This window comes from Piliocolobus tephrosceles, chromosome 8 (genome assembly GCF_002776525.5).
Source record: "Piliocolobus tephrosceles isolate RC106 chromosome 8, ASM277652v3, whole genome shotgun sequence".
NCBI lineage: Eukaryota > Metazoa > Chordata > Mammalia > Primates > Cercopithecidae > Piliocolobus > Piliocolobus tephrosceles.
Window position 1 is genome coordinate 30,173,220 of NC_045441.1, and position 72,089 is coordinate 30,245,308.

Below are 72,089 nucleotides of genomic sequence, written 5' to 3' on the forward strand. Positions count from 1 at the left end.
ATTAATTGTACATTCTTTTACTTTTCATTTGATAGCTTAGACTTTACAATATGCATCTTTGACTCATTAGAGTTTGATTTTAATGAATACTTCTACCATTTTCAGTACAATGCAAAGATGTTAAACCGTGTATCTTCTTTCCACTCTTTTTCACTACTATTGTATGTTTTAATTCCATATATACTTAAATCCCAACATGATATAATTGTTATTGTTGAGTATAATCAATAGTTATTTAGATTTGTGTACACATTTATTCTTTTGTTTGATCTTCATTTCTTCTTCATTTTGTTTTCTTCCATCTGGGACCACTTTTTTTCTGCCTGAGGAACTCTCTTTGTGTTTGTTTTCTGTTTTTTAGCATATGTCTGCTGCTGATAATTTTTTGTCTGAAATGTGTTTATTTGCCTTCATTTCAAAGAATGCTTTTGTTGCTATAGAATTCTAGGTCATTTGAAGAACATTTTACTCAGTATAGAATTCAAACCTTGGCGGTTATTTTCTGGAAGCACCTTGAGGATGCCATTCCACTGTCTTTTGGCTTCGATCATTTTATTAAGGGACCAGTTTCATTTTTACAGCCTTAAAGTTACTGAAAGTATTTTATTACTGAGGGTAATATGTCTTTTTTCCCATCTGGCTGCCTTTGAGATTTTTTTTCTTTTTCTTTGATTTCAATTAATTATAGAATGATATGCCACAGTATGCTTTGTTCCTATTTTTGTTGTTTTGTTTTTATTACATTTTGGACTGCATAATACTATTTGATTCTGCAGCTTGATGTATTTCATCAATTTTGGAAAATTCTTGATCACTATCACTTCAAAAATGGCAACATTCTCCTACTCTGCTTATGGGACTTCAAATGTATCTAAGAAAAACATTTCCACCATGCTTCACATGTCTCTTGTGATAGCTTTGGCTTTTTGTTTGTTTGTTTGACTGTTTTTATTTAGCTTGCTTTTCCTATCCACTTGTTCCTCTCTTCTTCAATCTATATATTTTCTACTGTCTCCTAGTTCCCTAGTCTTCTATTTAGCTAAAACTGTTCTGCTCTTAATTTGGCTACTGAGTTCCTGTTTGTAATCATTGTATTTTTCTCTTCTAGAATTTCTGTTTTAATTGTTCATTAGAATTAATTGTCTACTAAATTTTTCACCAATTTCTTAAACATGTAATAATCATTACATTAAAGTCTTTATTGATTTCTGCATGTCAGTTGACCTTAGATTTTATTCTCTTCCCGACTTAGTCTCATAGTTTTTGGTCAATTATTTTGTCTCATGAAATGCGTGGTCACTTTTTTTGTGTGGAAAGTCAAACACTGTGATAAAAAATTAAAGACATAAATTGAAATTCTCGGAAATATGACTTCCCTCCATAGATTTTTTTTTTTTTTTAATTGCAGGTGTCAGGATAAACACAGATCACCCCATGTAGTCTGGTATTGAGCTAACTTGAAATACACTGTATTCATTGTGATAGATAATCTTATTCCAGTTAGTCTTTGCTCCTAAAGTTAACTCCTTTAAATTTCTTAATTCAGAAACTTGGATTTTTGCTGGGGTTTCCATCGTTTTTCTTAGTCCCCTAAAATGACTGAAAGCTCTGCTCAGCTTCTCAGCCTCACAGCCACTGTTTTCTCCACTACATTTTGGGGTTTCTTAGCCTCCGTAGATGTTTGAATTCTATTTCCTATCCAGTGAGTTTATGCTTACAATTAAGAGTTTTCAGGAGACACTTTTACACTTTTTTTCCTATTCCATCTAGTCCTAAGATTGAAACGTGTACATCCCTACTATGAACTTTCTTTTTTTTTCTGTCAGTCACTGGGACCCTCAACCTTCAGATGTTTGACCTTCATGCAGAAGTCTCTAGCTATCTATCTTCTGTCCTACTCCAGTCTAATGCTTTGTTTCCTGTTCCCAATGTATACAGACCAATATTACATAGGCTTTAGACCCCTCAGCTAGGCAGACATCCCGAGGTCCCCCAGCCATCCCCAGAGTTTGTGTACCTTTCTAGCTTAATGATCACTATCCTCTGAAGGACTATCGATTATTTTTTTTACCATCTCAATAACTTATTTGAATTCTATTTAACATTTAATACAGAATTTTTGGTATATTATACCATGAGGTATATTTCTGAAGATCTAGTCTGCCATGTTGCCTCATGTAAATGTCTAACCATGATATGATGCAGGCACATTAAAAACTCTTCCCAAGTTTTCCCACTTCCAGGCAATGATCCTACTAATTCCTCTTGATTTGAGAGGCATTGCCGTATGACAGTTAAAAGGTTGGCCTTTGGAGTTAGATGTTCCAAATCCAAGTACTTGTTGTCACTCTTGAACTTGGGCCATTAACTATCTTTTAAGGCTTTGCTTTCTGCCTCTATAAAATGGGCCTATCAATGGTGCACCTCTTACAGAGTTAAATGAGATCATATTGAAAAACTATTGACATGATCTTGAACACATTGTGTAAGTACTCTGGAATAAAGCATAATCAGGAATAAAGTAATGTTATTTACAATTATAATTGCCTAGAATGTCCTTTCTTTGGACATTTATTAAATTCCTGTCCTCCATTTAAAGACCACCACATTTTCTACCTTTTTAAAAAATTCTTTTTGATATCTTTAGTCAGTATTAAATTATTTTACCTTATACTCCCTTAGCACATTCATTACTATGATTTTCTTAATGCATTTTCCCCCAGATCTGTCTGTCCCCGAGTTATATAAGTATTTATAGGTGTCCTCTACCCCTTTGTGAGCTTCTGTGGTACAAAGATTCCCACAAGAGAGCCAAACACTTTTCTCATAATAGATTCTCAGTGATATGTGTTGGATTTCCCTAAACTGATTTGTACCCTGTACTCTAGGCCAGTTCTTCAGTGAGGTAGGTGGCATATATGTAAGTTTGAGAATGAAGAAAGAAGAAAAAAAATGTCTTAGGGTTTTGTCTGAAAAGCTATTTCACATATATTATTTCAACTAGTCCTTATCACTAATCCTGGGTGAGGCTTTTATGAAGTTTATCATAGTTTTCATTTACTTGATAGGAAGATATCCGTAAGTTCAGGTTTTTTTCAAAATGTGCCCAAGTGTAGATTTTCTGATATCATTACCTAAAGTATGATTATAAAATGAGAAGAGAGGTAGAAGTGGCTTGACACAGAAAGTGTTGGGGTAGCAGATACTAGGTCTTACCCCAGAGGAAAATACATTTCATGGATAAAAATAAAAGGGGGAACATGGAGTGAGTAGGGCAAGAGACTGAAGAAATTCATGGTTGGATTAGGGTTCTCCAGAGAAATGGAACAAGTGGGATGCAGATATAAATATAGATCTAGATACATAGAGATAATAACTTATTTAAAGAAGTTAATTCATGCAGTTGTTGGACTGACAAGTCCAAAATCTACCGGGCAGGCCAGCAGGCTGGAGACCCAGCCAGCAGGGAAGAGTTGGGGGTGCAGTCTCAAGACCAAAGGTACTCTGGAAGCAGAACTATGTTTTTCTCATGGGACCTCTTAAGGCCTTCAAGTGCTTGGATGAGGTCCATTCACATTATGGAGGATAATGTGTTTCACTCAAAGTCTACTGATTTAAATGTTAATTATATCTAAAAAGTAATTAGCAGCAATACCTAGATGAGTATTTGACCAATAACTGGGTTTCATGACCTGGCTACGTTGACACGTAAAATTAATCATTACAATGGCAAATGGGAGATTTACCCATTCATGAACTCAATCTTTTACATCGTTTTTCCCTTTTTCCATCTGATTATGTCCTTTCTCGAATTGCACTTTTCCTCAATGCAGTTCTACTAACTGGACCTGAAAAGTTCTTTCCCAACTCAGAGAGAGCCTCGCTTAGGCTTTTCCAAGGAGATTTTGAATCAAAACTCAAAGCCTCCCTTTTTGCCTTTCTTCAACTTCTTCCTTTCTTTTGTTTTTCTTTTGATTTTGGAAAAATATAATTTTACAGATTATCTTGGAAAATAAGAGATTTTTTTTAGCAATTTACGTAAAGAACAGAATGAAACAGGTAGAGTAGAAAGAGATGAAAAGTGATAACTCTGAGGACACTTGAAAGGTGAAAGAAGATTTCTAGGCTTAAGAATGTCAACAAAGTCTTTGCTGAGCTGCGTTAATTTGGAAATGTTTCAGAAGCTTGCGGTGCCTCAGTGAGCACTGGCCATGGAGAAGTACATAGGTCTTTACGACTGTAACTTCACCTTTGAGAGTTTGGTAAAAGGAGCAGTTTCTTAACTGAGAATGTGGTATGTCTGAGAGAATCACTTACTGTTACCACATGAACAGATAATATTTACCATTTAATTAACCTCTTTTCCTCTATAATTGAACAGTGAGATTTTAGTCAGCTTTTCTGAGTACTTAGCTCCCTATGAATTCAGCATCTCCATTTTTGCAGTATCATTAAGAGCCACAACAAAACAATAAATCTTTCAAAGTTCCCTGAAACTTACAGTTTTCTCTTCTTTTCCAGTAAGGCTTTTTACATTGCATTAACAAGGAGCATGAGACAATGTAGTTTGTTATTGCCAAGATATGGACATACTACCCAAAATATTAAGCTCATCCTTGTAAAAAGTGAATTAAAACAAATCTTACATAGGGATTATTTCTCAAAATAATCCTTGGTCATAGCATAGGAAACTAAGGTAATCTGATCTACATTTTCTTTCACTGTTTGAATGACTTTCAACACATTTCTATCAAGTTGTGGTTTAATTTGTTTGAATGTCTCCATGGATGGTGAACTCACTCTGTAAATAGCGCATTTGAATTTTAGACAACCTTGTAACTTCTCCTTTAATTGAATTAGGCTCTATCTTCTTGTGGCTTCTACTCACTGATCCTAGTTCTAATCTTTAGATCCAATTACAATAAGTCTCACACCTTTGACTTGTAAGTTCTTAAAATATTTGAAGAGAACTAGCAGTCCCTTCCTCACTCTGAATTTAGAGTTGTGTCTTCTTCAGTGTAAACACCACCAGTATATTCAGTTATATTTTATTTCTAAGTGTCATGCATGTTTGCTTTATTGATTTGTTTCCTGTACCAAATCCAAAACTAGTCAACTGCTTCACATGATCTGACCAGCACAGTGGTAACAACAACTTTTCTGAAATGGTTAACACTTCTATTATTCCATTATCATATCATATCTCTTTAACTTTTTGGTTTATTAAAACTCAACCGTCATTTTATCGCAGGCTGCTACACTACATCACTTCCAACTGCATTTGGGCAGTTGGGTTTTTGGACCCAAGTGTAGGATCTTATGTTAATCCCTGTTAACTTCTATCTTTTTAGAGATTCATCCCATTGCTACAGACTGACAAGATTTTTTTTGTTATTTCAATTCTGGTTCTGACATACAATGTGTTCATTCTCTTGCCAGGCTTCATGCCATCTACATATTTGATAAGCATGCCTTCTGTAGCTTCATACAATTCAATCTATAGGATTATACAGTCATAATTACATCTTTTGAGAACTTTCCAACCTTCTAAAGTTATATTTCCTTTCAAAACTTCATGTTATGGAGTAATGCAAACTTTTCACTCAACTTTTACAAGTTCTACTTTCTAAACTTTGGAGTATATTCTTCCCTTCTCTGGATACCACACGTTATCAGATGATAGTCTTTCACATTCTCAAATATCATCATTTTATGAGTTCTTAAATCTTTTTGGTAATTATTATTTATGCATAGATTCATTTCTCTTGTTGGTAAGAATTTGCTCAAAGTATATTCATTAGTCATTGCTGCTATAACAAGTTACCGTAAACGTAATGGTTTAAAGTAGCATACACTTATTGTTTTACATATCTAGAGGTTCTGAGTCAAAATGGGTCTCACTGGGTTAAAATCAAGGTGTTGGTAGGGCTGCATTCCTTTTGAAGGCTCCAGAGAGAATCTATTTTCCAGCCTTTTCCAAATTCTAGAGCTGCCTCCATTACTTGGCTTGTGGTCCTTTTCTCCCTCTTTAAAGTCAGCAGCATAGCATCTTCAAATCTCTTTCTGACTCTGACCTCCTCTTCTGCCTCTGTCTTCCATTCTAATGAACTCTTGCAGTTACATTGGGCCTACCTGGATAATCTAGGGAAATCTCCCTATTTTAAAGTAAGTTTATTAACAACCTCAATTCCATCTGTTCTCTTAATTCCCCTTGTTCATGTAACAGAACATATTCACAGGTTCTAGAAATTAGGGTGGGAACATTTTGGGTATCATTATTCTGCCTACTGCAAAAATACAAGCCATAACTTTTAAAATATTTTATTTTGCACCAAATTAATTATTAAGCATACATGCAAATAGTCAAAGCCACTAGCCACGACTTTACTTCATTTTAGGATTAGATTTTCTTTACTGGGCTCAATGGCCTGAAGTGCATTCTTAGAATAATACCACTTATTTTTCTTCTTTCCTTTAAGCCACATAAATATGAACTTCTAATTGAAGGTTGCGAATGTTTCTGAAGATACACATTTTCTTGAGTAGTGTATCATTTACCCTGGAGAAACACTCTTTCACCATTTCCCAGCCCATGCTGGTCTTATCACACTTTTACCAATTCATAACAGATTGTTAGAGCTTACTATGTGGATAAAATTAGTAAGATATTTAAAATAAAGTGTCATACACATGAAAGGGACATTATAGCAAAATATAAGACATTTGTCTAATGGTATGGTCCTGGAAGCTTGTGAAGATGACAGGGTAAATTTTTTTTAAATGAGAGGATAGGAAATCTAGGTCTTGCTTGCTACTGAGATAAAACTTCTGTTTGGATTTGGTATGATTACCTGAAACATGAGAATATTAAGTAAAATTGAGTACAAGAACCTCAGTAGAATGGTGGGAAAATTATTCCATATTATGACTACGTCTAGGTACATATATATATATATTTGTTTTTTGTTTTTGTTTTTTTTTTTTCTGTAGGGATCATAATGATACTACTTCACCTTAAAAGCCACCAGGACAAATGAGCCTGCCTTTGGAGAACATAAAGTTTACCAAATGTAACACAGTACTTGAAAGGTTTGAGGGACCCATATGAAGTACGTGATAGAATTGTAATCTTGCATCATTTGTGAGCTTTAAGTTCAACTTTTATTTAAACAAATTTCCCAAAGCCATTTATTTTATTGTAAATGTAATTTTCTTTGTTTATTTTCTAATTTGGATTCTGTCCATTTTAGCTTACATTTATTGGCTTACTGTCAATCTAGACATTTAGAAACTGAAATAATCCTACCTCCTTCAGCAGTGTATGGTAAACTGAAAGAATACTTACATAGATCCCAAACACAGAGTTCTGTTCCTAACTTAGCCACTGACTAACTCTGTAGTTTGGATAACTCATTATATCCTCAGCCCCAGTTTGCTTATTTGTAAAATGAGGGGATTGGACTTCAGTGTAAGTTGTTTACAAATGGTATTTGGGGAGCCTTGGGTTCGTGGGATACCTCCAGAACTGCTAGGGTATAGCAGAGTGGCTGAGGGACACAGATGGAGAAAATGGGGTTCCTCCCAGCTCATTCTGTGGTATAGAAAGCGGAAGTCTGATTACTTAAAGAAATTAGAAGCTTAGACCATTTGTATGTATAAGGAATCTCTAAGCATCATATTAGATTTTACCAGAGTTGTCCATTTAAAAAGCCAAAAAGGGCCAGGTGCGGTGGCTCATGCCTGTAATCCAAGCACTTTGGGAGGCTGAGGTGGGCGGATGACCTGAGGTGAGGAGTTTGAGACCAGCCTGGACAACATGGTGAAACCCTGTCACTACTCAAAAATAAAAAAACTTAGCTGGGAATGGTGGCGCATGCCTGTATTCCCAGCTGCTCGGGAGGGTGAGGCAGGAGAATCGCTTGAACTCAGGTAGCAGAGATTGTAGTGAGCAGAGATCACGCCACTGCACTCCAGCTTGGGCAGGAGAGTGAGACTCTGTCTCAATAAATAAATAAATAAATAAATAAATAAATAAATAAATAAATAAATAACCAAAGATAGGCAATATAAAAATTGTCTTTCTCCCTGATTCCTAAACTATTTATCTTTGTCACGGTAGCATAATCAACATTTCTATAGTCTATAAATGGTTGCAGATGGAGAAAAAAAGTATTCAAAATCTTCAAACTATTTAACAAATGCTGAGTAATTAAGAATTAGCCACATCTTTCTTTGGAGAAATCGTAAGGAACCTTGTAATATCAGAAAGTACGCTAAATTGTAAGAAATGTGGTATCAGAGAGTAAGCAAGTGCTAAAAAGGATGGAGTTTTTTAGGCAAAGGGCAAAGGAGCCAACCTGAAAGCACTCCGATGGGCAGAGCATGAACAATTTGAATAACAAATAACAAATAATAGTATTAGATTGTAGTCTATAGACTAAAGTAAATATCTATGAGTCCTTACTGTCATAAATAAATAATTGAATAACTAAATAGGGGGGAAGGGATAACCTCCTGACTGAAGAATTCTAATCAATAAATGCAGAGAGAATAAGATAAATCACCATTAGAACATCTTAGGGTGTTCTAATGGTGACTTAATGGTTCTAATTGCTGCTGGTAAGACCCAGCAATGAACAAAAAAAAAAACATTGAGTAAAAGTTGGAGAAGAAACAGAGTAGTTTCATAGTGACAGTGTGTTACTCACCAAATATTTACTAATTACAAAAGGAAAAAAACAGTAACTTCACAGAGGAGAAACCTGACCAAATACACCTTTACTAAGCAATCATGTCCTATTAGAGCAGCCATTAGAATCACAACACCTGTTAAGAGTATTGTGGTAAGTTCACTGTTTCTCCTGTAGGTAATGATGTTCAACACAGTTTAAGTCAATGTCTCAATAATATTGTTTGAGAACTTTGCTAACATAATTCTAGTTAGCCTAAAAATTGAGAGGAAACATAAATAAAATTTGAATTTTAAAAAAGCAATTTTAAAATATAAAACGTTAAACCACATTGTAAAACAGTAATGATTAGAACAGTATCCTAAGGTACATGGAAAGAATAAATAACCTAGAATCATTTATACATAGAAAGACAGAAATAGTTAAGTATTGAATGAATTAGTCAATAAGCTATATATCATAATAATGATCATTACAATATAATAATCAATACATTGTAACATACAGAAAATTGTTTTGTAGAAAATAATTAGTTTAGATTAACTCACACAAGCAATCATTTCCAAGTATATTAAAAGATAAAAAGCAAAAAGTAAAACTATAAAATACTTGAAGAAAACATAGGTGTGTCTTTAACTGATTTTTAGGTCAGGAAGAGCTTTTCAGGCAAATGCATTTACAAAGGAAAAGACAGAAAGAATCAACTGCGTAAAAATTAAATTACTGTTCTGTGTAAAAATAACATAAAGACTTAGAGGTTAAATGTGAGACTGGAGAAAATGTTTGCAATAAATGTAATGACAAATAGTAATGACTATAAAGCCCATAAAAAGCCAATAATTCATCCATTCATCCATTCAACAAATATTTATTGAGCAACTACTCTTCGCCAAGGGAGAATACAGTAGCCAATAGAACAAATTTTATTTCTACATGAAGCTTACATTTCAGTGGGGCAGACTGAAGGTGGGGCATAACAAAAAAAAAAATAATTGAAGAGATAAAGGAGGCCACGCACAGTGGCTCACACCTGTAATCCCAGCACTTTGGGAGACTGAGATGGGTGGATCACTTGAGGCCAGGAGTTTGAGACCAGCCTGGCCAACATGGTGAAACCCGGTCTCTAATAAAAATACAAAAATTAGCTGGGCATGGTGGCATTCACCTGTAATCCCAGCTACTTGGGAAGCTAAGGCAGGAAAATCGCTTGAACCCAGGAGGCAGAGGTTCCAGTGAGTGGAGGCTGTGCCACTGGCACTCCAACCCCGGGTGACAGAGCTAGAGCTAGACCCTGTCTCAAAAAAAAAGTCATGGTAGTACTGTAAAGAAAGATAATGCTGGCCAAGGGGAGTGGGGAATACAGGGAGGGGTGAGGTTATTTTGTGCTAAGAGTTCAGGGAAGGCTCTGATGCATGTCATATGAGCAGAAACCTGAAGTATGTAAAGGAGAAAAGCTGGGCAGATATCTGCAAAAGGAGCTTTCTAATAGCAAAAGAAATCAGGAAAGACCTGTCAAAAGCATGCCCCAGACTTGTGAGGAGTCCAGTTTCAGAGGCGGGGAAGCAGAAAAGACAGAAGTGTGGGTGGCTAGGGGATTGGAGTGGGAGGTGGGTTGATATGTTTTGGCTGTATCCCTACCCAAATCTCATCTTGAACTGTAGCTCCCATAATTCCTATGTATCATGGGAGGGATCCCATGGGAGGTAATTGAATCATGGGAGCAACTCTTTCCCATGCTGTTATGATAGCAAATAAGTCTCATGAGATCTGATGGTTTTATAAAGGGGAGTTCCCCTGTCCCCTGCACATGGTCTGTCTTGCCTGCCACCCATGTAACATGTGTCTTGCTTCACCTTTGCCTTCTGCCATGATTGTGAGGCCTCCCCAGCCACATGAAACTGTAAGTCATTTAAACCTTTTTCCTTTATAAATTACCCAGTCTTGGGTATGTCTTTATTAGCAGAGTGAAAACGAACTAATACGTGGTGATGGAAGGCTTTGTAGGCCATTACCTTGGTGTTTATTTTGAATAAAGTGGGAACCCTCTGAGGGGTTTTCAATGGATAAATTATTTTCATTTATGCAAGAAATATTTATTGAAGATGGCTTTGTAGTGAGTACTGTTCTGAGTGCTGGTGATCCCGCAACAGATAAATCCCTAACTTCATGGGGTTTGCGTTCTAGTAAGAGAAGTCATGTATTCAACAAATAAAGAAGTAAAATCTATAAGCTATTGGATAATAATAAGTACTACAGAGAAAATAAAGCCAGCTGGGATAGAGACTGTCCAAGGAAGACTTCACAGAGAAGAGAAGTCATGGTTTGGCCCAAGTGTCTGGAGGTCGCAGCCTGCATGTGGAGAGTCCTCTGGGCGTGGTGGACAAGGGTGGAAGTGGGGATCTCAGAGAGCTATTGCAATATTCAGGCAAGAGCAGATGCTTTCCTGAAGTGGGGTCATAGAGGGGAAAGTGGGAGGTCTGTATGTTTCTCAGGTGTAGTCAATAGAATGTTTGAACAAGTTCCTTTAATTTTTTTTTTAATTTTATGTATTTATTGTTTCAACTTTATTTTAAGTGCAGGATGTGCAGGTTTGTTACACAGGTAAACGTGTGCCATGGTGGTTTGCTGCACAGATCACCCCATCACCCAGGTATTAAGCCCAGCATCCATTTACTGTTCTTCCTGATGCTCTCCCTCCCCCTGCTCCACCAATAGGCCCCAGTGTGTGTTGTCCCCCCAATGTGTCCATTTGTTCTAGTCATTCATCTCCTACTTGTAAGTGAGAATGAACATTTGGTATTTGGTTTTCTTTTCCTGCATTATTTGCTGAGCATAATGGCTTCCAAAATGTTACTTTTGAAGTACCTCCTTAAACATCTTCAGAGGTAAAAGCAGGAAAGCAAGCAATGGAGTATGAGTTTTGAGTGTGAATGGAAAACCAAACACGAGTGATCTGTTTTCACTGTTGAGAAACTGAGAGCTTTTCCTAAAATCATCTAAGTACAGAATCACTTAGCTTTCCTGGCCTCTTCTAATCTAGACTGTATTCTTCTTGAATAGAGGCAAATGAGAAGAATGGAAGCATTGTATGTAGAGAACTGATATGTATGTCTGAAAATGTGCAAAGAACAAGTATCTGGTAAGAGACTCCATTTTTGCCTCAGCTCAGCCATTTAGTTGCTCTGAGATCTTTGGTGAATCTTCATTCCTGTACCTCCTTACTGGTTTCTTCTCTTCTCTCTCTCCCTTTCTAATGATATGAGAGACTTATGCCAGACACCTCTGACACTCCTGGTGGTCCCTCTTCAGTGGTGGCCAGCTGAGAGAATCAGGAAGGCTAGGAATGAGAATCCAAGCATTTGTTTGTGTGTTTGTTTTCTTTCTCAGGCCCAGATCTGTTCTAGTATTGCGTCTCAATAGTAAAAAGAAAGAGCTTTTGCAGATTTTTTTTTTTTTTTTTTTCATTTGAGACTGAGTCTTGCTCTGTCGCCCAGACTGGAGTGCAGTGGCGCAATCTTGGCCCACCGCAACCTCTGCCTCTCGGGTTCATGTGATTCTCCTGCCTCAGCCTCCCAAGCTGGGACTAGAGGTATGTACCACCATGCCTAGCTAATTTTTATATTTTTAGTAGAGGTGGGGTTTCACCACGTTGGCCAAGCTGGTCTCAAACTCCTGACCTCAATTGATCTGCCAGCCTCCACCTCCCAAAGTGCTGGGATTACAGTCATGAGCTACCACGCCCAGCCCTTTTGCAGATTTTGATAGAAAGCTAGTCCTTATGGAAAGTAACAGCCAAACTCCAGGGATTGGTGGTCTTCAGTATAATTATACAAATGATTCGTTAACCTTATAGGGAATCAACCATCTCATTTGCCCTGGGTCAGCCCATTTTTAGCACTGAAAGTCCCACATCCCCCAAAACTCCTTAGTCCCAAGAAAATAAAGAGAATAGGTCACACTAGCTGTCACTAGTCAGCGCTATAAAATAATTTTTAAAAAATGAAAAAAAAGAGAGGAAAGGGGAGTTGGAATAAAGATTTTTTCACTCTAGAATGTGATATCTGGACACAAAGGCTGGTGCCTGTAATCCCAGCACTTTGGGGAGCCGAGGCAGAAGGATAACTTGAGCCCAGGAATTCAGGACCGGCTTAGGCAACATGCGAGACCATGTCTCTACTAAAAATAAAAAAAACTCAGCTGGGTGTGGTGCTGTACACCTGTAGTCCCTGCTACTCAGGAGGCAGAGGTGGAAGGATCACCTGAGCCCGGGAAGCTGAGGTTGCTGTGAGCCTTGATGGTGCCACTGTCCTCTAGTCTGGGCAATGGGAGTGAGACTGTGTCTCAAAAAAAAAAAAAAAAAAAGTGTGTCAATGAGGACACTTCTGCCTTAAATCAAATTAACTGGAATGAGGAAATGTATTATTTCATATAACAGGAAGGTCAGAGGCAAAGGTAATTTCAGGGTAGGTTGAATCAGTGCCTGGACACTGCACATTCTTTCTGATTCCCTCCTCTGCTCACTGGGGCATCTGCCTCATTTCATCATGGGCTCCCTCTTGGTGCTAAGAGCACTGCAGGTAGCAATGGAGCCAGTGAGATTTCCTGTTCACAGGACGGCAGAAGAGGAGGTAAGTGGAATTACTTTCCTACCAACGCAGAGTAAACCTCTTCCTACATCTCACTCTCCCACAGTCTTAGGCTTACTTATTCCTATAACAATACCTAGTACAGGGATACCAGCTATTTGTAGAGGAATCACCTAGAGGATGACGTGACCCCAGTGGGCTTGGATCAGTCATATACAGTGAAGGGATGGCAGCCACCATGTCCACGGAAGAAGGGCACAGGAAATGGATCAGAGGAGAACATGGATAAACAATAAACCAGTGGAAGTCACTGGATCAAGGTTTCTCCTCAAGAAGTGAGACTTCTCAGGGCAGTAGATGATAAAATGAAAAACTGAGTTTTCATCCTTTAAGAAAGGGGCCAGAATGGGAACTTCCTTGTGGCCTGTTGCTAACCATAGTAAGGAAAGCTGGAAATGGGTGGATTGATCCAAGCTATGAGTAGGAGAGAGGACTTCCAACCTCAAAGCAGCATTTCTAGTCTAAGCATAACTAGATTCTGCAGCTGTGTTGCTTTGAACAAGTGATTTCACTTTATATGAAAATTCTACAACTGGAAGAAGGTTTGGGGAGGATTTGACCTATGTCCATTTGAGTAGTTCTCAGTTTGCTTCTTTAAATGTTCATTTAATTAACCATATTGATCTTTGTTCTCATTGGGTGATGAATATATGAGTCTGTGTGGTACAATGGGAAAGGATAAAGGATGTCAGAAAGAAAGAGAGAGAGAGAGAGATGGAGGAAGAGAGGGAGAGAGGTAGGAAGGGAAGGAAAAAGAAAGAAGGAAGGAAAGGAAAGAAAAGGAAAGGAAAGGGAGAGAAGGGAGGGAGGGAGAGAGGAGAAAGAAGGAGAGTGAGAAAGGAAGGAAGGAGAAAAAGTGAGGAAAGAAAGAAAGAGAAAGAAGAAAGAAGGAAAGAGAGAAAGAAAAGAAAGAGAATAAAAGAAAGAAAGAGGAAAAGAGAAAGAAAAAGAAGAAAAGAAAGAAAGAAAAAGAAAGAAAGAAAGAAAGAAAGAGAAAGAAGAAAAAAGGAAAGAGAGAAAGAAAAGAAAGAGAATAAAAGAAAGAAAGAAAGAAAGAGGAAAAGAGAAAGAAAAAGAAGAAAAGAAAGAAAGAAAAAGAAAGAAAGAAAGAAAGAAAGAAAGAAAGAAAGAAAGAAAGAAAGAAAGAAAGAAAGAAAGAAAGAAAGAAAGAAAGAAAGAGAAAGAAAGAAAGAAGAGAAGAGAGAGGCAGGAATGGAGGGAGGAAGGAAAAGAGGAAAGAAGAAAGAAAGAAAAGGAACACAGGAGGGAAGAAAGGACAAGAAAGAGGAGTGAGGAAGTAGAACTAGAAAGACACGTTCCTGGGTTATCCTGAGTTGTGAAAAGTCGAGCTCCAGGAGAAGGAATCACTCACGTCACAGGTTCACCATGTCCTCAGCGGCATTCCAGACAAATGATCAGTTAAAAATTCAAGATGTCTACCTTTAAAATGGAAGCTAACTGTTGTCTATTATAGCCTGAACTGAGAATTTCCTCACTGTTTTTAAAGTGTAACCTCCTGAAGCACACAGATTGAATTTCAGAGACGCCTTAGGGTTTAGACAGTCCAGGGGAGTTGTAATTGTGCCCCCTGTCTCAGAAATGCCTCCGTGTAAGTGAACCACTTAAGAGAAGCTTGGGAACATCACCAGCACAGGGAGCTGTGTGAATGGAAGCTTGTTGGAAATGTTTAACATCGGAAGTGCCATGTGCCAACTCTACTGTAGACAAGAATACTTTCATGTCTGTTACAAATTGGTTTCAAATGGTTAAAATACATAATGACATTAAAGGGGGCTGTTTTTCAGCATTTTGAGGGAATTTCAGACACACAACTCCCGTTTATTTGTGTGAGTAGTCTGCCTTGCTTTCCTCGGACCCCTTTGAAAATGAAGCCCCGTGTGTTAATCTAATGTTGAGATGGAGAGAATTCATAACAGATTTCATCACACAACCGACTTGGCACCAAACTTCCTCGCCCACAACAATAGAAAGTGCTCTCATCATGCCTGCCCTTTAGGGCTTAGCTGATGGTTTCTTCTTTAATGTCCAAACAGCACTTCCCCTCACCATAATTTTAATTCCTATAGTTTAAATCACCTTCAAATAATATTTACTTTTTTCCCCCTATTTCTCGTTTGAGGTTCTTCCCATTTTGCCTGTCTTCGTCTGTGGCCCTTGTGTCCTCTTCTTGCCCTCCCTGCTGGCACCCGTCACTTCTACGTTGCTTTTCATTTCCCTTCTGTGTCAAGTAAAGCTCTCACTTTACACCCAGAGCCTTTGCACCTCTGTTTATTATTCTAGGAATATATGAAGGAAAATGGGAAAGCAGCTACATTTGCTCAGGGGAAAAACAAAAACAAAAACACACAAAACAAAACAAACAAACAAAAATGTGCATCATTCATTTCTGATTACGATGGCTCATGTCTGTAATCCCAGCACTTTGACAGGCCAAGACAGGTGGATCACCTGAGGTCAGGAGTTCAAGACCAGCCTGGCCAACATGGTGAAACCCTGTCTCTACAAAAATACAAAAATTAACAGGTATTCATGGTGCACACCTGTAATCCCAGCTACTCAGGAGGCCGAGACAGAGAATCACTTGAACCTGAGAGGCGGAGGCTACAGTGAGCCAAGATCCATGGCACTGCACTCCAGCCTGGGAGACACAGAGAGACTCCATCTCAAAAAATAAATAAATAAATAAATAAAAATAAAATAAAATAGTGCATTGTTCATTTCTGACTCTGCAAGAGGCTATGATCAAAAAGCTGTTGCCACTCTATTAAGAAGTGGCGACTGTTTTGAGATAGTAGCAGCTTTAATTGGCAGTTTCAAATGTCCATGCTTCCCCAAAATAGCTTCATCAATAAATAGAATTTACTTCTCCTTTGTCTGAGCCTGCACTATCCATGCATTTATTTCTATTAGGCTGGTGCGAATGTAATTGCTGTTTTTGAGATTACTTTTAATGCCAAAAACCGCAATTACATTTGCACCAACCTAATATTGTAGCGCCTACTCATGCTTAAATTTACCATTTTTTTTTCTATGGAATAGCAATTCCCTAGAAGGTTGCCTTTTAGTTATTTGTGTAACCTAAAAATCTGGCATAATGCCGGCATACAGTAGGCATCCAATAAATATATGTTGAATTAATGAGTAATGTAGTCAAGTAAGTAAAAAGTATTAGAACCAGTAGACAAAAATGGAGGCTCTGTCTTGAGAAACTTTATGATGGTCTACAATTGAAAAACCTTCATGCTGGTCTTAAAGTTCCTATTGCAGGACTCCGTGAAACTTAACATTGATCAATGTGCAATTTGTATGAGTCACTGTTGTTTTCTACTTTCTTTTTCATGTCTCCTCTTTGGATCATAACTATCTCTATTTGTGCATTATAAAGCTGAAGCTTAAGTGTTTCTATTATGTGTATGATACACAATATAACTGTGTACATAGGTTTATATTATGTGAATAATTAAATATAATTTTTAAAGGAAAAGGAGATAGTGTTAGGTCCTCCTAGCTAGTAGCCTTAACTCCTTGATATTTCTAAAATATGTGAGCTTCTCCAAGGAGAGTACATTACTCTCCAGGGAGACAGAAGTGTTTCAAAGCTGCAATCCTGTCATTTACCAAAAGACTTCTCTCTTGTTTTAAATATGTTAATACCTATTTAAATTATCAATTTCTCTGGTTGATTCTGTCAGAGAGCTCTTTCATTTCAGGGTGAAATTAGTGAAATTATCATTTTGACTCAACTGAATAATCAAGAGGTCAAAATGATCATGGTGTTCCATCTATCTGGAAGTGGCCTTCCTACTTCTGTTTCTGACTGTTCAATACAGAGTAATAAAGAGAGTCTCTTGATTCAATGAAAAGAAAATTGAGGAAGCACTTGCTCAGTGGTTGTTTTTGTTTGTTTGTTTGTTTTTAATCGCATGCACATGTACTCATTGGTGACAGTCTACTCCTCTGCCACCAGTAGCAAGGGATGAGAGTGAGAGGCAGAGCAGAGCCTTGGCTGAGTCATTAGGACAACAGACTAGCCTGTTTATCAAACCTTGCCAGACAAGCAAAGGCTGAGAAGATGCTTTTGTAACTTGAGAAAGGATTATTCTGATGGCACATCTTTAGTAGATGAAATAATGAATTAACACATCCTTAGGGAGTCACTTGGCTAAGGATTAAGGACCAGCCAAACAATTATTTGAAAAGTGAAAGTCTGGGTAAATTAACCAATTGCTTTTGTGTCCATGGAACTCATGTCCTGATTCTCTTTTTTCTCTCCCCTGACCCCTACCTCCACCCATCATACCTACACCACTTAGGTCCTTAAGTAACCAAGAGTAACACGATCACAGGTCTCTTCCCAAAAAACTTGCTTATACTCACGCTCCAGGCTCCCACATGCCAACATCTCCACCCAATTTCAATAAGCCACCAAACCATCGCTTCTGGAGCCCCCACCCTCACCCCTATTCATAACCAGAAACAGTGACAGGATTATCTTGAAAACCAAGTAGCTGCCAGATACTGTTAAAATTTCCAGACCTTGAAAAAATGCAACTTCTTTCCAGACTGTGCATCCATCCAGTGAACACAAGTGTCCATGTGACCAGATCCATGTGCTCACTCAAGCTCTGAGACATCTGGATGATGCCTGCAAGGTTTTGGTGCTAAGTGCCCATTTATTCATCATAAAATCAAATTTACCATGTTATAAACCAAAGGCAGGGCTCTCCCTTATGGCCAGATCTAAGACAATGAATTCAAAGAATTAACTTTTACTTTCCCAGGTATAGATTTGAAACCTGGCCTAGGAAGCTGGTGTGCCACACCAAGGTGAATTAAAATCTGCCAGCCAGCTAAAAGTTGCTCTTCCTAAAAAAAAGTAACCAAGATGAGATTCTCTGCTCAGAAATGAAGAACTGGAGGCTTTGAAACAAAGGGGTAGAACTGGTTCCAGTTGCTTCCTGTAACATGTCTTCTTTTCCTTGTGGAAAATAATGATTTCCAAACACTACCATCTTTTAAATCCAAGAACTTGAATGAATATTTGTTTAACTGTTGTGTGTATAGGGTTTGGCTTTCATACATCACTTACACCCATGGATTCAGGAGAGACTAAACAGCCTATTCAAATATATTTCAAGTTATGAAGAAATCGATTTCAACTTGATGACTTTCAACCCATCTTCCCTCTAACAGTTGATATTTGACAAATATCTTTATAAAGCTAAATGCCTTTCTGAAACTTTAGAAGAAGTTTACCTCTTTTAACTTGAAATTAATTAATATACATGGTTTTTATACACTATAAATACTCTAACAAAAATAAAACCTTGTAGCTTTATTTTTTTCTGATTGTAGAAAGTTTGTAACATCTCCTGCTGTATTCATCCATTTTTCCTGTATGGCATAAAAGTCCAGGTTAGGAGTAACTAGTTGACAAGTAAGTACAACATCAACTTCTTATTCCGAAATCTATTCTGAAAACCAGAGGTTAAAGGAAGGAATTAATCATTGATTCTGCCTTTTTTGGAAGAAATTGTAGTACAAGGAGCTTTTTAAATAGAAGAATTCTAGCTAAAAATGGATATTATAGAATTTAAAAGTTATTAATAAATGAAGAAATAGGATTTTTTGACCTCCTATGACTCTGGCAAAGAGCATCAGTGGATTCTAACACTATAAAGTGAAATTAGTTGGAGGCTAGGAGACGTGCAGGTGTCAAAAACCCATCCCAAGAAGGACTTGTTCATCACAAAGTGAGAAATTAACCTTACAATGGGGAGAGATCACTACCTGAATCAAGTGATCAAATTTAGCAACACTGTTAGAGGAGAAACCAGAAATTATGTAGCTCCTACCCTCATGCAATATAAGGTACATGGCCCCACCTTAAATATTCTTGCTATAAATGTTTAATTAGAATTTAATCAAGCCTTTATAAACATCTCACGTCTACTTCATAGGAAATACAAGAAATAGAGAAATAAGTCAAACAATGAAACAACAGGAATTAATCAAATCAAGCCCCAAATGTGGGACAACTCGATTAGTCTCTTCAAAAAAAGTAATTAAAAAAAAAATGTCTGGAGGACTGATCTAAATTTTAAGACTAAAGAAATGAAACAAATGCAATGCACAAAACTTAATTGAATTCTGGTTTAAAAATGTAACAAAAAAGTAGAGTCCAGTTGAGAAAATTTGAATATGAACTCACCATTAGAAGATATTAAGGAATAATTGTTCATCCTCTTATGTATGATATTGATGTTGTGGCTATGTGGAAGGGTCTTTGGAGATGTTAAAGTATTCAGGAGTGATAAATAAAAACATCTTGAAGCTAATTCCAAGTGATTCAATATTATTATATTATATTATATTATATTATATTATATTATATTATATTATATATTATATTCTTGTTGACATTTTGGACTGGATGATTCTTTGTCATGGGAGACTGGCCTGTGCATTATAAGTCGTTGAATAAGTTCCCTGTCCTCTACTCTTATTAGCATCACAAACTGTCCCCCTTCCCCTGGTTGTCACAAGCAAAAATGTCTTCAGATATTGCTAAATGTCCCCTAAGGGTGAAATTGCCCCCAGTTGAGAATTGCCTTAGATAAAGCAAAAATATATCCTTAAATAATTTAAATACTGCAGAATAGCAACAGCTGATGGATCTAGGTACATGGGGGTATGGATAATCATTAAGCTATTCTTTCAACTATGCAGTGGGCATATGGGTAATCAACACATTATAAATGTAAAATGGCTTTCTAATAATATGAGGAGGAGAAAAAATTATGTTTTGGCCTCACTCCCAGAGATTCTTAATCTACTTTGGTTAGGGCCTGGACTTTTGTATTTTTCAAAAAGTCCCCAGGGGATGCTTATGTGCAGTGAGGGTTGGGGACCATCAGATTTAAATGATTTTGTAATTTGCCATCAGAGTTTTGAGATGGCTCTAGGAAATATAAGAGGAATATGAAACACAGTATCACTTAATTTATACCTTCACCAATATTAAACGAGGGGAATATCTTTCATTAGTCTGTATCCACGGAAGAATGCAGGCAGTGATGTCATGCTGCACACGCTTGCTGCTCAAAGTGTTGTCCCCAGACCAGCAACATCAGCATCACTCCAGAGCTTGTTAGAAATGCAGCATCTGTGCCCCCACCCAGACCTCCCCAATCAGAATCTGTGATTTAGCAAAATCCCTACAAGCAATCCTATCCACATTCACATTTGAAAAGTGCTACATAATACACCCAGCGATAGCTGAGCTGATTATGTCTTTAAGTAGTCACATCACTGAGTTAAAGTGAAAGCCAAACAACCAGTTAAAAGGTAAGAAACATTTAGTCAAATAAACCATGCTGTATAGAGTCTCATTTAATTACCTAAGTGTTCTGATGTTGTACAGAACCCAACCTCAGAGCTGGTGCTCCTTTCTTTCCTTCCTTCCTTCCTTCCTTCCTTCCTTCCTTCCTTCCTTCCTTCCTTCCTTCCTTCCTTCCTTTCTTTCTTTCTTTCTTTCTTTCTTTCTTTCTTTCTTTCTTTCTTCTTTTTCTTTCTTCTTTTTCTTTCTTTCTCTGGAATGGTACACTTCTCTTTAGATTACACTTCTCTCCTGACGAAAGGTCTCCTTAATCACTTTCATCCTCAAAATATTAGGAGTGCTATTCCTTTATTTCCACAAACTATCCCTACTCAGTATCAATAAACTAAAAATGTGTTGCTTCTTTTTCTAGATCTGGAAATACTAAAGGATCTGCTAAAGAGAACTAAGTAGCAGAAAAGGTGAAAAACATTTGCTTTGTTTTTTCACTGCTTAAGTGTAGAAAGATTTATCTCTACCACTTTACATCCAGAGATCTTATCTCTTATGATGGTGTGGCTATGTCTGTGTTGAGAAGTATCTTCTCTGTGCTATCACTCTCTCCACCCTATTAGTTGAAGCAGAAACAAAGGCCAGAAAGATGGATGATTCCTACTCTTCACCCAACAGAAAATAGCTTTAAGATATACTTTCTATTCCTGCGTTCCTTTCTCTGTTAAATGTTTCAGGAGATGAAATATTCATTGCATCCCTTTGACTACTTCAGAGCACAACAGGCTTCTCGTTAGGAAATATTTTTGGTAACTCTAACAAATTTTTTCCGTGTACAATTCCATCTAATTATCTTGTACTACAACCATTTAGAGTACCCAAGCCAGCCCTTCTCCTTCTCTGTTGCTACACCCTCCAAATATAGCTCTTGTAGTCAGAGTCAGCTATCACAGTCTCTCTTAGTCATAGCCCAGGTGCCCAAGACGAGTAGAATGCATCTGTCAAAATGAATCAACAATAGAAATACTGAGTAGGTGAAATACTCCTCTTTTCTCTTTACCTCCTACATTTCATCTGAAAGTTGAGGGGGAGAAGAAATCTGTGTAATTTCTCAAGTAGAAAAGGAATTTACCTTTTGCATTGCTCTACAGTGACTCAATATCTAATCTGCTCTTCCTTCTTAGGGATTTAAAGACTTTTCTTTTGGTAAAAGCAGCATTATTTAAATCTAGATTTTTTTTCTCTGCCTATTGCACATTGATTGCTTTACTGTTGTTATCATTCAAAATACTGGCCATCTTATTTGGTTGGACATGAATGTGTGTAGTGAGTGTTTAAATGCTTATTTCTTGGAGTTTTATTTTGTAATTTTTTTTGTCTTATTTATTTATTTACTTTTTTTTTTTTTTGGTTTGTTTTTGCAATTTTGTCTGTTTCTTCAAGAAGATGCCCTCCTAGGTCGAAGGGGTTAATTTCCTTTTAGAATCGAAAGAAATGCAAATGACGCAAAGCAAACAGAAGTAAACATTTAAATCTCCTGGTTGGAAAAGGCTGTGTAGTTAATTAAAAAAAGAGGAAGCCACCACTGGTTTGCATGAGAATTTGTGGGAAGGCTGCCCATTGTTAAATTAGGATCATCCATTCATTGCTGAATTTGATTTCACCACACTCCTTGCTTTAGTTCTTGAGTGGGAACTAAGCCAGTTTTGAGATTTACAGTCTTCCCCATCTGCTTGTGCCAACACATGGATCTTGGGAAGGTGTTCCATGGTGTTTAAGATGTTTTCAATAAGAAAAACCTGTCTGTGGGATAAGCTCACTTTGTGTCCCCTCCTTTTAACTCATTTGGCTATGAACTTGGCTTCTTTGTTCTTTCATGACTAATATTACCATCTGTGACATTACATATCAACATAGCAATGTAACATATTAAGCACAGGAAAACTCAGAATGCTTGAGTTCATCCAAGCATTTGTTACTTAAAGTTCCAGGCCTGCTCTCTTGACATTGAAGAATATCCCAAGTTCCTACCTATATAATATAATATAATTAGTTTAAGCATTTTTTATCTCATTAGGAATAGGAACCACAAAACCTCTGGCATAGCAATCATTTGGTATGCTCTCTTTAACAACAAAGCAATGATTTTGCCATCATTGATTTCAATGAGAAGGGCTCTGGAGTTCTACTGATCCCCAAGAGAAGTGGCTACTGACAGAATCACTTTGATTCACTTTAATGAAGGGATCTGAATCTGAAGTTCCACACTACAGCTGTTAATCACAGGCCAGAATCTATGACATCTTTCTCTGTGGATCATGGGTTTATTCAAAGCAGATCTTGAAACCAGGCCAGGAGATCAATAGGGAGAACTGTACCACTTGAGGAAGAAAGACATGAGGAGTCAAAGGTACAGAGTTTGAACAATTACTACAATGAATTGATCTTCAATACAGTATATGATCAAACTAGATAACTCACCTTGTGTGTGGCTATATACCTACCTTTCAAAATAATGCCATTAATTTATACACATGTGACCTAAACCAATGAAGAAATTAATCAGTTTTTCTTTTTATGCTGTATATTTCCATAAGTGTAAAATGTGCCCTAAATTCTGTCAGATTTTTCAAAGGCAGTGTTGTTTAAGAGGGTTGCAGGGTAGCCAAGAAGCAATCAGTGCTTTGTATTGACAGCAGAATGCAAAGCACAGGATGCTGTATTGTTCCTGTGTTCTTATACTAATGAGTTTCCGAAGTTATTTTGGTTTTGGTTTAGGTTTAGGCTTTCACTTGTAAATGAGAACATGATGGGGAAAGTTGGTTGCCATCTTGGGGAATCCCCCAGATGGAGAATCACTGTTGGCTTTTACTGTAAAAGCAGGTGGATTACACATTGTCTTAGTCAGCTCGGACTGCTGTAACAAAATATCATAGACTGGGTAGCTGAAACAATAGACTTGTAGTTGTAATTCTGAACAGGTCTTGAGGCTGCTAAGTCCAAGATCAAGGCACCAGCTGATCCTCTTCCCCTGTGAGGGCTCTCTTCATGGTTTGTAGACAGCCGCCTTCTCTCTGTGTCCTAGTAAGATGGAGAGAGATCTCTGGCCTCTCTTCCTCTTCTTATAAGGACATTAATCTCATCATAGGGACCCCACCCTCAAGACCTCATCTAAACCTCATCACCTCCCCAAGGCATCACCTTCAAATACCCTTACTTTAGGAAATAGGGTCTCAGTATATAAATTTGGGAGAGATACAAACATTCAATCCATAACACATACATATACTGCTGCCACTAACAAAAATTGCCAGCTGTGCAACATCCCTGAGCAGGACAGAGACTTATTGTCAAAAATTACTGTAATATATTGGCAAAGATGAAAAATTGCATAGCTATAGGTGGCAAGCTAACGTTTTCTATGACTTCACTAAATATTGTCAGTGCTTTATTGTTTGTTTCATAAATACATGTGTTTATGCATTTAATTGCATCCGTAAGCTGCCTATTGACTATTTAGATTAATGTGGTATATCTGAAAAAAAAGACATAAATGACATTTTCTCATCAACCAGAAGAATGATTTTCAACCTGTAGGTTTTAACTCATTGGTATGTCATGAAATCAACTTAGAGAGCCTCCAACATTTTATAATGAAATAAAATAGAATTTTAAAATCCATGTACAATGTACACAATAAAAATAAGTAATATGTTATGCAAACTTTTTTATTTTTACTAATACATTTGTATATGCATATATATATATATATATATATATATATATATATATATACACACACACACATACATACACACACAGTGAGTTATGCTAAAAAATATACTTTTTATGTTGGGTCTTGATCAAAAGTTCAAAAGCCACTACTCTAAACTGTAACTCTTCATTTTTTTCTTCGTTTACTATGAGAAAATTTATTTCAATGTATGTATGAATATACTTCGTAGAAAACTAACCACAACCAAATTGAAAGATGAGCTAGGAGATCATACCATACACATGTCATTGAGTCTGTTGTACTACCTTCAGGCAAAACCAGTCCTAAGCCTGAGGAAGGACTATAGAGTATAGAAAAGATGGTTGACATCTTTTCTTTTATTGATCAGGTAATTACTGAGTCCCCACTCTGTAATTGGCCGTATGCTTTGAGCCAAAGACACCTGAGATTAATAAACTAATCCCGCCAGCCCCTGCTCATGGCTTTCTGTGCTCAATTTCCCATTGGAATGAGAAGCTTCAACATTCTAATTGGTCTCTCTTTTTCTAGGCTATCCCTGACTTCCAAATCCTACCTTTCAAAGACACCAGACAAGGGTCTTTCTAAAAGGCAAAACTTATTGTTTCACTTCTGACTTAAAATCCTTTGAATTTCCATTTAGAATGGTGAGATGATTTGCCCAGAGTCACATGACAAAACTCTGAAAAAAAACTCTGAGCTTTTTATTCTTCACCTATCTCCCCATCCCAAATGCCCACCCTTAGTCTGTTATATTCTACTTTTAAAGCCTTTTTCCCCCATCATAGGAAGAGTTCCTATCTTTGAGAAGGCTGGAGTACCCAGGCAGAACCGCCTTCATCTGTTTAATCTGTGTATGTTTGGCTTGAGAATGGAGATCTTGATGTCTCATTTACCATCAGTGAAGTCAGCATGTTTTGATTTTCCACTTTGTGTGATAATAGCATGGTAGAGGCTACCCAGGGCCTGATTTGAGTTATGTTGGTGTAGTTTTGTCACTGATGTGCCAGTAAATGTTTACCAGTCAGTGGGGAGTTGTGTGTGTATGGTGGGGAGGGGGTTGCAGGCAGGAAAGGAAGGCTTGATTAGTAGTATTTGCTCATTTCCATAGTGTAAATACTTCCACCAGGGCTTATTTTAAGCTCCCAACCTGTGAGCACTGAACATGGAGTTAGGAAGAGTTGCATAATAGCACACCATTAGATCATATATCCACCACAGAGATCAAAAAAGATAATGGTGAAATATAATAAAATAGTCAGTTATATGCTTGGAGTATTTATTAGCTTCGTCTTTAAAATAATTTATTTAATACTAAATTTACATGGTTTAATTTTTAATAATGGCTGCATTTAACAACTGACTTGCAAAATTCCTTACTGTTTAGTGAGTCCAGCCCAGTGCACCCTGGGATAATCATCACAGTTAATGTTAGAATCCCTTCGCTGAAATAGAAGTGTCTGTAACATTGGTCTCTTCCAATTTAATTTTTTACATAAAGTCATGAATGGGAAGAATTTTATATTCTCTGAAAAAAAAAAAAACTGGCTTTCTTTATGGAAAGCTTTGCCCATTTCTATTTCTTCTTCTCCTAGCCAGTACACTCAAAAGCATTCCAAAAAAAAAAAAAACTCATTTTAGTTTAAGGGCACTTAGGAAAACATTTTTTGTTAATATTAGAAAAATGTTCAGATATTTTAAAGTTAAAAATTAGAGACTCTTTATGCAAATAGGTACAAAACAAGTTAATTTGAATATTTAAAATTAAATATGAACATCATTCTTGCATTTGTAATTTCTTACCCCAAATCTTCTAGATCCTTTTCTGATGTGTGATAAAAATTTAAAGGCAATTATACTTTCCTGCAACGATATTTTTCACCTGCTGCCATGAAAAGATAGAGAGGATTAATGGAAAGCTGTGTACATACTCTAAGTGTGAGGTGCTGGATTAATGATTGAACAGGACTGTTTGTTAATTCTACTTCAGATAAACACGTGTCAAAATATGAGCAGTTGAGAAACTCGTGCTGGTTAAAATCAGAGATGAACTCTCCAAGATCCTGCTAGCAGCCTGGAAGTTTTTCTGGAGGTTCTCAGTCTCCTAGACACTCAGTTCCTGAATGCAGCAGCATCCAAACCCCAGAGAGAGTGGCATCCAGAAATCACTTGTCGTCAGTGACTACAAGTAATCACTAAGAATGAATCAAACTGAAATATTAATGTCACACTTTATTCTGAAATGTTTCACAAATGCATCCAGCAGACTTGTGTAGTTCCACTAATGCTTACTGCACTCAAATTTGTAGTAACTTTCTAAGGACAGAGAAGATGCCCAGCCCATCTCTCTCTTACCCCTGGTTTGATGTATTTTTTCTAGTGTTGGTGGGACAAGGAGCCTGCGTGGGAAGGAGGGAAACTGTCTTTCTTTGATGCGTCTCCAAAATATTTTGTTTATTCCTGAGTTCCCTAAATTCCCCTAAGACTGGGGTTCTCAACCTCAACAAGTTGACCTTTTGGGCCAGATACTTCTTCATTGTGAAGGGAGTTGTTTGTGCATCTAGGCTGTCTGGCAGTATTTCTGGCCTCTACCCATGAGATGCCAGTAGCACCCCTCCTTTCTAGTTGCGACACTCAATGCCTAACCCTACTCCACCGACTTCCACCCGGTTGAAAACCACTGCCTTAAGGGCCTGGGCTTTGGAGACAGACACCAGAACCTGAGGGACCTCTGTCCTGTCACATCTATCCCCTGAAGCAATGAGGATAGGACCAAACAGCTTCATCAAATAAAGGAGGTGAAAGGGACTGTGTAGACATAAGAGAGAATTACAAATTTATACTTCTAATGTTTTTTATTGTGCCACTAATTTCACAATTCTATTTCAGTTGAATCATAAAATCACCAACATTGAACCATTTTGCCCCACAAAAATGCCAATTTCATTAGTCTAAACTGATTTTCTAAGTGCACACAATTATAGACAAGTGTCTGTTCTGCCTTCTTCATAAGCTAGCCCTGGGTGCTGCAGTCAAGTGGGAACAGAAAATGTAACATAAGAGATAATCATGCAAAACATAGTCCTTAGAGATGATAAGTTACAAGCATGCAATAATCATTACAATTGAGCTAAGTTCAAAAAGTGTGTATTTGGAAAAGCCAATATACCTCTCCCCACTTTTGTTAAGCTGGGCCCTGTGTGACCAGTGTGGGCAGCAGGCATACTGGTGGGGACAGGAGATCGTAACTCAGTGGCCTCTTCCTGTACATAGCCTTGGAGTAGGTGGATGGTGAGACTGCAGAGAAGTCTCCTTTCGTTGTACTAGTGCTTACTGGACTCACACTCTGAACTGTGCCAAGCTGTGACATTGAGATCTCTGTAAGGTGGCCCATGTCCTCTGCCTCAGTGTAGTGCCTGCAATAGGCCATCTTGTCTCTCAGTGTGGCCAGCTCCCATGGACTCAGCTAGGGAAGCAGAGCACCAGGGCCCTTTCTCAAAGACCCATTTCACCTCTCCATGGCCTTGCCACCCACTGACTCCAGGCGTATGTCCAGGGACCAGTGTATGGGGTACTGGCCCAGTTCAGTGCCTGCTGTGTGCCTTCCTAGGGGATCTAGCTTCAGAGGCCAGTGGGGACTAGAACTGAGCCCCTGACCTGATTCCTACTCTGTGGCTGTAGACATGAATTGCACCAGTGGGGGAAAAGGGTCCTTGGAAAAAAAATTTCCATAAAGAGTACTTTGGTTATTATTTTGAGAAGGCATCTTGCTCTGTTGCTCAGGCTGGAGTGCAGCAGCATGATCTCAGCTCACTACTACCTCCTCATCCTGGGTTCAAGCAATTCTCCTGCCTCAGCCTCCTGAATAGCTGGGATTACAGGTACCCGCCACCACGCCCAGTTAATTTTTTGTATTTTCAGTAAAGATGGGGTTTCACCATGTTGGACAGGCTGGTCTCAAACTCCTGACCTCAAGTGATCCACCTACCTCAGCCTCCCAAAGTGCTGGGAGTACAGGCTTGGGCCACTGCACCTGGCTAGGAGTTGTTTTTCCAATCTGTACAAAGTTTGGGGGTATCTCTCCCACTATCCATACAATGTCTCCAAAAACCCAGGACCATAAGGACAGGCCCAGAAAAAGAGAATGAGGACACGTCCGATGAATTGTGTGTCCACCAGCAGATTGGGAGCAGAAAATAGAAATTGAGTTAAGCTATAGAAATGTAAAGATATAGTACTTAAACTTACGGATTTATGGCCTAAGATTTCTGTTCACTACAAATACTAGAACCAAAAGGAAACATTAAGTAATTGTAGTCACCTCATTTTATACACAGGGAAACTGGAAATCAGGAGAAAAAAGCTATTTCCCCAAGATAGCAGCATGGCTCCGTATATTAACTCAGGCCAAAGCCTTTTCCTCTGACCCAGTCTTCTTGACATCTTAATTTCAAATCCTAGCATATAATTATGCTATTGTAATTCTGAACACTTTTTAGTGTCTAATAATCTGATCACAATGAGAATATCCCAGAGAGGAGTTGGAGCTGAAGCATTATCACAGAACCCTTTAACTCAGTTCAGTTGAAAAGAAAGCTAACAATAAGGTGCTCATGGAGAGCTTTCTGCATGAAGGGTGCTGTCTAGAGAAGGGAGCTGGTTGCAGGAGGAAGAGTAAATGGAGACTTTGCTGAGAAATACAGGACAAGAGGGGACTGCAGACAGCCTGTTCCATCCACAGGGGCAGCAACATGTTCCCTGGTTGACCAAGTTTATTAGTCAGAGTTCTCTAGAGGAACAGAACTAATAGGATAGATGTATATATAATGGGGAGTTTATAAGGCATATTAAGTCACACGGTCACAAGGTGAGGTCCCACAATAAGCCAACTGCAAGCTGAGGAGCAAGGAAGCCAGTCCAGGTCCCAAAACCTCAAAAGTAGGGAACCCAACAGTGCAGCCTTCAGTCTGTGGTTGAAGACCCAAGAGTCTCACAGGTAAGTACTTGGAGTTTGATGTTCAAGGGCAGGAAACATCCAGCACAGCAGAAAGATGGAGGCCGGGAGGCTAAATCAGTCCAGTCTTTTCATCTTCTTCTGCCTGCTTTTATCCTAGCCTGGCTGGCAGGTGATTAGATGGTGCCCATCCAGATTGAGGGTGGGTCTGCCTTTCCCAGTCTACAGACTCAAATGTTAATGTCCTTTGGCAACACCCTCACAGACACACCCGGGAACAATACTTTGTATCCTTCAATCCAATCAAGTCGACACTCAATATTAACCGTCACACCAAGGTATCCTCAGATCCTAGGAATAGGCTAAACATGGTAAACAGGTGAGAATATTTTCCTGACAAGATCTGAATCACTGAAGGATTCATTGAGTCACTCATTCGTATGCCTAAGGAAAAAAAAAAAATCCTTCCAGCTATTATATAGGCTTGATATAATTACAATCAAGATCCCATTGGGATTTTTTTTCGTGGAAGTTTGGAAAACTATTCTACATTCTAAATTATTCTAAAATTCATCTGGAAGATTTCATAGGGGAGTCTCACTAAGAACATTAAAAAAAATAAATAGCACAGGAGTTCTCAAAGCTATGAAACATGTTTTAAAGATACAATGAAAGCACTGCTTACTGGTGTGAAAGCTGAAAAACCATTGAAATAGGACTGTTAGCCCCAAACGAGCTACATAAACACGAAAACATATTCGCACACATATGTATGTGCATATTGTGAAAAGCTCTTTTAACCAACTTGTGCAATTCAGCACTCTCCATTCTCTCTATAAAGCAAAATGACCAATGCCCAGAACCTAGAACACTCAGGGATTAAACTAAATAAATGCAAGTGTGTGTTTGTGTGTGTGTAAATTATTTTGCCACCCACCCCACAGAGTTATTTACTTCCCAAGTCAGTGATGTCTTTCTACAACCTGTTTATGTAGCTGACTTTTAATATGATAATTGCTTTATTGTATTATTATTTGAAACCACTGAAACGTGAGTGTTTAAGGGGGAATTGTTGATGAACTGAAAACTACGTTTCACGCTCTGGAAAGACTAGGCCAAACGATCCAGGTGCAGTGGTTCACACCTGTAGTGCCAGCTCCTTGGGCGGCTGAGGCGAGAGGTTTGCTTGAAGTATACAACCAGGAGTTCGAAGTTACAGTGCACTATGACCACTCTTGTGAATAGCTACTGCACTCTGCACTCTAGCCTGGGCAACACAGCAAGGCCTTGTCTCTTATAAAAAACAAACAAACAAACAAAAAACTTGTCAAAACTGAGCCACTAAAAATACAAAGATTCTTATCTTGGTTTGCTTTTGTGCATCCTCATTCTACTTTAAAGTAACTAAATCCAGAAAATATAAATGATGCAACATATGTAATTTACACAAAAAAAGGGATTGAGAATTTCAATCAATGACTTACACTCAAAAAGACCTTGGAACCACATTAAAATATTGACAAAATGCTGCATATAAAAATATGTAAGGAGAATAAGAACCATTTCTTATCACATTTTATTTTAGAATCAGCTTTCTTGCTTTACCAATTAACTAGTGGTATCAATAGAATTGGATAAGAGGGTTTTTCTCTCTCAAACACGTATTTTTTATAAAATAAACTAAACATCACAAAATAATGAGGAAAGGATAAATAATTCACTAAATTGTTGAGGAGAATATAGCTATTTGACAAAAATCAAGTAAAATCTCATTTTAGACTTTATGCAAAACTCAATTCCCAATTTAACAAAATAAATGTAAAATTTAAATTATAAAAATGAAAATTGGACTTAGATGCCAAAAAGGTATTGAAGTGGGCAAAGTCTCTTTAAATAAAAGCACAGGAGGAAAAATTATTAGAATTTCAAATGTCTAACAAGACTCAATAAACAAAATTAAATTAAAAAATGACAAGTCAGGTGGAAAATTAACAAATGGACAGGCAAATAAATAATGCCTTTAATATTAAATAGCTCTTACAGGTCATAATGTAAGTACTTACTTCTCAGTATAAAAATGAACAATGGACATGAAAAACTATTTAAATAAAAAGAAAACAAAAAACCAAAAATCTATAGAAAATATTTAATTAATTGTAATAGTACATACTCAAATAAAAGTAACATGATAATATTTTGCCAATTAAATTGAGAAGAAGAAAAATAAAAAATGCTATCAACAGTGTAGAAAGATAACTGCTCTTGTGACCAGTTAGTTAGTGGGAGTAACCTGATATAACCAGTCAGAAAATTAATTTATTAATATTTATCAAGAGCATTCAAAGATATCATATACTTTGATTCAGTAATTCTACACCAAAATTATCTTAAGAAAATAATCAAGTATATGAACAATCTGTTTATGAGGATGCTATTATCTGTTTATGAGGATGCTATTGAATAATATTTATAAAAGAAAAAACTACAAGTAGCTTAAATGTCCAATGAAAAAGGAATATTCTATAGAATCCACTATTACATAGATTAATCCATCATTAACCCATGTCTATGTGACATGTTATGCAGCCATTTAGAAACTAAATAACTCATATTTTTATGAGCCATTAAATAGTTTTTTTAAAGCCTGACGTGCTCTCTACTCATGTTACTTTTTTTTCTAAACACGAACTATACAGATGCTACAATTACAACTGCACTAAAGAAGTGTGTATGTGAAGAAAACAGATTAGAAAGAAATACATCAAAATGACATTAATCATCATTTGAGTAGAGTTATTAAGGTTCTTTTTTTTAGTTGCTCTTTCATTTTTTTTGAGATGGAGTTTGGCTCTTCACCCAGGCTGGAGTGCACTGGCGTTATCTTGGTTCACTGCAACCTCCACTTTCCGAGTTCAAGCAATTCTCCTGCCTCAGCCTCCGAAGTAGCTGGGACTACAGATGTGTGCTACCACGCCCAGCAAATTTTTGTATTTTTAGTAGAGACGCGTTTTCACCATGTTGGCCAAGCTGGCCTCAAACTCCTGACCTCAGGTGATCCACCGGCCTAGGTCTCCCAAAGTGCTGGGATTACAGGAGTGGAGTGAGCCACCGCGCTCAGGGCTTTTTTTTTTTTTTTTTTTTTTTTTTAGCTTTCTTGTTTTAAAAGCCTGACTTCTAATGTAAGAATAATATATTTAATAATATATATCAATTAACTATTTTATTAAAGAATAGCATTCATAAAAGAGCAGAAATATGAAAATTACTGTGAGATACTTTGAGAGATCATCAAATTCAACAACGATGATGGAAATGGTTTTGTGTAGCGATAATAATAATGATAACAGTTTGACCATTTATTATGTGTGGTGCACTGTGTTCCTTTGACTTTGGAGGTAGGCCCATGAGGTTCATCCTTTTTTTGTTTTTGTTTTTGTTTTTTTGAGACAGAGACTTGCTCTGTTGCCCAGGCCGGAATGCAGTGGTGCGATCCCTGTTCACTGCAAGCTCTGCCTCCCGGGTTCACGCCATTCTCCTGCCTCAGCCTCCCGAGTAGCTGGGACTACAGGCACCGGTCACCACGCCCGGCTAATTTTTTGTTTTTTTAGTAGAGACGGGGTTTCACCGTGTTAGCCAGGATGGTCTTGATCTCCTGACCTTGTGATCCACCCACCTCGGCCTCCCAAAGTGCTGGGATTACAGGCGTGAGCCACTGCGCTCGGCCAAGGTTCATCCATGTTTATATAGAAGGAGGTTAAGTGAGTAGCCCACACATGTGGTCAGTTAAGTGGCAGGACCAAGCCATGGCCAGAGCACATTCCCTTCACTACTTTGATGTTCTTCCACCTCCGCTCCCCACCACACAATGTCATAGCAACCGCACAGGACAGAGAACCAGTCCACCATTCTCATCTCAGCTCAAGAATGACCTCATTGGTGACTCCATCCAAGTTACTCAACCCAAGTGCCAGACCCAGGCCAAATGTCTGGTCTAATGCCTCCTCTACAACGAGGACGCCAATAGCCAGTGTGTACTGCCATTTCCCAAAGTCACGGCATGAGGGAGCGGCAGGAAGGGGCCCAACCCTAGATCTCTCACACTCTGTCCGTTCTCTAACCCCTTCTCAACTAGCCTCTGGACTACATTCCCAGTCAGTGTTCCAGGGTGCGGAAGTTCACTGCACATAAATGGGGTAGTATAAATGAAGCTATGAAGTTAAAACAGCACAGGGTGCTACAAGAGTTTCTTCTGTCCTACTGCCGAATTGCCTTTCTTGGATGGATCTTGAGTCTAAGAACAACTGCTTCCTTTTTCAGTATTCTCAGATAAATTTGCTCTGGGATCAAATTTCCAAGCATTCTCTGTGGTGAACGCTCCCTCAGAAGAGGCTCCAGTTCCCACCCTCGCAGTGGGGATGGCTCTGCCTCATTCCCATGTCTGTCTTCCCAGCAGGTGCTTCTGCACTATGAATGTGTCTCCTTGATGCAAATCAGGGCCAGGTTTGAAAATGCAATGAAGTCTCAAATCCGGAGTCTCTGGTCGGAGAAACAATTAGAACTCAGCATTGCCTGACGCTTTGTTATTGTGTATGTACGTGAAAGTGGAATTGGGGGGTAAAGGAAAGGATTTACTTTAATATGGTTTTAAAATAATATTAATTTGTCTGAGGATTAGACAATGGTAATAATCATGCATTATTATTTACTATTTAAAGCATTAAATATACATTAATATTTAATATTTAATAAAACAGTAAATTATATTTTAATATGTTTTAAAATAAAATGATTTATTTTATTATGTTTTAAAAATAATTTTAATTTGTCTGAGGATTAAACAAGGCTGGGGATGTATTAAAATGCCTTTGTTAAAATGTCAAATATTCCAATGTGTTGCACACTATCGGGATTTTGTACATTGATTTTTCTTGAAGTGCTTCTGGTCTGGGAGAGTAGGATATATATTAAGCTCTTGGTGCTGCAAGATAAATAGGTTCATGGCCTAGCAGTCTGACCATGCAATAAATCTTTTACAATGTGAATGGTGGTGGGGGGGGGTCATACCCTTTCCTTGAGGGTGTGTAACATAATGTTAATGTGGTATGGTATCTGTTAGCAGAAGTACGGTGAAGAAGCCATAAAAAAGTGATTTATTCCTCATTACCAAGCAGCTAATAACTACAGGGTTGAATGGGAAGACTGGGAGGGATGGTGGAAAAGCAGAGTGAAAATAAGATAAATGTGGGGGACAACGTATATATTCCTGAAATATAAGGACTGTGTGTGGAATGTTGAACCTGACAGTGGGCATCTATTCATAAAGGAGATAATTGATGATGATAGTTGTGGGCAATCGGAATCTCCTAAATGGCACTTAGTCTTAAGGGAGATATTAAGAGGCATTTAAAAAGTCCTAATGGATTTGCATGCATCTCCATTCCTTCCTACCCAACAGTCTTTGCTGTAAATGACAGAAGAAGGATGGTCTGCCAGTGGGGAAGGATTGGAGGTTTATTGCTTAATCCTTCTGCCGCTCAGATGACAATGATGAGGCTGCCTTAAACAGAGAGGTCAATTGCTCTGGGCCCTATTACTCACTGCACGTAAAATCAGCAAGAATTGTAGACAGGTTATACAGACGGTCCCTAACTCAGGATGGTTCAACTTACATTTTTTGACTTTACAATGATGTGAAAGCAATACATATTCAGTAGAAACCGTACTTCGAGTACCGACACAACCATTCTGTTTTATGCTTTCAGTACAATATTCAATAAATTACATGAGCTATTCAACACTTTATTATAAACCAGGCTTTGTGTTAGATGATTTTGCCCAACTGTAGGCTACTGTAAGTGTATCCAGCATGTTTAAAGTAGGCTGGGCTGAGCCATGATGTTCGATAGGTTTAAATGTATTTTTGACTTAATGATATTTTCACCTTAACGATGAGTTTATCAAGATGTAACCCGGCTGGGTGCAGTGGCTCACGCCTGTAATCCCAGCACTTTGGGAGGCCAAGATGGGTGGATCACCTGAAGTCAGGTGTTTGATACCAGCCTGGCCAAGATGGTGAAACCCTGTCTCTACTAAAGATACAAAAGTTAGCCGGGCATAGTAGTGAGTGCCTGTAATCCCAGCTACTTGGGAGGCTGAGGCAGGAGAATTACTTGAACCCGGGAGATGGAGGTTGCAGTGAGCTGAGTTCACACCACTGCACTCTAGCCTGGGCGACAGAGTGAGACTCCATCTCAAAAAAAATAAAATAAAATAAAATAAAAAATCCCACCATAAGTCAAGTAGCATATGTTCTGTTTTCCTTTACCAAAGCTCATAATTCATGAATTTGAAGCTTCAGTTTTTCTTATGTGGGAGGGTGATAGAGCCCTACTAAACTTATTTCCCTACACACTTGGCATCTTTCTTCTTGTTGTTCTTCTCTCACCTGTCTGCATTAAATAATTTACTTCCCTGGATTCCCTTCATATTGCACCATATGTAGAAATTGGATGTCAAAGATGGAAGACACCACCTTGGAAATGAGAAGGAAATCCTTCTTTCAACAGATAAGATGCACAGCACTCTTGATGGGGGTCCAGGAGTTCATGAGGTCACAACTATTTTAAGAATACCTGTAAAGTCTTATTTGCAGAATAAGCGTGGGTAAGAAGACTGTTGGCACTTCAGTATGAATTAAATAGTAACACCAAACTGTACTAGCAGTCATTCTACTTTTTACCGCGATACATTATACCAAAAAATGTAAAATGTCTTTGATGAAGCAACAAAAAGTATTAATTATATTACATCTTAACATTTGAAAACAATTTTTATATCCTGGATAATGAGATGGAAAGTATGCATAAAATCCTTTGCTGTATATTGAAGTATCATGGTTGTCTCCAGAAAAGGACTTGTGTGACTGGGTGTCTAGCTGAAGCAGCTGCTTTTCTTCAGGGAACACCATTTTTATTTGAAAGAACACCTGAAAAAAAGCACATGGCTCTTCAGTCTTTAATATGTGGCAGACATGTTCTCAAAGAGGAACCTGTCACTTCAAGGAAAACAACTGACAATATTTGTTAATGATAAAATTGGAGCTTTCAAGCAAAAATTAGAATTTTGGAAAATGTGTATCTGCCACAATGAGCTAGACAGCTTCCTTTTACTTGAAGGGTTTCCAGATGAGATTTGGTGATTACGTTAACATATACGATTTTTTGATATCATTTAATGAAATGTGTCAATATTAACTCAGTGAACCAATATTTTCCAAACGACCAGTGCATAGCAATACAAAATCACATGGCAATATGAAAATTCATTTAAAGTATAAGTTAGATCAATGGGTTTTAATCTAATAGAAAATAAAATTGTGTTGATATAATTTCAGATACCACCTGATTTGTAGGTTTTGCAACTAACCTTCAGAAAACTATCACTTATTTTGGTACAACATGAAAGAAGAATATCCACAGTGATCTGAAAAGGCTATTTTAAAACTCCTATCTTTGCCAACTACATATCTATGTCTGGATTTTCTTCATATACTTCAACCAAAACAACATATCACAACAGACTAAATGCCAAAGCAGAGATGAGCTTCCAACTGTTTTCTATTAAGAGTTTTGCAAAAATGTATAACAACGTCACTCTTCTCACTCTTCCTTTTGTTTTGTAGAATTCATTTTTCATAAAAATGCATTATTTTTGTTTGCATGTAATGTGTTTGTCATTGTAACATTAGCTAAACTAATACATATTTTCAAATGTCTCAATTTTAATTTGAAATGTGGTACATATTGATAGATAGTGCTTATATAAACAAATATTCTTCGGAGGTGTCAGTAATTTTTAAAAGTATAAAGGGTCCTGAGACCAAAATTTTTGGAACCATTGGATTGGATGAATAAAAGATGACAATTGGAACTTGATTCACTAAAATTTTTACATCAGCCATTACCTGAATAAAGTGTGTAAGTGAACCTAATTTTCAATTTTAAACATTTTAATAAATAACAAATTAGAATAATTCATTGAGCCTTTATTTTGCACCTGCTCTTAGCTGACAACTTTGTTTACGCTGACTGTAGGTGATCCTCATGGCATAGCTGAGAATATGTTATTCTAAGCCCATTTTACAGAAAATAGACCTGTGGCTTAAGGAGTATGAACAACTGACCAAGCTCATAGCTGGTCACGGGCAGAGCAAGTTTTGAAAGTAGCAAGCCTGCCTGGCATCAAGGATGCCGTCCTAAACCAGTAAGTCACACAGCTTCCCAGTGGCTGACATGTAACCCCATCCCGTGTTCTGGTTGTCTTCTAAGAGCTTGTTATACTTTATCTCATTTAATCCTAATTCTAAAGAATGAGGCCATTATTTTGCATCACCTTTTATGGTCCAGAAAACTAACGTTCTGAGAGGTGAGATGACTTAGCCATGAGTACCACAGCTGTAGTGCATGAAGCAATGATTTAGATATTTTTGTGAGATTTTCGTGTGTGTCCCTGTAGTACAGAGATTTGAGCTCTTCTTACCATTGAGTTTGTGGTACACTAATTATCATTGTAGCAAGATCCCTCCTGTGTTTAAATTCATTTTTTACTCAGCATTTCCCCATCCACACTGCCATTCATCACCCCCATAAAGCTACTATTCTAGTGTAATTCAAATAGCTCCTCTGCTATGTTTCTTTGAAATTTTTTAAAATTTGTTTTCTTAATTCTTCTAAATGATATTATATTATAGATACAACTCTGTTTTTTAACCTCATACTGTTTTTGTGATCCATCTACAAGGCTGTAGCTGATTCGTGGCTCCTGATAGCTGTGTAGTATTCCATCATGCAGGTCCACTCCTCTTTACTAAATATTATTATGTTTATCCAAATCACTGCTGCCTCCAGGAAGCAACAAACAACCTCAAATATAACCTTTAATGGACTAAAGGTTTTTATTTTTATATTTTTTGTTTTATGTATTTATTTATTTAGAGACAGGCTCTTGCTCTGTTGCCCAGGCTGGAGCGCTATGGCATGATCATGGCTCACTGCAGCCTCCACTTCCTGGGCTCAAGCAAATCCTCCTGCCTCAGTCTCCTAAGTAGCTGGGGCGACAGGCACACCCTACCATGCCCAGCTAATTGTTTTTATTTTTGTAGAGATGGAGTCCTGCTATGTTGCCCAGGCTGGTCTTGAACTCCTAGCCTCAAGCCATCCTACCCCCTTGGCTTCATGTGTGAGGCTGTGCCCAGCTCTTAACTTTTTATTTGTATTAAACATCTTCTCTTGGTCTGTTATCCATTGGTTATTTTTGTGTAAAATTCCTTTCTTGAAGAATAATCTTCACTTTTTTTATTTTTGTTTTTTTAGAGATGGGGGTCTTACAAAGTTGAGTTGCCCAGGTTGGACTCAAACTCCTGAGCTCAAGCAATCCTCCCATGTTAGCCTCTCAAGTAGCTGGGACTACAGGCACATGCCACCATGCCCAGCTAAGAATAATCATTACTTCAAATGTAGAGAAATGCATCAATTTTTCCTTTTTATGGTTTATGATTTTTGAATCTGAGTTAGAAATTTTCATCCAAAAGTCACAAAGATATTCTTTTGCATTTTCTTCTACTACATTTTATATTTTGCCTTTCACATTTAGGATTTAATTCACTTCTATATATGATGAGTTTTATTTTTCTCCACATAGTGAGCCAATTTTCCTAAGAATTTCTACTAAGCAAGCCATTTTTTATTCACTGATTTGTGGTATTACTTTTATACCAGTTCCCATACATGCCAGAATCTCTAGTCTATAGCATGGGTTCTGTTTATTATTATACCAATAGCACATTACTTTTAAAAATAATTTGGTAGTTTTTCTAAATAACTTGTAGAACAAGTGTGCTGCTTACCCCGTCTTCAAATCCTGGGGTCATTTTTTTTTTTTTTTTTTTTTTATTTTCCTTTCAAACTTTGCTTAACATAAGGGGCACATTTATCTTTTCATATCCACTTGGAATCACTTTTGGAATTTTCAAAAAAAAAATCTCTCCTTGAATTTTGCCTGAAATTGCATTTAATGTATAGATTAATTTGGCAGGAATTGATATAAAAACAAAGTTAAATTGCCTCATCCATGTACATGCTCTATACTTTCTATTTATTCCGGTCTTCTTTTGGGTCTTTTAATAGCGTTTCATATTTTCCTTTATTCTTAAAAAGTTCTCCTGTGCTTTTTAAATAGGTTTCTACCTACTTTATAGTTGCTGCTGTTTTAGGAAGTGGATCTTACTTTCTTTCTTTTTTTTGAGACAGAGTCTCACTCTGTCGCCCGGGCTGGAGTGCAGTGGCGCGATCTCAGATCACTGAAACCTCCGCCTCCCGGGTTCAAGCGATTGTCCTGCCGTGGTCTCCCGAGTAGCTGGGATTTCAGGCACCTGCCACCATTCCCAGCGCTCTCTCTCTCTCTCTCTCTCTCTCTCTGTGTGTGTGTGTGTGTGTGTGTGTGTGTGTGTGTGTGTGTGTGTATTTGAGACGGAGTCTCACTCTGTCGCCCAGGCTGGAGTGCAGTGGCCAGATCTCAGCTCACTGCAAGCTCTGCCTCCCGGGTTCACGCCATTCTCCTGCCTCAGCCTCCAGAGCAGCTGGGACTACAGGCGCCCGCCACCGCGCCCCGCTATTTTTTTTTTTTTTTTTTTTTTTTTTCAGTAGAGACAGGGTTTCACAGTGTTGGCCAGGATGGTCTCGATCTCCTGACTTCAGGTAATCCGCCCGCCTCAGCCTCCCAAATTGCTGGGATTACAGGCGTGAGTGTGAAAAGAGGCTATTGATTCTTATAAGTTGATCTTATTTGCAACTTAATTTATTTTTTACTAATAGCCAATAAATTTGTTAATTCTGCTGGGGTTGCCATATAGATGATTATGTTATCTGCAGATAAAATGCTTCTGTCTTTTGCTTCTCAGTTCATAAAACTCTTCTTTTTCATGGGTTATCATTTTAGCCAGGACCTTCAAGGTTTATGCTAAGAACACCAGGGCTGCCATCCTTGTCTTACTCCTTATCTAAAAAGAATGTATATAATATTCATTATTAAAACTGGTGTTCACTGTAGCTTTTTAAAATAAATATTAGGTTGGTGCAAAAGTAATTGCAGTTTTTGCCATTAAAAGTAATGATTGAATAAAGTTAGGAAAATAACCTTCTAGTCTTTCTAAAAACATTTATGTCATTTATAAACATTGAATTTTAAGTATTTTTAATAATGATTGAGATAAAAATAAGATATTTTTCCATTAACCTATTTTTCCACCTTGGAGGATAAATTGATAAATTTTACATTAAACAATATTTAAATTCTTGAATAAACCTTTCGGTCTTTTAAAATTAGTAAACTTTACTTTTTAGAGTAGTTTGAGGTTCAAACAAAATTGAGCAGAAAGTACAGAGAGTTTCCATAGCCTGCCTGTTCCCACACATACAGAGCCTTCCCTGCTATCAGGCACACAGCAGTCCATTTGCAGTTGATGGACCTACACTGACACATCATTATCACTCACCCTTCAGAGGTTATATTAGGGTTCACCATTGGTGCTGTGTGTTCTGTGGGTTTGGACAAATGCATAACGACATGCGTTCATTACTGTAATGCCATAAAGAGCAGTTTCACTGTGGGGGTGTATTTCAAGTGAGAAACCTAGAAAATTACAGCCTAGGTCCACCTCCCTCCATTTCCCTTATCCCTAAGGGAACTTGCCCTCACATTTGCTTGAGAAAGATCAGCCTTTCTCTGCAGTAAGCACCTAAGGTGGAAGGAAGGCAAGACTGACCTTAATGTTGTCTGCTCACCCCAGTTGCCACAGCTTCTGTTTTGCACCCCTAGAGGTGGAATTCCCACCAATTTTCCTTCCCTCGGGTACTTGATCCACTTCTTCTACTGCCTGCTGTTTCTTTTCCTTTCCATATTTGTCTCTCCACGAATCTTCAGTTTTAAAGATCTGAGAGCAATCAACTCCTGTCCTGCTTTTGTTTCATCTCTAGAGTTGGTTTTGGCATCAAGAAGCAGCATCTTATATTAGTTCTCTTCTGTCAGCCAAAGGAGAGATTTAAACCTTAGTTTTTAGAGTCCAAAATCCATGCTGTATGATGTAATAAATAAGGAGAAAACTGAGGGCATTAGAGTAACTAGAATTCCAGATGCTATCTTGAATTAAGAAGCAAATAAGCAATTGACTTTACTAGAGAAATTCAAGGGCACATACTTTTTTTCTCTGACCCAGATGTAATAAAACTTCATTGCAGAAAATTTCAAAACAAGTTATTGTAAACTATAAATAACCATTATTTAAATTATGGTATATTTCCTTCCAGTTTATTTGAATAAATTTTTCAAGGCATAAGGAAAAGCAATTTACTTTTCTCTTCTTAAAAAAAAAAAAAAAAAAAAAAAAAACCAGCATAAAGAGAAAAGAAAAACCCTAGGACAGTTCAAAGGGAGTCTACTTTAACCTCAAATACAGAGCCATATCCCACTGAGATCTTGGCAAGGATAACCTCCAGCTCCTTACAACAGTCCTATTTCATGCCCATGATTGAACAAGTCATTCAAGATCCATGACCTATGTCAGTGCATGTAAATTTAAAAGAATCCAAAAAGTTTGGCTACTGTGAGAAGGACCTTCTGTTTTGCTCCAAAGTTCTTGGACTGTAGCAATTTCATATCCATAGTCCATTGCTTTGTATTTTGGAGGATGTCCCCAGGATCTTTCCCAGGATCTCCCCTCCTGGGACCAAATTTCTTAGTACAGTTGTACCTCCCAGCATTGTACTTGGTTGTTAAATGGATAAACTATCCAAAAAAAAAAAAAAAAAAAATTAAAAGCTCAACAATGGCTTGAGGATCTTTTATTACTTTAGAGAAAACCTGGTTCAATATTTAGCCACTATTCCTTGCTGACCATGACTTACATGGCAGTAACTAACTTAACAAAAACTCAAAGGAAAACTCAGGCCTTTACTGTATGCTAGAAGGTTCACTGACAACTTTAGTACATTTTAAAGTCCTCTAACTCCACCTTAACCTCCACTGTGGCTATGATCTAATATAAACAGACAACGAGGGAGAGGCATATAAGAAATAGGGCCCACTGATCAATGATTACATGTTAGTCTGACCTGTGTTTTTTGGCAGCTAAAATGACACATAATAAAGTGGCTTGACTGATGTAAAATTTGATGAGTTTTATTCTCATTTTTTCCATGGGAAAATGAGTTTCCAGGGAGCCCAAGGCAGAGGAAACCAACCCCCACTCCTTTCTTCACGGGCTTCAACTAATGGACTTATATGTGATTAATGAATCTCTCAAAGTAGCTCCTTATTTTTTTCCTCTCCTTTTTTTAGTGTTACAACTTTATTGAGATATAATTCACATCTCATACAATTCATCCACTCAAAATGTAAAATTCAATGGTTTTTAGTGTATTCACAGAGTTGTGCAAGCCATCATTGCAGTCCGTGCTGAAACATTTTCATCATCCCCAAAAGAAATTCTGTGTCCATTAGCAGTCACTCCCCATTTTTCCCCAGCCTCCTTATCTCAAACTCAGGCAACTACTATTATACTTTGTCTTTATAGATTTGTCTATTATAGACAATTAATATAAAAGGGACTATATAATACATGGTCTTTGTGTCTGGCTTCTTTCATTTAGCGTAGTGTTTTTGAGGTTTATCTGCATTGTAGCATGTATCAATAGTGCATTTCTTTTTATTGCCAAATAATATTCTATTGTATAGAAATACCATATAGTATTTACACCTTCATTAACTGTATCTACTTTTTAGCTATTATGAATAATACTGCTATGAACTTTCAGGTACAAGATTTTGTGCAGGTGTGTGTTTTTATTTTTCTTGGGTACATACATAGGAGTGGAATTGCCAGGTCATATTGTAACTCAAAGTTAAACTTCAAAGGAACTGCCAGAACTCCCATCTTTGATCTGGTTAATTCCTCTTCCTTCAAAAGACACTTATCCAGAAACGTCCCCACTCTTTATCTGCTCTAATTATCCTATTTTTCCCTGTCATAACACACAGTACTTCACAGCAATTGGTAAATTTGTGCTTCCATAGTTACCTGGATGTGGATTCTATGAACAATATAGTTAGGTAGCTCATCACTGAATCTCCAAGCCTGTAGCACAGTGTTTGATACCTAGTAGGCACTCAATAAATACCTATGGAAGGAGTAAAATGAGAGTCACTATTTTCTATAAGCCTACAAAGCTGACATACCAAGGTATTTTATATATGAATCACGTATCTTTATTTTTTTAGCCTGAAATTCACCAGTCATGATATTTTTCCATTAAACTTGTTCAATAATTTTGTTTTATCCAGAAATCATCAAATACATTGGCCTAGAAAATCAGGATGCATAAGGAGGGTATCACAGAGAATGAAAAGTTTAGTCCCATCTTACACCTGCAATCGCAACCATTGACCCTATCACACTTTGTGCCTTTTTCTGGGAAGCAAGAGAATATAAACCACCCCATGCCATTAAGCTCTAAAGTGGCAAACCAAGATAACTAGACCCTATTGTCTTACAGGTTGGAGTTGTACATGGTAGATATGTTAAATATTGTTTAGTATAAATATAATTTATCCATGTTACTATTTATCTCTTTTCAAATATTGGAGTTCATTCCTACTGTTTGTATAGATTGGTACCATTTTCCTGGAGGGCCATTTGATTAAAGATATACTTTCTTAAGTGTGCATATGTCTTGATTCACAAATCCACTTCTAGGATGTGATTTTGGAGAGATAAACCAAGGTATGTGTTTGCATGTGTGTATATAAAATTTAAAAATTTTTAATTAAAAAAATCATATTATATTTTACCAAGAAATCTGCAGCCACAACATTCTTCAAGTAAGAGGACTTTAGGAAATGCATGCTTTCATTAGCAAAAGAAGTCACGTGAAAAATAAGCATGAATTTTCAATTATAACTGTATGTTGTTGCACAGACAGAGTGTTTGGTCTCAAAACTTTTCTTTCTGATTATATCAGCAAGATTTTTGAAATTTTTGGAGATGCTTCCCTGGGTGCTTAGAAAATTCATCTTTGATGTTTTGTTTCCTGAAAAAAGTATTTTTGAATATTAAAATACAAGAATCAACACAAGTGTTACTGTTAAGAGTAGAATAAGGAATTTGTGTACTCCGATGATTTTTAAGTCTCTGAATCTTGAGCGTAAAGAATCCGAATGTGTTTTATTAAGTATTCAGTTGTGATTTTCTGGCTGGGTTGGTAACTATGAGTTATGACAATGGAATAGGAATCAAATACTTCATTATGGCTCCACTTGCCCCACCACCTTCATTTTGCTCTCCAATGAGGTGTGAAGTATAAGGATGTGATTAATATTGTCTACAAGAGATTCATGGTCATCTCTGACTCTCTGACTTTCAGACCCGTGGTCAGTTTTAGGAAGCAGAGGGAATATGTACCATCAAATTCTTAATCCTGAAAGCAGAAAATTGGTATGCAATAAAGCAATCCACCTTAAGACTGTTTAGATGAATAGTTTAAAAAAATGCATAATTAGGACCAGTCTAAGCTCTCAGCTCTCAGATCTATAGTACCTGGAAACCATGGAAGCCATCTGGGTACCTCTGAAGTAGATTTGGTTGGAAAATGGAAACATACTCCCCGACAATAGCAAATAGCATTTGGGGACTCACTGATTTGAGATTAAGTTGCCATTTAAGTGGGGCCTTTACCCCTAAACTATCAGAACAGTGCAGCCAACAAATTTGTCTGTGAGGGGGAAGCAGAGGAAATGTATTGGGTCATTTGAAATAAAATCTCTCACAGCTGACCCATGAGAGGTGCTGATGGCTTCCAGATGGAGCTTTGTCCAGTTCCCATTGGCCAGATGTCTGGGCCTGTCCAGCAGGATTGTTTTGTATGTAGAGTGGGGAACCATGGAAATAGCATCAGGATTGACCAAGGGCTTACCCCTGAAATAAGAAAATTCCAGTCAGAGGTGTGGTCTATAGCTTGAAGCTCATCAGTGTACTGACTGGCTTTAAACTCCAGCTCCATTCCATCAGGGCTCTGTGCTTGGGCAAGTTATTTAAATTCTCTGAGAATTAGTTACTTCATCTGTAAGATGAGGGGAATAAGAAGGAACACAGGCTTGCAGAATTATTGTGAGGAATACAAGAGGTGATCCATGTGACATACTGACTCAATAGCCCTTAATAAATGCTAGCCATTTATAATTATTAATTTCATTGTCATCACCTTTCTATTACACAAAAAACGACTGGGCACCTGTGCTCTGCCTGGAGCTTTGCTGGGTCCTGCAATGCAAACATGAGTAGAACCAGGTCATGGTTTTCAGGAACATCAGTCAATTATAGGAGACTGAGAAATAAACCACAAGTTGCCCAGAGTGGATGAGTGCTGACAGGGATGTGCACACAGTGTTTCAGAAGAGGGGAGAGGAAAGAGACACTTACACCCACCACCCCCAACACCATTGCCGCACATTGGTGTCAGGCAATGCCATCTCAATAAGTTTAAGACAGACCCATAAAATAGCCCTATTTTCCCACTTAACAGGTGAGAAAACTGAGGCAAAAGTACTTTGCTAAATTCACAAAGCTAGTATATGGCAAAGTTTGGTTTGTCTTGCCTTATCCTCTCTCTACTCAACCAGGCTGTCTTCTAAGTGCCAAGCACACCTGGATGGCAGGTCAGAAAATGGTCCACAAATGAGGGGAAGTTTCTATTCTAGATAAATAAATAAAAGCTCTGCAAATGGCAAAGGGTAAGAAAACCCCATTCCCACCAGGCAATGGGAATAGTATGTTTAAAAGTATGAAATCATGAAGACAATGTAGACAGACAACTACAGTTGCTGCATTGGGTCTAGAAAATAGGCTCTGGGTACACTGGGTATGCAGGTGGGTTCTGTGAAGAGCCAGGGAAAATGAGGAATGAGACTAGAAAAGTCAGTGGGGACTAAAGCACAAAAGGACACTGTCGGTGATCAGAAAGTGTGAGTTTATTTGCTATGATATGTGCCTTTCATCTCGTCAGCCTCTCGGCTTAGCATGAGCCATGGGCGAACACTCATGAATTCCACTCCATAGCAGAATAGAGGGATGAGCTGGAATTAATGGGAATTAGGCACAGTTTGAAGATCTCTAACACCTCCAATTGCCTGGAGGCAAAGAAAAGTGCTCCAGTTCATGGATTTTAATGTAGTTCTCCCCTAAATGTAGTGAATTCCACAAATAGAAATTAAGTGCTTACTTTGTAGCATGTACAGCTTTAAGTATCAAAGGTCTACAGAACAGAAGAAATTCTTGTCTTCCTGGAGTTCTCATCTTAGTTGAGAGACACAGAGACTAAATGTCACAACAAGTCAATCATACAGGATGGTGGTGTCACTGAAAATAATAGGGCAGAGGAAGGGGGTGCATAGGGCTAGACAGGAGCAGTGGTCACAATTTCAAATAGGATGGTCAGGGGAGGCCTCACACACAAAGAGATATTGGAGCAAGATTTAAAGATGTGAGACAAAGAACCAGATCTTGGAAAAGATAATTCCAGCCAAGAGAACAACCTGGGTTAGGGCCGAGGCAGGCTCACACCCGATGCATTTGAGGACTAGAGTGGAGTCGTTCATGTCTGGGACAGAGCGCATGAAGGGGAGAGTGGAGAGCTTCCGGGTCAGAAGTTCCTGGGATTTCAAGGGGGAAGCCATTGGTGGGTTCTGAGCAAATTAGTAAACCTGGACCGACTTAGGTTTGAAAAGGTCCCCCTCTGTCCTTTGTGGTGAGGATAGACATAAATAAAAATTTAAACCAACAGTATCTAGATGCCTCACTAAATCAATGGCTATCAAACTTTCGGACTGTGATTCATGGGAAGGAACACATTCTACATGATGACTAGGACATATGCACACACATATATAACAACTACAGAATTCTGTAATGACACCAGTTGCTTGGTTACTCATGCTACATAGGATGAACTCTGATGTTTTCTATCCTATTCCACTTCCAAAATGTCTGTTTGTCACCCAATAAATTGACTTTATGAGTATATCAGCTATAATCTGCAGTTTTGAAAACACAGAGATCTTTGGCCATAATGTTGCATCATGTGCATATGGTGGTCCATAGCTGTCTTGGTACTGAATACCCTAGATAAGGCTGAGATCCTTCAGTTCGTAACATAATGGAAATAATATTAAGTCTGATATATTCTTGTGGTAGAAGCTGATAACAATATTTACCTTCAGATAAATCAGAGATATAGCTCCTTAAACTATGGATTAAGCTAGAGGTATAGCTCCTTAAACTATGGATTAAGCTATCAGAGTAAGTAAACTAGGGTCAAATATTAAGTGGGAAGGAGATAAAATATAGTTGTAGTGCATGTTAGAAATCAGTGTGTATAAAATGTGTTAAAAGTTGAATTGAAGAATGAAATGTTAAAGCAGGGCGCAGTGGTGTGCACCTGTAATCCCAGGTACACAGGAAGATCAGTTGAGCCCTAGGAGTTAAAGACTAGCTTAGGCAACTTAGTAGACCCCAACTTGATAAAAAAGAAAGAAAGAAATGTGAGTTTATTCTATGACCAATATATACCATGACTAGGGATATATTCATACCCAAGCTATTTACTGAATGCTGGTTTTTGTTTTCTAAAATGTTTTCTTTCACATAGATGGAACATTTTCAATTACAAATAGTATTTTTTGCAGCCATAGAGTATGCCTACTAAACTGGACACTACACCCAGCATAGTGCTACTGGAGCCATCCAGGTTATAGGAAAAGACTCTGTTAACATGGCTGGACCTGGAATCAGTCACTTTGTAATGTATTCTCGGAGTATGTTATTTATGTAAGGTTGAGTGACCCTTTTTCAGGCTCTTAGCCACCCTTTGAACCTTTGCCCATGTATATTATCAACCTTCAGTTGATATGCTGAAATATTTGGATGCCGAGTTTATAGCAGGGACTAAAGCAGGGGGTGTCAAAACACGACAAGAAAGGCTTTTTCTTGTTTGATTTCTGGCAGGGATCAGAGTGAAAGTGATGGAAGGCTTGGGAAAAAGCCCAATCCTGTCAGTTATTCTAGCCAACTTGGCAGACTCCATAGGTTTAGAGAGTTCAGATGAGCTTTGTGTCCATAAACCTTTGAATACTTATAGAGGAACTAATCTTCCTGTCTGAGATTTTCTGAGGTTCAACACATCTCATTGCTCTGGAGCCAAACTTCCAGCTACAATCAGATCCTTCTCTTTCCCAAAAACAGCAACACGAAAAGGCATTGAGCTCTGATCGCATGTGCCAAACCTAAACTCACAGAAGATGGCAAAAACGTTGATAGAATATATGCTGTACCTCACCTGGATAAAGATTCTTATTACTGTCTCAGCTTTGTAGTGTGCACTCCCCAAAACCATCTGGAGTGTTCTGTTTGTCTGTTTTTGTGTTTTTAAAGCTATAGGAGCTAACACAAACCCTTTAAATGTAAAAATTTCTACTTTGCCCAGGAAATTATAGACTAATTTTTAGTATTCTTTATAAGGGAGAAGATTATTTATTGATTTGTGTTTTATAAGTGAAGAGCGTGTGTGTATGTGTGTATAAAATAATTTATGATTTACATATACTCTAAAGCTACCTAGTAGTTAAAAATTTCATGATTTGATTTTTTTGTGTCTGTCATATAATTTGTTCTAGATAAGCCCTCAATAAAAATCAATATTTTCCAGAGAAACCACACTATCTGGCAGCCTGTAATACCGAGCAAAAAGGAAAGGCTCTAATAAGGAATCTGAGCTTTTTACTAGATTCACTGTTTTTATGTTATACAGATCTCGGATATTCTTCCTAGGGTTTTGTAGAGGTCTGTGCAAGTCTCCACGTAGATCTAAATTATCTCCAATACACACATTTCCTTGAGAACATTCTTATTGAAACCACATTTTCAACCTTAAGTCCCTGGTGTTACTGTGCCTACGATGCTGGCTCAGAACCAGAAATATGTCTCACATATTACTGCCACATTTCCTGAGTGAATTCAGGGTTCCAGTTGCAGGCTGAATTTTCTCTGAACTATAGATACATTCAAGAAAGGCCATGTCTTATATAATAACCAGAGAATGCTGGCAGACACACTTCCAAGAGGCATGTTTTTTATGCCCAGTGCTACCATAGAGTCCTCTGGGTGTGTGTATCTTCCAGCTTGGTCAGCAGGTCAGTTGGTGTTCATTCTATAACACATCCCAAATGTATATGTAGGTCACCAGAAATGGCCGCTCGTGGATAAAAGAACAGAGCATTCTCTGAGGGGAGAAAAGTTGGGAGGGAAGACAACTTATAGGTGTTTCTTCATTTCCTATATCCAGAGTCCCTCTCCCAATGTCTAACATTGATCTTCCCATTGCAAATATTGACAGTGTGAACACTCAGAAAGAATGTAATATGCTTCAAACACCTTACAGAAATCAAACCAAAGAATAATACACTCTCACGTCATAATTGTGCAAAGCTAGTTTTTACCACTGTATCATAGATTCAACAAAAAGAGAGCTCCATTATGCTTCAACCTCTCAGTATTTGTGTTTGTCTCTTTCTGTGTCAACTTTGTCTTAGATAGCTTTTTAATGTGTTTGTGGGATTTGACAATACTTGAGACTGTATCAATAGGAATTAACACATTTTAATTTCAATTTAAAATGAAACTCACCATATGAAACAAAATTGCAAAACTGGTTTTTCATATTGGAATCACTTCTATAATTTTTAATGGATGTCAGAGTATTCCACTTGTGGATAATTATTAGAAGGCATTTAAGGGCTTTGCTTTCCAACCCCAGATTTCCGAGAGCCACTTATACAGAATCTCATGAACATTCTTATGATGGCCTCTGTACAAAGAAAAGAAATGAACTAATGCCCTACCTTGTAAGATATGATATTTTAAATTTTTTACTCAAATTGATAAAGATAAACTCAGAAGTCTTACTAGAAAAAGATAATAAGCATTCTCCACATTTATAATTTAGGACACTTAAATATTTCTATGGTTCTTCGGTCTTACTGAACTGAACAATCCCAAGGGTACCTACATATCTACATTTTATTGTGGGAAGGGGGTAATATGGACTATGTTTAGACCAAAAGGCCTTCCAGACCCAAAGGAATTAATCTCTAATGGTGCCATTCCTGAAACTGGGGCAGGCAGTTGGGAGGAGATGGGGGTAGAGAAAAAGCCGCAGTCTTCTCTGCCAGAGAACAGGCACATCTGTCCACTGGAAAGGTCAGCCGTGTCTGTTCTCTGGCAGAGAGGACTGTGGCTTTTTCTCTACCCCCATCCCCATTCTGTGGAACCAAAGCCAGATCCTAGGAGCATACCAGGCACTTAATGAACAACTTCATTATTCTTTCAGGAGAGCACTAGCCACAAATCTAAGGAGTTTGGAGAAGAATTTTTCTTGGATCTATTTTAGTATTTTTTCTTCCAGGCTTAAATGTGGATAGATGAGATGGTTCCTCATTCAGTCAGAAGAATGCACGTCAGGCCACAGTAGAGCATCAGTGTTGCACATTCTTTCCTACTGGGGAACATAGGTTGGGAAGACAGAGCCGTGAATACGGAGACAGTCCTGCCCAAGGGAGGCTTGGCAAAGCACTCTGCCTTTCCCGCTAAAATCCTAGGGGTGACTAATTTCCGTACTCCTGGTACTTAGCAGATCGCCAAACCATGTTGTATGATGAGGAAAAAGAAGCGCTATGGTAGTATAAATTCCACGGGTATGTCCATGTATAATGAAGGCAAGGCTACCCAGAAGGAAAACAACACAAGGATTGTCTACAAGTGTAAAGGGTGTGTTTTCTCCATCCGCAGAGGCTGCAGCAATAATGAGAGACAGCACTTTAATAACCCAGGGCTCAGTTCCCAATAAGACTTTGATAGTGGTCTGGCTCAATGCACATCAGCATTCAATTGTGCTGAGCATAAAGAGCTTAGGTGCACACAGCAGAGTATACTAATGAAACATTCCCAGGCTCGCTGCCCTCGAGAAACATGCTTTCTGTAGAGACATAGTGGGCACACTTCTCTTCTATGATTTACTATTTTTAATTTGTCTTGCTGTTGTAAATAGTGACTGGAAGCAAAAGAGGTAGATGAAGGGGAACATTGAACATGCATATACCCATTATGACTTGCACTTATTTGGGTTTAGAATTCACACTATTACTTACTTGATTTTATTTTATAAGAATTCTGATTTTGAAAAGACTGTGTATTACTTCAAAGTAGTAATGCCCACTGGGTTTTCTGCATCAGATTCTATACCAGCTATTAGGAAGAGAGAAAGAGAATGACCAAGGGCATGAGCAGGAAAACAATGAATTTGGACTCTAGTAAGAGGGAGAGGAAAAACTACCTTACAGAAGTGGGTTAGAAAGTCTTCACAGTCAAGACCACAGAAATCTAGTTTTCCAGAGGAAAAACAAGACTAAAGAGGTGATAATGGACTATGGGCCAAGCTCTGATGACATGATTACGGTATACAACACAATATGAAACTCCTTCTCCCAAGGGTAAGACTTAGCTAACTTTAAAAGTCGAGTTATTATGTTTATGTAATTTTGGGAAAAATTACACACCAAATTTTTAAAACAAATGTGTAAGAAAGAGAGACAAAAAGAAAAAGGACGACGACCTGACAGGAGAATGAAAGAGAAAAATAGGAGATAAAATCCTTTCCTAAGCCTAAGGCAGCATTTCCCTTGATCTTCCTGATAGATGAATAATTTTTCAAATCCAATGTTTCATGGGGAGTTACAATTCTGCCTCTGGGGACCCCAGGGGAGGTGGAGCTGAGGTGAGGGAGAAGTGAAATGAGTTTCTAGGTCCAGGCTCCACTGCTTCTCAGATAACAATTTCTACTGTAGATGTAACTGGTTCCCAGAAAATTATTTGGCATCTGGGGCATAAGACAGTTTGAAAACCACCTTCTAAGTTATCATACCTTATGGTGCTATTTAGCATGATTTTTCAGATGATATTCATGATGGGGCCTCCTTGGCATTCCTTCAAGTCAAGTGAAAAAAATTAGAAGGCTTAATGCCTCAATCAACCTGTCTCTTTTATCCCCCGTAATACCCAATTGCAAGAGTATATTAACCTAGGCAACCGGCATAGTGTCAATTTCTTTGCTTCTCTTGGAGGGCCATAACTGTCAGTGGAAATTATTTTAGTTATGTCAGCTCTGCAGAGGAAAGTACAAAAACAAGGGAATCTAAGTCCTTGGAGTTCTACGTTTGTCTCAGTCTTCAACTTACTTCCTCAAGAGATGATATGTGGATTCTTTTCATATGCCAGGTTCCTAAAGAAACCCTGCCACCACCACTAATTTCCCATCTTTGCAGTTCCTTTGCCCAACCCCACAGAACAGCTACTTGTTGTCTAAATTACAAATACAAGGAAATCTCATAGGTATCTTTCTTTTATACTTTCATGGTAAATTTCAGGCATTGCCACAGGGATTCAGTTGCTAAACCTAGCTTAAATGGAAACATTTTTCATTCTAACTCAAACTTAAATCCTTAAGACTTAGAGAACTTGTAAATGATAATATTGGCCATAATCAATTCATGTGATGGAGAGGAGAATACTCCAAATTTCCTTGTTATTTTGAACTAGATAGTTTGCTATCCCTTGCAGAACATTCCTAATCCACTATATTTAAGTGTGATTGAGATGTCTCAAAATCCTATACATTCTGACATTTCTAATTCTTAATAAATCTATAACTCATTTCTGTGCTGTAATTAGAGTTTTATACTTCGAAATCAAAACCATTCATCAATTTTCATATCCTTGCACCAGAAAGTCTACATATAATAGAATTGCTTAGAAACCCCTAGATCTTTGCTAATCACATTAGTAAATTCTTCCTTGGTACCCTATCTTATTATGGCAACAACATGTGTTTCAAATTTCCGCCACTCACAAGTTATTTCTTACAGAAGAAGGAGTGCATTGCACATGTCTAAATGATGAGCATATGTTAGCACACAGACATACACATGAACATACTTTGAGTCAAAGTCTGCTATTGGGACTATAACCCGTCTGGCCAATGAAAGTTATAGATGTGCATTTGAGGACTGACTCTCCTAATTCACATAATTAATAAAGCTTGCCTAAAATGGAAGGCTCATATTGCTATATTTATTTACAGTGTTGCCATCTTAACTAACAGACTAATTTACTATTCCTGAATTCAAGCTGTGGCTCTCTATCTCTTAGAAATTTTCAGTCCAAATCAATTACAGCTTGTGGTCACTATGCCCTTGTCTGTTGTAGCAATAATGTGCCCAGCTGAAATGTTTCTTTGAAGTATTAGAGACATCATACCAGAAAATACTTACCTTCAGTGAAGTTTCATAATTCCTTTGGATACCTGCTAAATCTGACAACCTGCTGTATATTGTTGAAATTTCAAGTGTTTTCTACTCCGAAAAAAATAGGAAATGCAGAAAGACAACTATATAAATCTAATCAAGACTGGGTATGATTCTTAAGTGAGCAGTTTCTATTTAACATACTATATGCCCCTGGTTTATAATTTTACAAAAAGAAGGGACATTTATGTTCAGCCGAGGATGGTTTAAAAATAGATACTTAATGAAGAGCAGACTTATACCAATAGCTGCTCATCCTGGAATCCAGTGATGCCTGTTACCTCCTGAAATCCACATTGACAACATCACTTTTGATAACCAATAGCCGCTGTAGTAACAAAGATCTGAGAGCAGAGATCATCCACCCAGTAAGTGCTGTGAATTGAACTGTGGCTTCTAAAAAGATACGTCCATGCCCTAAACCCTATAATCTATAAATGTGACCTCATTTGGAAAAATAATCTAAAAAAATCTAAGTAAGTTAAAAATCTTGAGGTAGGTTTATCTTAGATTATGTAATTGAATCCTACTCTAATGATAAATATCAGGAAAAGACAAAGGGAGATTGAAGGCAGACAGAAGAGAGAGGATGTGGACTACAGTAGAAGTCCCTGTGAAGACTGAGGCAGACTGGAGTGATGGGCCACAAATCAGGGAATGCCTGGAGCCACCGGAGCTGCAGGGGATAAGAAAAGATTCTCCCCTAGAGACTTTGGAGTCAGCATAACCCTGTGGAGACCTTGTTTTTGGACTTCTGGCCTCCAGAACTGTGAGAGAATTTTGTTTTGTTTTGTTGTGTTTTAAGCTACCAAATTCATGATAAATTGTTATGGCAGCTGCAGGAAATTAATGTACCATGATTGCAAACCCTTCTGAAATAGCAGATAAAAATATAGAATCACTGTGTGTCAATAAATGTTACCTTTCAGTTTAGAGAGGAAAAGCAAGCCTGAGCTGTAGTGTAAGCCTATAAAATGGAAAATGTTTTATGAATGGTACAGAATTGACAGTGGGGTAGGCTGTTCCATTTCAAGCTAGGAGGAAATGACATAGACAACCAAAGAAGAAAGCAAAAGGCAGATTAACTGACCTGGAAAAAGTTTAACATCATAAGTCAGACATACCGAATCATTAGGACAAAATATTTTTACAGATTGATTGAGCTGTAACTAAAAACACTGCATAGAGAAAAATCTTATAAAACCTTCATATACAAGATTGAATAATTAGCACATTTCCAAGAACGTGTGAGAAGGAGTGAGGGAGTTCCCAGTGTGTCTTGATTTCGTCCTCTGATAGGGTTTCCTGAAATGGATACACAGGCTCCTCATGGGTTGATCCAATGCATACGTCTGCTCACAGACTGTACTCTGGGCATTCTACAGATACAGGTACAAAACTCTAAAACTCACCATGCATTTTATTGTTTGTAATGTTCCTGTTCATTTTCTTTAAATAACATTTTTTAGTTCAAACAGTTCTATTTTTGGTTCTGCACCATGATTTCTCATTAATTGTGAACTAAGGCAAGTGTCTTTTTTTTTTTTTTTTTTTTTTTTTTTTTGAGAAGGTGTTTTGCTCTTGTTGCCCAGGTTGGAGTGCAGTGGCACAATCTCGGCTCATTGCAACCTACACCTCCCAGGATCAAGCGATTCTCCTGCCTCAGCCTCCTGTGTAGCTGAGATTACAAGTGCCCGCCACCATGCCCGGTTAATTTTTTGTATTTTTAGTAGAGATGGGGTTTCACCATGCTAGCCAGGATGGTCTCAAACTCCTGGCATAGGTGATCCACCCGCCTTGGCCTCCCAAAGTGCTGGGATTACAGGCATGAGCCGCTGTGCCTGGCCGTAAGTGTCTTCTTGATGGTATAGTCTATGAGGATTCACTGCCCATGGTACAAGAGTGTCAGCGTTCATGCTTATTGACTGTGGGAAATCCAGGATGAGCTAGGGCTTCCCTCCCCCAAAATGAGCTGCAGTTTCACTCTGTTGTCATTTTCATCTGAGGAGACATCTTGCCTTGAATAGGTTCTGTGGTCTTCTCATCAGAAGGTTGTGGCAGGTCACCCCTTGCCATGTTAGGCATGGTGTCTTTCAAGATGTTATTATTTTTTTTTCTACATTGCTTTGCCTCAAGTTTGAACACAGGCCCTTGTCCCAATTCCCCAGAGTGATAGTGACGACTGAGTTCTACCTTTAAGAGATTTTACTTGAATTTGGGTAAAAAAATTGAGAGAGAGAAACAACTTTGACTATGACTAGTTGTGTTTCCGGTCTTCTAAGCCAAGAAGGGTGACACCACAGCTTCACTCCCAGATTTCTATCATTTTGATAGGCTCCTCCTCCAAATGAAAATTTCTCCTGGCTGGGCACAGTGGCTCACACCTGTAATCCCATCGCTTCGGGAAGCTGAGGCAGGCGGAACACCTGAGGTCAGGGGTTCAAGACCAGCATGGCCAACATGGTGAAACCCTGTCTCTATTAAAAATACAAAAATGAACTGGGCATGGTGGCAGGTGCCTGTAATCCCAGCTACTCTGGAGGGTGAGGCAGGAGAATCGCTTGAACCCGGGAGGCAGAGGTTGCAGTGAGCCGGGATCACATCACTGACTCCAGCCAGGGTGACAGAGTGAGATTCCATCTCAAAAACAACAAAAAAGAATTTCTCCTGAACCTCAAAAACCAGCCTTCAAAATAGAAAGCGGACTACCCTAATCAATCCTTACACTCCTCTCTATCCCAGCCTAACCTCCTTTGAACAAAAGAAAAAATATATTGAAAGCAAAACATTTAGCTAAAGTTCATCTCATCCTGGACGACTCCTCCTTCTTTCCAGATAATCAAGCCAATACTTCTACAGACATCTCTGAATTCTCCCTTTCTCTCACATTGGATGTGGGCTCTGTCAAATCTTGTTACTTCTAATTTCAATATATATCGAGAACCTGAACTCTTCTCAGACTCTCCCGTTACCATTTATTCCAAACATCCATCACCTTTTGTCTGACTTAATGAAGTAGCCTCCTAATTTGCCGCCTTGTCTAGACCTTGCTTTCCCTACCCCTAATGCTATGTTCTCCACCCAAGAGTTAAAAAGACACTTTTACTATTTAGGTCCACTTATTTTACAGCTCTGTTTGGGACCCTCCACTCCTTCCCTATTACCAGCCCTGGCTTGAGCCCCACATTTTTAAGCCTCACTCAGCCCCTCTTCTCACTAACAGTTGTCTTCAAGAACCAAGAGACTGCGATCATACAGAACCCCTTTCTCTTTTCTCTCCACCTGCTGCTGCAATATGAGGAGCTTGGACAGGAATTCTCTGACCAAATGATCCCAGATCAGTTCTGTGAGAGCCTCTTCTCTGTCTACCTCTCTAGGACAACCTGCGTAAGATCTGACCACACCTCTAAGCTTAAAAAATGGCTAAGGGGCAAGGTCAAGGGTGTGGCTGTGGATCTCTATTTTCCCTCTTGCCCTGGCCCCAGAACTGTTAGAGACTGAACTGTGCTTCCCATGTCACCCAGAGTAAAGTCATAGCTTTGAAGTCCTCCAAGGCTATATCATATTTGTCCCACCCCCCCGTATCTCTCCAACCTCATCTGCTCCAAACTTCTGAGCTTCTTTGCTATTCCCAGGATACTTAGACAGACTTGCATCTCTGGGTCTTCACACTAGCAATTCCCTCCACGTGGAATTCTTCCTCCATCTCTTTTCCCTATATTGTTTTGCTTCCTAGCACATTATCATCTTGTAATATGCCATATTATATACTAATATAATATTGTATATAAATAAATATATAAACAGCATAATGCTGATGTGTATCTTATACAAATATAAAATAAAAACAAGTCAAAGATTTTATTTTGTTTATTAACTGAGTGAACAGTAAAATGTTAAAGCTGGTTTTTTGAGATTTATATTATTTACTTGAGAAAATTAATATTCGTTGCTATGCCCAGGAAGCATTTGCTTTGCTATGGATAGGAAACTATGCATTCTTATCAGTTTCTACAACTTAAATTCTGTCCCTACAGAGTTGTAAGATGGCCTAGTCAATCAAAAACAGTTCAAGGTGAACACCTTATAGATTCCGATAAACTCTGGAGTAGATGAGGCATTCCACGGAGAAGACACTCGGTGATTCCTTATACTCAGGCTCGTCTTGGACACATTAAGTTTTGTCAATAACTATATGCTCATATCCTATATTAATATACTAACTAGTATATATTACATATTAAAATATGGCTAACTTCCTATGTTAGAATGCAAGTTCCTTAAAGGCAAACATTTTTAAACTTCCTTTAATTGCTCTATCTCTCATGTCTCGAACACTGGCTAGGATGTCGCAAGCATTTAGTAAATTCTTGTTGAATAAATGAATTAAAAACTTCACCAGTACATGCAATAGCTGGATAGAAATAAAGGCGTCTAAATCTACATAGAGGAAAACATGGTTATCCCAAAATATAGCATAGTCTTTGGACGTATGTCATATGAAATTTGCCATCACATTATGCTTTAAGTAGAGTGCTTAAGTGCGTATCTTCAGCTTTCTTCAAGCCTCTAGTCAATCACCAAAACAGTAAGTGGATTCTCTTTTTTTTTTTTTTTGAGACCGAGTGTCGCTCTGTCGCCTAGGCTGGAGTGCAGTGGCGGGATCTCAGCTCACTGCAAGCTCCGCCTCCCAGGTTTACGTCATTCTCCTGCCTCAGCCTCCCGAGTAGCTGGGAATACAGGCACCCACCACCTCGCCCAGCTAGTTTTTTGTTTTTTGTTTTTTTTTTAGTAGAGACGATATTTCACTGTGTTAGCCAGGATGGTCTCGATCTCCTGACCTCGTGATCTGCCCGTCTGGGCCTCCCAAAGTGAGTAAGTGGATTCTTACATTACATTACATAATAAACATACCCATAGTGTTTTGTTTTTTTGAAAGTCCCCAAGGTAAATTCAATAGGTAGACTATTGGTACTGGGGGAAAAAAATTGCCGGCTTGTTTTCCTCCCCACGTTTTCAAAAATCTTGGGATCTAGAGGGCCGGGGGGCCTAATTACAAATGAATATACAAATTTTATATACTTCAGTGGACATTAAGGGACACAGAAAGTTTTCCATAAAGAAACTTAACTTATTATTTTTAATTTTTAGCTGAGCCCAGCTTACAAAATCTTTGTAAGAGAACATGAAAGAAGAACAAGTCTAGTTTTGATGCATTTTATGTTTGACCAGAAGGGCTCCGCAGTTCAATTACTTGGTTTCCAGGTCAGAATTTCAGTGGATCTCTTTTTCCTGTTCTTGGGTTGTCTCAGGGGTAGACCAGCTGTCTTTACCAATCTCATTAGTATTTTTAAAAATAAAGCAATAAGCAAATAAAAAAAAAATCCCCTCTCTAAAAGTTCATCAATGCTCTTGCAACCTCAAAAACAAAATTTAAACACGTTCTTATAGGAAACGGTTACATCAAACTTTTTACTCAGCTAAATTGCTTGTGATTCATTGAAGGAAAGAATTAAAGATCTGGCTAGTTAATTAGGGAAGTTGAAACTTTCTAAGCTTCTATCCAAACTGGAATTTGGTATAATGAGCCCCCAAAAAGATACTCTGAAGACAATATGTAGGAGGAAAGAAAACAAATGCATACGTTTATTGAGTGTTTATCATGTTCCTGATCGTGTGTTAGCAATTTTCAAACACTTTTCATTTAATTTTCTAACAATTCTATGAGGTAGTTATTATCCTCCTCAACCTCATCACCATCTTTGTACAGCTGGTCCTCAAATAGCATCACTTCTTTCAACGTGGTCACCACGTTGTTATAAGGTCACCACACTTTTTTTTGTTCTAACACTGACTGCGTGGGGTTCGCACATTCTCCCCATATCTGTTGCAGGTTTTCTCCAGGCCCTCCAGTTTTCTCCCATATCCCAAAGATGTGCACGTTGGGTGAACTGGTATGTCTAAAGTGTCCTGGTGTGAATGTACCCTGAGATCGGAGGACGTCTTGTCCAGGGTTGGTTCCACTTTGTGCCCTGAGCTGCTGAGGTACACTCCGGCCACCCAAGACCCTGAACTAAAATAACTGAGTAAATATAATAATTATCTTATTTGTTTTCATTAATCTTTCCTAAATGTATATATTGCTCACATTTATTTCAATGTTTTATGTTTTGGTCTTTATCTAGAAGTTTGGTGATGTTTGTGTGACCAGAAATACGCCATAAGAACCTAAGTTTTGTTTATATTAATTTGTTTATGGGAAACATTGGTTTTCTCATAGTTGATTCTCTTAAAGCCAGTGTCCAAGAAATTATCAATGATGTTAAGTGAGGACATATTGTATATGAGGAAATTGATGCTCATGACATCAAATAACTTGGTCAATGTCACAGAGCTGGGGAGGAACCCAGGCAGGGTCCAGAACTAGGGGTCTGAAGCTCCTATCCTTTTGTTCATTACAACTGGAAAGCTGCAACCCATATCATTTTATTGCCTTCTGTTTTATTCTGTGCTCTGTAAATTGGCAGTGAGGCTTAAAGTACTGCAGGAAGGAGAAATACAAATGGAAGAGATTTTAATCATATTCATCTTTAAAATATACATTTTCAAGATGTTGCAACTATCCATTGTCAATGTATGGAAACAGTATCCAGTGAACTTTGGGGGGCTACAAATACTGATTGATGGGTGCCACAATCAGTCTGACCTGGAAATTCTGACCTGGAAACCAAGTAATTGAACTGAGGAGCCCTTCTGGTCAAACATAAAATGTATCAAAATTAGACTTGTTCTTCTTTCATGTTCTCTTACAAAGATTTTGTAAGCTGGGCTCAACTAAAAATTAAAAATAATAAGTTTCTTTATGGAAAACTTCTTGCATCCCTAAAACCTTTGATGGATGCCACCATCAAAGGTTTCTTGCCTGGAAATTTCTTAATTCCTCTTATTCAATTGAAAAGGGCTTTGCCAGTAGGATTTGTAATTCTATTGAATTACATAAAGAAGTACATGAAGATGTTTCTTGACTGACTTCTAAACAAAATAGCAATGTGGCTGTGGACAATTCTTGCATGTATATCTCATTTTTTGCTGGTGAGCATAATTCTTTTACCTGGCTTCACTGGACAGTTGAAAGAATACAATGAGGTAGAAGATAAGAAAATGTTTTCCAAAATCTAATTTTAAAAATTGTTGAATGATACCATCATAAGACATGGTACAACACAAAAATCCATGTTTTCAACTTGTCCTTCCCTGTCTTCAGTGAGATGTGTGCCACTGTCACCTATGGCTGAAGCTGTTCCTTCCTGCAATGACAGCAACAGGGAGAAGAGAGCATAGACTGTCCACAGTGAATTCTCACAAAAACACTGAGAACTCAATATTGTTCCCATTTTATAAGTGAGAGAACTAAAGGTCAGAAATTCCAAATCACTGGTTCAAGTTCATTTAAGTGAAAGTCAATCTTTTACCACTAAACTCTAGGCTGTATGTTCATTTTCCCATGCCATATCCTGTGATTCTGGAGCTTGTACTCCAGAATCCACACATCTATCCATAAAAGTCCCTGCTGAAATGATACAACTGCCTGATGGGTTCTTCTCTGCCACTTCCCAAATAGAGCTGATTTATTAAGACAAGGTAATTGCAATGGAGAAAGAGTTTAATATATGTAGAGATGGCTAAACAGGAGACTGCAGTTGTATTACTACTCAGATCAGCCTCTCTAGAAATGTGGAGGCTAGAGGTTTTTAAAGATAATTCGGTGGGCAAGGGGCTAGAGAATGAGTGCTGCTGATTGGTAGGGGAGGCAATCATAGGGGTGTGAAAAATGGTCTCTGTATGCTGAGTCTGCTCCCAGGTGGGGGACACAGGACTGGTTGTCATGAGTCATGGGTCTGAGTGGAGCCATCCAGTCATCAGAAATCCACAGTCTGAAAAGGCCAATCTTAGGCTCTATTAGATTAGTGCAAAAGTAATCATGGTTTTAGCCATTATGGCAAAAATCACGATTACTTTTGCGCCAACCTAATACAATAGTGATGTTATTTATAGGAGTATTTGAAGAAGTTAAAAAATCTCATGACCTCCATAACAATGGCTGGTAATCCACCAACATCTTAGCAGAATTCAGGCCCCTCTCATCCTCGTCAACTTTGGTCTTTTATTAGTTTTATAAAAGTTGTTTAGTTTGGGGAAGAAAAATTGTCATTTAAACTATAAACTAAATTTCTCCCAAAGTTAGTTTGCCCCACACTCGGAAATGACCAAGGGCAGTTTGCAGGCTAAAGGCAAGATAGAGTTAGTTATGGCAGATCTCTTTCACGGTCATAATTTTCTCACTGTCATAATTTTTACAAAGGTGGTCTCAGTGACAGCGTTTGGACAGTGCCCCAGACTGGGAGACCCCCCAACCTGCAGCCAGGCCTCAGAGGTAGAGACGTCGAGGGTGCCTGGAAGGCAATCTCTTTCGTTTGGAAGACACAGCACATTAAACCTCTGTCAGGCACTAGCTGCTTCACTTAAGTGAGTTTGTCCCATTATCTAGTTGTTTCTCACAGTTTCATAGGAAAGATAATGTAACCATTAGTTTATAATCAGCAAGGACTTCAGAAAGGCCAGAATTTGGGATAAGCCCTAAACTTCCCCTAAAACTTTCTGTGAATTCAACAGCCTATGTTCACTCCTGAAGCTTATTAGTTTGTGATCGTGGTAGGCAAATTTCAAGGAAGATCTGTGGAGAAGAAAGGTTCTGCATTAGACGCATAGCTGGAAATTGCTTAACTTACACTTCGAAGAAGGTTTAAAAATTTGGTTTGGATGAAATGAATGTGCCTCCTGAGAGTCAAGTGCCTCTTTCTTTCATTTTACCAAATGAATCACATGACTTGACAAGGCAAAGATATCCCTAGTCATATTGGATATAATGAAGTGTTGTAAGACAAAAGAAAAGAGACCGTGAGTTTAGAGAAAACCTTTTCCTTTCATTAAAAATATAAAAGAAACAAAGGGAGATGAATGCAAAACAGTTGTGGCCATTTGAAAATCTGGTTTTGTCTATAATGCCCATATGCACAGATCTGTGTTTTAAAATAAATCTGAACATTTACCCGAGCCTCAATTTAGGTCCACTACTATTTGTTCTGCCTGTTTTTATCATGATTTAAACTTTGTGTTTTATTGTGCAGAAGGACGATGTGGCAGGCTAATGGTCTAAATACCTATGTCTCATTTTATAAATATTTATTGCCAACTGGTACGTTCATATCTTTGAAGTCACAGGCATGGCCCACTGGGAGCCCACACCTCCCTCCTCCAGCCTGTGGAGAAAGACTTCCCCAGCACTCTTGTTTACATCAGGATAGCTTCAACGTAGAGTGATTTTTTTTAAAAATCTACATCTTCTCACATCACTCATCTTTGCTTTGTTATGTTTTTTCCCTCCTTCACCTTACATCTCTTGCAGTCAAGGCTAGAAGTAATAAACCAAGCAACCTAATCTGTGCTGCCCTTGAATAAAAGCATTGGTTCAGGATGAACTAGCTGATCATTCATAACCTGCCTGGGGTCGCTGCAAAGGGCCGACAGGGTCTGGGGGAGAGAAACAAGCAAAACTCAGAAAAGAAACCCAGCATAAAAGATGTGATCTTGGAGGGTCTCCAGCATCAAACTAAAACCCCTGGACATAATTCTACTGGTAATCAAGAGCCACTGGAAGTTTTGAAGCAGGAGAAGCTCACTGAAAAACATTGCTTCAAGAAAATGAATCAGTGTACATGAAAGACAGCTGCAGACTGGAGGAGGCAGGATCAATTAGGAGGCAACTGTGATAACACAGATGAGAGGGGATGCAGACCTGGACATGAGCAGACCTGGACTCTGTTAGTATTTAAGATCCAGAGGATGAGAGTGGAAATAGATAGGAAGATCCTGATGGGAGAGATGTCAATCATAGAGTTGATGACCTTTGAAACTTTTGGGTATAGGCAAAGGTGAGTTACCATACAGGACAGAAAAAAAAAGTGGAGCAATAGTGAATAGAAAAATGGGCTGGGTGTGGTGGCTCACTCCTGTAATCCCAGCACTTTGGGAGGCCGAGGTGGGTGATCACCTAAGTCAGGAATTCGAGGCCAGCTTGGCCAACGTGGTGAAACCCCACCTCTACTAAAAACACAAAACACTGGCTGGACATGGTGGCAAGTGCCTGTAATCCCAGCTACTCCCTGGGGAGGCTGAGGCAGGAGAATCGCTTGAACCTGAAAGGTAAAGGTTGCAGTGAGTCAAGATCGCACCATTGCACTCCAGGCTGGCAGTCTGGGTGACAGAATGAGACTCTCTCTCAAAAAAAAAAGAAAAGACAAAGAAATAAAAATGAAGGTCACATTAAGTTTCAAACATGCAAGAGGAGAATGTTTAGAACAGAAGATGATACGAATTACTGGAACTGGAATATGCTGAAACCCACAGAGGTAATGGGTGAGAAAGAAAAGGTGGGCACAGCTTAGTACTTAACTGGCTAAGACATGGCAGGTGAGGTAAAGAAAGGCAGACAGGAATAGCTCCTGGTTTCCAGCTTGGATGGCCATGTGGTAATAATAACCAGAATAGAGTAAAAAGAGGAGGAGGGCTAAGGTGCTAAGCAGCAAGGAGTGAGCCCATACATTTATGCTTAATTTGAGCTTTTCATGATCTGTCCAGGTGAAAACATTCAATAAGGCAAACTCACTTGCCAGAGCTCTTTGGACAGATCTAGTTGAGCAATATGGATTTGGCAATGGTAACAAGAAATTTAAAATACTGTTCAGAGGAGCAGAATTCTACTTTTGGGTGGATGGAGTAGACTTACCTTTTCCTCTTCCTCCCACTAAGCAGAACTAAAAATCCTGGGCATTATGTATAAAATAAACACAAGAAGACTTTGAAGGATGGAAAAAAGGGATGCAGAACTATTGGAACCTTACGACGAGAGGAACAGCATAATGGTGAGTTCTCTGGGTTTGTTTGTTTTTTTCCTTGATCTCAGACCCGAAGCTGAAGATGTTGGCAATCTGGAAACAAAAACATACACAGACAAAAAAGCCCAACAAAGCCTGTGTTTTCTAATCAAAGGACCAGGAAAGGGGTGGCCTAGCAAGCCACAAACCTTTAGGCAATGACTGTTCTACTCCATCCAGCAAAGCACCACAGGAAAACAAAAACTGTAGCTCCACCTTGACTCATACTACCTAAAGCCAAATGGACTCCTGACTGGATGCAGCTGGTCTCCACTGTGGGGCGTCCTCTCACTCTCAGGATACCAGAGTGAACCACGGTTAGTGACCAAGTGCAGGGAAAGGAAAATGGTCTTCCCCAAATCCTATACCACCGACATCAGATACCTCTTCCCAAGTCTTGAGGAGCATTCATCCTATCTAGCTCACCCAATAGTTCAAATGCACAACTAATTATTTTACCATATTTTAGAGGCTGTGTTCCTTAAAATGACCAGTCTCTTGATCCTTAGCTCACAAGACTGAGCAAAAGCATTTCTTTTTGGGCCTTCCACATCCTGTCCTCTGTTCTCTTCATTTAGCCTTTCATCTCTCAGTGCTGGAATCACTGCCTGTTGTTTAAACTTACTTCATTTCTGCCTTCCAGTCAAAATGAGTGCTTCTAACTTCCTACCAAAACCTGTCATCTGTTTTTGGCTCAATTTTAACAACTTTACAGCCCTGACTTGCCTTACTGCAAACCTGGAAGGCTCTGAGACTCTGGTTCAAATTTTCAAGAAGTTTCTGGTTGATCTTTCTTCTGATGATAGACATGAAGACCTTTCTCCATATTTCCAATAAAAAGCTAATCCATGCCCACACATATGACTCCTCTCCTCTTACCCCTACCATGCCACCAAGCTCTTCTCTTGTTCAAAAGTCTTCTAGCAGGTTATTTCCTCCATTCCTGTCAGTCTGAGTTGATATACGCAATATTTATTTTCTTCTCTATCTTGCCTTTTCTGGAAGCATGCAATTCCACAGTACTCACTCCAGATAATGGACTTAGGATGCAGATAAGTCTGTTCTAGATTCGTATGTCTGCCACATACAAGCTGAGTGACTTTGGCAAGCTTAAGAAATATATTGATAATTAAAACGTTTAGAATGATAAGGTCAACTATGATTGTGGGTCTATATCTTGAACTTTAAATACTTTAAACTTTACAATAAGTCACAAGGAAGGTATTATTATCTAAAATTTACAAATAAGAAATGAGATTTAAAGGATTTGGGAGGAGGTTTCAGTTCCTCACTTCAGGTGCCTCTCCACAAGGCCTCTCATAAGGCAGCATCTGGCTTCCCCCTGAAGGAGCACTTAGGGAGACAGAGAGAGAATGCAGAGAGAGAGAGAAAGAGGGAGACAGAAGCTGTTACAGGAAAGGGTTCCCAATCCAGACCCCAAGAGAGGGTTCTTGGATCTCGCGTAAGAAAGAATTCAGGGCAAGTCTGCAGTGCAAATTAAAAACAAGTTTATTAAGAAAGTAAAGTGATGAAAGAACAGCTACTCCATAGACAGAGTAGGGCATTCCTGAAAGTAACAGGAGGAACGCATCTATCCTAGGTACAGTGCTTGTTTAAATGGGGAGATGTGCTCTGCTACAAGAGTTTGTGATAAAGGATTACTTGTTTTAATTACTATACTTTGCAAGATTTAATATTATTATCTTTAAAGCAAAATTAGGAATGTCTTTGTCATCCCGGTATCCGGATATCCAGACACTCCCAAGTCTGGGTCTGTTTAGTAAACATTATTAATTTGTTCCCTCAACCATAAACATCTAGTCCAGGAATGCCTAACTTTCTGAGAATGCAGTACAGCAAGTCTCAGCCTCATTGCCTTAGCACTCACTCAAAATGGAGTCGCTCTGGTTCCAATGCCTCTGACAAAGCCACAGGGTCTTTTCTAATCTAATCTCAGAACTGACTTGCCATCTTCTGCAGCATCTTAGTGGCCACACGTACCAATCTGATATGACATGAGATGTGGGAGGGGAGGACACATGGGTGTGATACAGGAAGCCAGGGTCTGTGGGGGCTGTGTTAGAGGCTGGCTGCCACAGCAAAATCAGGACTGGTAGATGCTCCTGTTTAATATGTTGATATTTATAAGAGTAAAATCTATACCTCATTAAAAAACTCAGAAACAATAAGCACATAGTGAAAACAATAGCTTTTATATGTAGCCCCACCCTCCACTATCATAACCCTACTTTCCAAAGACAAATACTTTTTAACACTTTTAGCTTTTTTTGAGTAGTTATTTTTAAGTGCTGAAGAATGTATATTTGTATGATTTTTTATTCATTAACTTTAGACAATGTCTAAAGTCTAAATGACTTAGACATTGGGTAAGGACTAAGCATTCTGACTCGTATATCCCAACAACTATCCCTCACCAACAAACAAACACGTAAACACACACACACACACACACACACTTCCTACCTCACCCTTCCAGTATACCGTGAGTCTTCTTGTCTGATGTGAAGTTACTTAATAGAAGTTAGTTAAAGAGGGTAATTATACAAAATGATGTATACACTTAACATTAAGTTTTAACTTAAAATACATCATTGTATTTTCATTCATCAAGCTTTTGATTCATGACCAAGACCTTTTCTTCGAGAGTATATCTATTGATCAGAGTTTGCCATCATCTTTCTTGTATGAATCATATTTATAATGCATATTCTACAATGTCCAGTTTGGGATTCTTTAAGTAGAACACAAACTTAAAGATCCCTGCAAAAACCTATGTATGTAGAACCTTTCTATATTTAGTGTTTTTTATTTTATATCTGTCTCTTCTATGGCCATTTTTGTTTTGTTTTGTTTTGTTTTAATGACTTTCCTTGAACTCTTATAGAAAAAAATGTATTTGTTTGTTAACTTGAGTTTTGTTTTGCTTTTCTTAGATTTCTTAAATTTTTATGAGATACGGTCCCAAATACAATTGGCAGAAACAGGTTTGGGAACAAACACACCTGACCCTTAAGAAGCATACAGTTCAACCAGTGAGAGCAAAAATGCACAGGTATTGCACAGAGTGACTCACTAGTTACACATATTCAATCTTCTGAGAGCATCAGGCATGTGTTTTATGTGGAAATCAGAATCGTCCATCAATCACAAAGTAAATTAAGTGGGATCGATTAAGAGGTTTCCTACAATATTTTCTCCCATAGCAAAGTAAAATTGGGAAGGAGATTGCTGTCTATCACAAGAACTTAAGTTGTTAGCATCACGATGACTGAAGAGACAAAGTATTTAGAAGAGTAGTCATGGAATTCAAAAAAGATCCAGAAACTATTTAGTTTAAGAGCAAACAGACCTGCCTAATTAAACAGAAGTGACTGAGATTATACCTGAACAATTTCTGAATCATCATCCAAAAACGAAGGCAAAATTATGTTCAGTGCTGTCTATTTAAGGATGTAGAACATAGAACCGCACAAAGAGTTCCCTCAAGTATATTAAAATAAAATTCTGGCACTTGTGATGTTTGACTATCATTCACCCTATCCAGTCCCACATTATCTAGTAGCGAAGCAATTTAGGGAATTGACCCTATCTCCGGAAGTTGGTTCTGATTTGTCTTAGTCAATCATGGATTCCTGTCCTTGTGATTGGTCTGTGCCAACTTGGTCCAGAAAGTCACTAGGAAAGATTTACCAGTAACTTTTGTGAAATGTCTTCCTTGCTTTTAAAAGAATGCCACAGGAAGTGTTTAAAGAAAAACTTCAGCCAAATTAAATTTAAAGGAGTTTAATTGAGCAATGAACTGTTTGCAAATCAGACAGCCTCCTGAGCCAGAGTAGGCTCTCGGACTCCAGTGCAGCCACAAGATGGACGAAGATTATGGACAGAAAAAAGAAAGTGACGTACAGAAAACGGAAGTGAGGTACAGAAACAACTAGATTGGTTATGATTTGGCATTTACCTTATTTGAACACAGTTTGAACAATCGGTCACATTTGATTGGCCAAAACACAGTGATTGACACAAGTGTAGGCTACCACCTGTTTACACATCCACTTATAATACTTCATGACGTACAGAGAAACCTTTAGACTGAACTTAAAATATGTAAGGAGGCAGCTTTAGGCTAAATTTGATTTAACAGAAGTAATATATTCTGAATACAAGTGAAGATGAATAATGCCCAGGTTTTCCTAAGGGTTTTTTGTGATCATATGCCTAATGACAAGTCAAAATACTGATGAATGGAGTCATCAGAGGACTATAAGGTCATAGAGCTGGTGCCATGATTAGAACATTCCTGAAAATTTGGTCTTCAACTACATGAACAACAAATGCCCTTACTATTTAAACCTGCTTGGTCAGATTTCTACTTCTTATAGCCACACATACACTATTATTATTATTATTTTTGGAGACATAGTTTCATTTTTTGTCACCCAGGCTGGAGTGCAGTGGTGCAATCTTGGCTCACTGTAACCTCTGCCTCCTGAGTTCAAGCAATTCTCCTGCCTCAGCCCCCCGAGTAGCTGGGATTATAGGCCGGCCACCATGCTCCACTAATTTTTATATTTTTAGTAGAGACGGGGTTTCACCATGTGGACCCGGCTGGTCTCTAACTCCTGACCTCAATTGATCCACACACCTCGGCCTCCCAAAGTGCTGGGATTATAGGCATGAGCCACTGTGCCCAGCCCACTATTTTTTTCAGTATTTAAAAGACCCTTCTTCAATTATATACAAAATAAGCATTCTTTACAAGAGACACTTCAGTTTCTTTCAATTCAAATAAATTAGCTGCTACCTTAATTTATATGTTAAACTAATAGAATTTGTTACCTCAAGAGGTAACCCAAGCTCAAATGAATATTTATAGGAGGATTATTAAAGAAAGATGTTTGGGTCAAAAACAACTCTATGATTTATTAACAACCACATCTGGGAGAGTAAACAACAGCCACATCTATTCCTAAAACATCCCATGGGGCCACTGTCAAAACTAGTGTCTTGGACTGCCTGGGCCCACAGTATGATTGAGGGAGGTATTTCTGAACATTTTTAGAGGTTGGAGCCATAAAAATATAATTAAATATTTCTAGCAGGAATTGATGGTGAACTCACCATGTCAGACACTAAGCTCCACCATTTAGATGTCTTGTCACTTGAAATTTTTCAAATAGTTCTATCAAGAATATACATTTTTATTCCAAATGTAAAAAGAAGGAAAAATGGTTATTAAATTTAAATAACTTGTCCAATGCCACAGAGCTGCTAAGTGGCTAACCTAAAATTTGTTATTATCTAACTAGGAAGTGATTCTCTTCATTATGTTGTACATTTGATTTTATTTACTTATTTTTAAATTCACTTGCTAAGAAAAAAAAACTACATGGAAGCCAAACATTACAGCATGCTTAACTATGATGATCAGAAACATCTACCAACACTTTCCTCTCCTGACACTTAACTCAGCTTCACTTGTTCTAATAGCATGTACCCTCTCAATGGGCCAAAGGGGCCCTTCTACCTTTTCAAGGAGAAAAGTTTTCTGTTGTAGGTCTCTGGGAAGTGACAGGTCTACAATAAGTGCATTTCCAATGACTTTACATTAGAGGGTCATGGTAAATATGTAGCATATCAATCCAAAGAGACTTTGAGATTGGCTCTACTTGAAAACACTATGGAAAATACAGCACTCAAAATGTATAATCAGAAATACAACTTAATAAAGGTTGTATCACATGGTCACTATCATTCTTTAAGAACTACATTGAAAATAGTGTATTTATCATACTTTGAAAACTATATATCAGGCTGGGCATCGTGACCCACACCCATAATCCCAGCACTTTGGGAGGCCAAGGTAGGTGGATCATTTGAGGTTAGGAGTTCAAGACCAATCTGGACAACATGGTAAAACCCCATCTCTACTAAAAATACAAAAATGAGCCCAGTGGGGGCCGGGCACGGTGGCTCATGCCTGTAATCCAGCACTTTGGGAGGCCAAGCCAGGCAGATCATGAGGTCAGGAGATCGAAACCATCCTGGCTAACATGGTGAAACTCCATCTCTACTAAAAATATAAAAAAATAGCCAGGCGTGATGGCATGCGCCTATAGTTCCAGCTACTCAGGAGGCTGAGGCAGGAGAATGGTGTGAACCTGGGCGGTGGAGGTTGCAGTGAGCCGAGATCGCACCACTGCACTCCAGCCTAGGTGACAGAGCAAGACTCTGTCTCAAAAAAAAAAAAAAAAATTACCCCAGTGATAGCAGCACTCACCTGTAATCCCTGCTTCCCTGCTACTTGGGAGGCTAAGGCAGGAGAATCACTTAAGCCTGACAGGCAGAGGTTGCTGTGAGCTGAGATTGTGACACTGCACTCCAGTCTGGGTGACAGAGTGCGACCCTATCTCAAAACAAAAACAAAAACAAACAAACAAAAAACTATATATCAAACAGATTATGCTTCTTTATCATAAATTCATCTATCAGTGGCTCATTGAGGTGGTTTGGGTACAATATTCAACTATTGAATTAAGAAAGTAAAGATTAGAACCAAATCAATGGTCTGGAAAATTGTGTTTATGGATTAAAGAAATGAAAGGAGTATACTCATCACTATTCTGATTCTTAAACTGTTAGAGTGGTTTGACATGAGCTCACGCTAACAGCACCTCAGGGACATAAGCAAAATAGGTATAATTGGCTCCACCCTACAGAAGAATAAATCTAGAATCAAAGGATCTAGTTCAAGGTTACATCATTGAGTAAAAAGACAGCCTGGATGAAATACATTTAGTACTCACTCTAGGACTCAACACATCTCCTACTTCTTCATGCATACACAATTTCTAGTAATGTTAATTAATGCTCCATATTAATCATGCATATAAAATCAAGTTCACATTTCTCAAAGATAAAGTTATACAATTAATAAAATTATCTTTATCTTATATCTAAAGAAAAAACAGAGGTGGAAATATATCACTAAGCCCTAAACATACCATTTAAAACCCTATGCATCTCTAATTAGATCACAGTACATAATCTTTTGATGTCTACTTCTGCAGTTATTACACTATGTGCTCACACTTCTTATCCATGAACCTGGAAAAGACTATCTGAGCAGAGGAAATACCCAGATGTGAACAAATGTGGGTTTGGCC